Source organism: Pinus tabuliformis, chromosome Q (assembly GCF_031772625.1).
Source record: "Pinus tabuliformis cultivar Carrire ecotype Pingquan chromosome Q, CPIR1, whole genome shotgun sequence".
NCBI lineage: Eukaryota > Viridiplantae > Streptophyta > Pinopsida > Pinales > Pinaceae > Pinus > Pinus tabuliformis.
In genome coordinates this window covers 509279808-509351896 of record NC_142296.1, presented here as the reverse complement: position 1 = coordinate 509351896, position 72089 = coordinate 509279808, and the positions used below count along the sequence as shown (strand labels likewise).

The window sequence follows — 72089 nt, the reverse complement described above, 5'->3', positions numbered from 1 at the left end:
GCAGCATGGGGCAAGATTGGTAAGAATTTTTTATTATTTTATGATTTTTTTTGAATTTTTTCAAATATCATGATGAATTTTGAAAAATATTTTTTGATGAGATTCAAATGACTAATATGATGACCATGTTCCAGACATTGGCCCTGTACGACCAGATGGATTCCCGCGGCATGGACGGCGTGGCCGAGGAGCCGAAGAGGTAGCTGCGGATACGGAACGGACCCTGAACAACGTCCAACGACACTTGGCGAGACTGAGCTGCCGAGTACCGATGGCCGAGATAGAGGACCTTCCTCCGGATATGCAGCGTCATGTGGTTGGCATGCCACGTGACTGGGTTCGCATCTTTCGACGTGTGGCCAATGCTATAGTGACATACTTAGATGCTCATCCTGAGCCGAGGCGTTAGATATGCTTGACATGATTATGGGCATTTGAGTCCCAATTTTGTATATTTTTGGACACACATATGTACACTCGAGGCGTTTTATGATATCTATATATATATATATATATATATATATATATATATATATATATATATATATATATATATATATATATATAGATATATATACAGTTTGACTTTTTGATGTATGATTTTATGATGATGAATGATTGATATACCAGTCTAATGCTTGATTAGTGATAGAATCAGCTAACCAATTTTGAGATCTTGGAATGTGAAAATAATTAATGTAAACGAATGATCTTTGCAACAACCTGACCCTTAAATATTGGCGATATAATAATGGATCCCTAACCCAACAAATATTATTTAATTGAGACACTATCAATTGAGAATCAAGATATACTACCAACGAGTCAATCCCATAAGAGATTGCCTCGGATAATAAATTGATAACAGCTGTATACTCGGCCATATTGTTTGAAGCAGGACTGATACACATGCCTCTCGATACCATCAATTGACCAGTTGGATAATAAAGTACCCAAGCTGCAGAAGCAAGATTCCAGGTGTGTGGACTAGCACCATCGGCGAACCCAAAATAGACCAAAGCATCCATCAGCACCTGCCACAGCAGACCCAAAAGCACTGATATTAGAAAACGCTCGACGATATATGTATAAATATATACATAAAGTACAAAGAAGCCACTGCCTGGCCAAAACTAAGCAAAGTACTTCTTTGGGTAGAGCCCATCAGGAGGCTCCGCCCACTGACTCCTAGGGATGTTTATAGGTACGACGATCAAACCAGTCAATATACTCTCTTCGGCAAATGAATGTGTTGGAGCCAAAGGGATCGTACAAACATGACTAGTCGAACTGGAGGACTGAGATTCGACTTCACACACAGGGGCATAAAAGTGTAACCGACGATGTAAATCTTCCAAAGGTCGATCTACGGACGTCATTGCTTCGAATACCGCTTCATCCGATGGAAAAACAATATCCGAGCAATCCGATGCAGAGGTGGAATCAAGGGTCCGAAAATGAGCCACATCACCATCTATCTCCTTCCCTGAGGAAGAAGTAGAATAGTTATCTGTAGAGTTATCTATAGATTCATATCTAAGATCTACTACAGATATAAGAGATTCTATTCCACCCACCTCGTCGTCACCTGATGTGGTCACAGATGAAGCTAAGGTTCCAGGATTCGAAGAATAAGGAGTTTGGACAAACTCCCTCTGTAAAGGATCCCTGTAGGATGAAATTGTATCTATACCGACTGTAGGAGGGGGAAGATTAAACGTACCCATCAATGAGGAATACATCCCTACTCCTAAATTCTCAGTCGGCGGGTGAGGGTTATCCACCAAAGGAACAGTAGAGTCGGAGCTTGCTTGAGGATCGATTGGGGAATAGTCCAATTGATCAACCTTAATGATTTTCCCCTCATGAGGAAAGCAAATGACACGAAACAGAGTCGATACGACGGCTTCCATTTCGTATACCCAGTTCCTTCCTAATAGGAGATTATAGTCTAGGTTAGCATCTACGACTTCAACTTCGATATTAACGACCTTCCCTCCAACACATATAGGAAAGGCCATGATAATCCCATGCGGCTTGTGAGAATGACAATCAAATGCAGTTAAGACGGTTGGTGAAGGAACAACAGAAGGTGAGCCAATAGCCTTCCAACATGACATCAACATGACACATGTGGAAGCTCCTTCATCTATAACGGTGCGGAAAATATTGATTTTCCGGTATGTAGACTTTATCTGAAAAGCCATATGATGAGGGAGTCGCTTTTTGACATTTAACATGTCAAAAGTGAGCACTAAAGAGTTAGCCGGATCAACTGCTCCAATTGCGGAGAGTAAATCACTTCTCTGAGCCGGACACGACTGGAGAACCTCTAAAGCGGACATAGCACACGGGCTTTGAGCCAGATCCTCCACAATGGAGTAATTCTGGGCGGCCCTAGCATTAGGGTTAATCGTCACACGTTTGGCGGAACCTTTCGGTATCTGAGGTATAGTCTCAACAGGGGGTCGCTCAATATGAAGGTCAGTATCTCCGGGAACGGTTTTATCCTTGGACGTTTCGGCTTCACCATAATCACGTGACCGAGTAGTCACATGGACATTTGAACCCATCATAAAAACATTTGATGCTTTTTCCCCTTCCTGGTTGCCCCCTGAGGAGGTCCCAGGATTCGAACTCGCGCCAACAAGAAGTTGTTGCCCTTGGGGAAATGGGTTAGTTAACATAGCTTGCGAACTAGAAGTCCCTTGCAGTCCTAACAAGCGCTAAGCGTCTTCAATCCTAGGGCAAAGATGAGTTAGATGGTCTCCTTTGCATAACTTGCAAGGAAACTTAACTTTCTTTCTTGACTCACCTTTACCACCACCAGCGTTGTTACCGGATTTATTTGCATCGGGCTTCCCATCCGAGTTCTTCTTCTTACCACGTCCTTTCTTTTTCCCATTGGAATTTTGATTTCCTTTGGGGTTATCGGATTGGACGGCATTAATTGAAGAGGTTTGGGAAGCGGGAGGATTAGACAATGTGACTTGGTTTTTAGAAGCAGTTTGCAAAGACAACTGCTGCAATTGATTCAACAAGTTCACTGTAGTTGTGTCTACTGACCCAACGATACCATCCGCGTGCGGACCTGGCTTCGGCTTAGCTAAATCAACCTTAGATCCAGGAGCATCTGGCAAGTACTTTTGTAGGATCCCAGACTGAGAGTAGATCAATTCTAATTGCTGGGCCCTAAAAACGGCTTGCTCCTCAGAATAGACCCCAGACATGGAGACATCCTTGGAGATCTCGGGTTGTAAAGACTTCAAAAACCACTCGAGACGGTATTCCAGAGGAATTTCGGCTTTAATGAGCCTCTTTCTCCGTCTCCATTCCTGAATGTGATCGGAAATGTGAGTAGCCTTATCCTGACGAAAGGTGGCGAGAAGTTCAGTTCTGGCATCATAGCGGACAGGCAACTGAAAGTGATTTAAGAAAATATTGGCTAAGTTGGCGAACGATGTAAAGCTACCCCCTGGCAACTCTATATACCACTTGGCCACATTACCAGAAAAGGTGCGCTGAAAGAGTCTCAACCTAATCGAATCCTCGATGAGGGAGTTGGATGAGCACCACAGATGGAACGTGGTTATGTGGTCGCCCGGGTCCTCACCACTCTTCCCTTCGAATTTTGGAATGTCCGAAGGGAGTTTGGTTGGGACCGGAGGCCAGGCCGGATTATACCTGATTGGGTCATTTGTTAACTTTGTGAGATCTGGCAAGTTTAACGTTGCCAGAAACGGAAGCCTAGGAGGACCTAGGGGATTCCACCCAGACTGGGCAGAACTCCCAAAGCTCTGAAAAGATTGTCCTGGAATTTGGGAGGCACCAGGCTGCCCGAAGTGACTAGTAGAACCGGCTGAACCAAAAGGCAAGCCTTGTGGTCCAGCAAAATTCGGAGTTTGACCAACTCCTGCCGTATAACCTCCATAACCCGCAAAGTTTCCTCCTAGAGAATGGTAAGGAGTTGATAACCCCTGATATGGATTCCAAGCCGAAGCAAGGGGAGGAATACTTTGAAATGAACTAACCGTGGTGTACGGCCTATTCCCTTGTTGGCCGATAAACGGATTCCCAGTTCCCGCGCTACTAACCCTAGGGTTATTCGAACCTTGGAAAGGATTGTTGCTTTGTCCTATAGAAGAAAAAGGCATGGATCCTACCATCGGGTTGGAATGTGGTATATGACCACTTCCGAAAGGAAAACCCTGGAATGAAGCCGATCCGCCCATCATGGACGTAGCGGCACTAAACGGAACCGATGGAATACCCTATGGTTGGGTGCCAAAAGAGAAGAGTCCAGTACCAAAAGCATTGGTTTGGGCATTTCCACTCGTGGACGGAATGGAGGTAGACCCAAGTAGAGATGTGCTCGCAAAAGATCCAAACAAGGAAGTGGAGGGGATGGAAATGGTTCCCCCCCCTTGCACCGATCTAGGGGTTTGCATAGTCGAAGCACTCGTAGAAGCCATGCTTCCAGTAGTGGTCATGAATGGTAAGCGCGTAGCGTAACCTGGACTTGATGGTCTGTGTGACGGAGTCCCAATGTATTGCAATACGTCTGGATGACTAAATGGTAGGGGAGAATTCGGAGCCCCTAACGACTCTGAGAATTCTTCTACCTCTACGTTATTCTCCGCTTGAAAAAGAACTCGAGAAAGGACTGGATTATCCCTCTCTTGTTCAGAAGTACCAGGCCTTGCTTGGGCAATAATGCCTTCGCTAGGAGGATCAATCTCCGATGCGTCAACCGGCGTAGGACGAACCCCACCGGTGGTACTCCCTCTGCGCCTTCTCGGAGAAGGCTCTAAACTTGGCGGCGAAAGACCACGAAATCTTCGAGACCGTCTAGGAGATCGGTCAGCCACTTTGAATTTTTTGTTATGATCTAACTAAAGACTCAAAAAATTGAAAGCTAGGCCAACTAGGAGCATAGAGCACACACTATAAAGTCCCTAAAGATAGAGCCAGTCAAACAACTCCCACGTATTTCCGCTCCGGGTGATTAGGACCGGACACCAAAATACGAGAAAGTGAATCAAGGGGCCTTCCGAAGATAGTCTGGGATGATGAGGGCCCAGTCCTATTAGCGAAGGTATCAGAGGAAGTTACGCTGACCTCCTAACAACAGCCTGTGCCGGTGCAATCCCCCAAGCTTCGCAAGGGTGCCCTCCAGTAGTACTGTCGAGAGTGATACAATGTCAACCTCAGGTGCCACGAGATTCCCCTCCGCAGCCACCTGTGTAGATCCCTAGGAGAGGCAACTATGGGTACCAACTCGTTGCAGAAGCTAGGCGGAACAGTCGTGAGGTAAGTGCGGACAAGTAGGAGAGGGGGTATCTCTCTTCCCTATCTTCACAGACCCTCGTGCTTAACTCCCAGATCCGGAGCTTTCCTGGTCTTCCTAACGCTATTGGATTTTCTCTCGTTATTCAGACTCTTATGTTTGACGTTTTATGTGGCCTTGGAGAGTTAACTCTCCACTCGCCTAATCCAAGGCCCTAAAATCCTAAACTTGTTGGTGTAACTGACTAAAACAAAAAGTTCTAGTGGATTTTAATTAGCACTTGATTTTATTAGGCTGTTCTTTAAGTCACAAGGTAATGGAGATGAAAATTGTGGTGTTTTTATGGACGCAAAAGAAATTAATAAAACTTAGCTACATGCACATGCACTTTTTGTTTTCGATGAAGAGCAATTTCTATGAGGTTCAGAGGTACTTCTAATATAAACAAATTTTCCTTTTCTTTTTAGACTCCAAACTCACAAAAACTAACAAAACTATATATGCCTAAAAAGAGATGCAAATCTATCCTAATGCAAGAACTCTATGTGGATGCAAGATTTAAAGACTACTCTAAAAACAAAGAAGGAAAGTTGCTGCCTTATCAAATTTGTCTTGCCACTAAAATGCTTAGATAGAAGATGATGTGTTACCAATCATTTCGTCCAAACAATAAAAATAAGTTCTAAGATAAACACAAAGCACTTTCACTTCGCAAAAAAGGAAATCAAATGAAAAGAAAGTTTAACAAAGCGAAACTCAAAACTTTCAAAAGATTTTCTTTCAATGAAGCCAAGAAGTCTTTTTTCAAAGAATGCTCTCAAAAATACTGACACCAATGATTGATGAATAGGCAACCAAACACTTTTGTGAATTGACACCTTTCAAATGATGAAAACCCAACAAAAATAAATGCGTTTGAAATCGCTCATGACAATCAAAAGCAGCAATGAAAGTCCAAAAGATCAAAAGACAAGTTTCAAGAAAATGGTAACAAACAACTTTCCCGAAACAAAGGAGCAAATGGTCACAAAAATGGTTTCGTTAAGCAAACAAAAGGTCACCAAAACAAAATGAACACAAAGATTGAATCCAATCTTCCTACTCTGCCAAAACAGAGCAGTCAAGATTCTTAATCAGAAATCTTGTGTGTCAAAAAACAATGACGCTTGCAATCAACGAAAACAAGACTGATACTCCTTATAACTAGAAAGAGTTCAGAACAAGATGCCCCCTGTTAAACAGAGGACTATTACTGGAAAATGACTGCTTCAAACTGACCCAAACTACCAGACAAACATTTAGCAAAAAGAAAATTTATAAATCTTGAAAATTAGATAATATACGCGCCTGCAGTGATGTGCAGAGTGCATGTACACGCGACTGTAACTGAGGAAACCTGCATATACGCGGGTTCACTTAGTACAACTTGCGTATATACGCTACAGTAATCCAGCAAAACAGCGTATCTGAAGATTTTCAAGAAAAATAAAAAACACAGACTGAAAAAACTGGAAAAGCTTAGAGTTCAAGAACAGATCAGACAGTCAGAGCCAGCAAACAGAGGGGCTGAGCCTTGATTGGCTTGAAAACTACCCAAACTAGGAACAACAAGAGTGTTTTTCCCCAGTGGAGTCGCCAATTCTAGTTGACGGGAAAGTATGCCTAGGGTCCTTTGGGTTAAGACTCTACCAGACTGAAAATTACTTATTCAAAGAAACACACACACAGCCATTATCTTTACTGTAAGCAAATTCTAATGTTTAGGGTACGTACCTAAGGTCCTACGTTCGAGAAGGCCTTTAGGGTCCAAACCCTTCTTGGAGTTCCCTTCTTCTCCTTTGACCTGTAAAACAAATAAATCAAATAACACAACAGCACATGGACAAATACTTATATGAAAACCATCTTCATGCTATAAAGTTAGTTATAAAAATCTTTAGGTAACTACTTGCATAAGAATTCAAGACAAGAATCTCATAAGCACAAAGAAAGATTGTTTCGGGAACCAAGACGTGTTTCTTTATATAAAGGCAAGTAAAGTACATATAACGGAAAGATTTCACCTGAAACACCTTCAGCAGGCTCCAAGCAAAGCTTCCTCCCGGATTCGTTCCAGCCTCAAGCCTCCAACAAGAGCTCCTTCCAAGTCTTACTCAATGGTGATATAAAGGATGAATGATCACCAATACACATGGAAACAAGGGTTTCCTATGCAAAATGGGGGAAGTGCAGAAGGCACCAAGGACTTCAGACCTGGTCTAAGGGGAAAATCTCACCATAATAATCTTGCTCTTCTTTTCTCTCTCCCTTAGGCCTTCCCTTTGATGTCTTTTTATACCATCTCCAAAGTAGTTTTTTAATTAGGAGGTGGTTGGGAACAGTTGGGCCACGGGAACTAACAGGTGATCAGTAGGTAAAACCCGTGATCTCCGCCCGAAAATAAGGAATTATTTATTTTTTTTAAGTGTTTTAATACATACACGTGGGTTGGGTATACACAGACCCGCGTGTACACGCGTTTAACTCAGGGCAATGTCGCGTATAGGGGATAAAACACTGTTTTTTAAATTTTAGGACCAGGTCTGGAAGGAGGGGTTGCCCTAGGCCATGAGTGCAGCATCACAAACCATAAGAGTGAGATTTGGAGCTATAACAGTAGCCAAGAGCGACATGTACTTTGCAACCTCTGGTAATTCTTGTTCAATATTAGGGAACTGATTGTCCTCAGGCAGTTCCCCTATTACCAGCAAAATCGACAAGAGAAACCATGCATAGTGGATGGTCCTGCCCTACTGCCGGGCTTCTTTGCAGTTAGTTAAGAACTCCTCATAGACGAAATCAGCCTGGTTGAATTGGCCCCCCTCAATGAATTGTTCTGCCAGTGCAACTACCAGTGCTGGTACCTCGTCTCTGCAACATTTTTGCATTACCTTCTTGAATAGGAGTTGGGTGGCTACGCACACCCCTTTATCCTTAATGTTGTTGATTGCACACCCCCTCTTCCTCTTTTCCAATTTGTATTTCATCTTCATGGCCACGGCGAGCGCCAAATCTCTACTTTTTTTGGTTATCTCCATAGGTTCCTTTCCCTTACAGGGGAGCCAGGAAATCTTGTGGATAAGAACCGCCGTGATGGGAATAGTATCCTCCATCCATAGGTACCCATCATGCACTAGGCATAGCAACTACCTGATGACAAAAATTGTGATAGGCACGCAGTGGAAGTGTGGAATCCATAGTAGCTGAAGTAGTCCAGCCTTCTCCACACCATGCAGCCATTTCTACGGCTTTAGCATTGTAACTAACCCCTCAATGCTCTGCTTCATGAGGTTCTCAATCTCTAAATATGGGAACTTATCGCTATCTATGAGGTCCCAATATTCAAACTTCATTATGGGCATGCAGCCCAAGACTAAGCCCTCAAACACAATCCCATCGGGGAGGAGCGGGATTTGGAGTGCACTCTTAGTGGCATCCAAATCCTTGGGTACACTAGCTTTCCCTTTCCATGAGTAACGTACTTGGGCAACTTCGTTGCAGCGTGCACTGGATGGATGTCCTCTTCCATGTCTTATGTTGCTTTGATCTCATATACGAGAGCCTGTAGGTCCTCCTCTTTGTCGTCTATCTCAATGGTGACAACCCTGCCCTTTTCTTCCATGGAGAGTTTACCAAACCACAGATTCTGCGGGGACATGCAGACTGGTCTCACTGCCTGCTTATCTTTCTTGGGCCTCGGTGTCCGAGGCAATTTCAGGATTTCCAACGTGACCCTAGTGTCTCTGGGAGCCTCATGCACCGTGGGGTTCTACACGACCTCGTCGGTGGTTTCTTCTACATAGCCCAAACCTCTCCTGGTAGCCACCATCTTGTTTGAGCTATCTGTGGTGATTCGCAAACTTCAGGGTGCAATTATCACTTGGTGCTTAACACTCTGTGCTCTTCGTAATTTCTCAAATCTCAAATGAACAAGTGTTGTCTCATAGTTAGCCCTTTGAGTTTTATAGCACCTCTTGAATTCAAACCCGACTGTTCCTACCAATTTTGAGCCATCAATGTTTTCTTGGCGAGAAATTTCCCTAAATCTAGCTCTTAATTCATGTCTTAAATGCCCATTGCCTGCTCCCTTTTACCTTAAATTTTACATCTTGTCATGAACAGTGACACCAACAGTTAATTCCCAACCTACCTGCGCAGCAGCACATCTCCCCATGTGCACGCGCGAACCTTGTGCCATGTTGTTTCTGCGCGCACCTCCCTCATCGTGCAGCTCCCAAACAGACTCTTTTAGGGTCCCACACTCTCTTTCAACTATTTGGAGCACTGAGACTGTGCTCCCTATGGCTAGTGAAGTGGTTGCACCACCTGTGCAAGGCTTCAACTTGACTTCCAGCATAGTCCGTGGAAACTCCTCAACTGCCTGCGTGATCACTGACACCGTGCGTTCTACTGCATGTAATGCACTCCCCTGGTTAATACGTTTGGTAAGGTTCAGTTGTAGCCATGGCAGTAGAGTCATAAATTCTCGGTGACACTCTTCTAATGCAGTGGTACGATCATTTGTATTTTTCCTTGTCATCCTTGGTTTATTGATGATACATGCATCTGTGATCTCATTTTCCAGCCTCTTGATCTCAACGCCCATCAAAATGCTTTTCTTCCTCAATCATACCTCGTCCTTTTTGAGTTTTCAAAGTCTATGGTTCCCTCGCTGAATGGCTTCCTGAATCCTTATATGTTTGGTCTCGCGTAGATGTGTGATTTCTTCCTCCTGGTCATCGCGCATTGTCACCATTACAAGGTCCAGTACGTGTGGATTCCTGTTTGTATTTTCTTCAGTGATTATAGTTTCCACTTTGTTCCACACCTTTGGAGTCATCTCCACATTTAGGGTTTTGCACATAGTCTAGTAGGTCCATCGAACCGTTGACATGCTCAAGTCTCAATCATTTTGTCTCGCCTGGTGAACCTTGTTCAGTATTCCACACACCCTATCAGAGGCTTCGTCGTGGAGAATTGGTAGCATGCGTCACCTTTCCTACTGATATGGTTTGTCTTGACTCTCTATTCTGGGGATGGTGTGTGCTTGTGCGAGCTTTATAGCATATGTTTATATCCATCAGGAAAAGTGGTAGCACAAGTTGTTCCACCCCTGCTGATTGGCTTTCATTCGAAGCTGGGGTTTTCCAAAACATAGGTGCATCATCCTTCTGCATTTGCACTCGTCCTCGAAATTTCCTTGATGGGTACCCCACCATCGTGTGGGTGTTACACGTAGTGCCCACTTCAGCGGATGGAACCGCTGCTGTTCTGGTACTTCGCTTCAAAATTTTCTCAAGAATTCATCCGCCACTGAAAATCCATCATACGTTGGCAGCACCCTTGCCTTTGTTGTCATGCAACACAATGATCTGATCATCATGTTGCAGTTCAGTTTTGTTACTTTGTGTAGCCAATTCTGCCATCTCTTTATCTCTTCGTTTGAATCTGAAGTGCAAGATATTTTGCGCTCCCACGAAATCCTTCCATATGCAGTCGGATTCACCCAATCTTATTCTCGCGCAGTTATTTTGTAAATACAATCAAGATCATCATCACTATCATCCTCGCACACTGGTTCATTGTATCGCGCTCCTTCGGCTGGATCTAGTGGTACTACCATGCATAGTGACTTTTTTTCAAAGATCATTTTGTGCTTCTTCAAATTTATGACTCTGTTCATACCGGTGGCCCAGTCTATTCCTAGTAGCACGGGATAGGGATTGTTGTCATCGACAATCTCTATCATTTCAAAATACACCTACGCAATTGCACCTTCAATATTGACTGTTACCCCTTGCAATTGTCCCATGGGAAAAATCTTCCATTGGTTCACTAGTCGTAGCTGAATAGGGGACCATTGTAACGCAGGTTTTCCCATGCATTCCCATGTTTGCTTTAGTATTACATTCGCATTCGAGCCCAAATCCAGGATTACCTGATCCATTTCGTACTCACCTATTTGCGAAATCAACCCATTTCCCTCCCTGTGCACAATGCATGCTTCCCAAGTTTCCGGACCATGCGTGGTTCTCCTGACTCTGTGCACCTAGTGATAAGTTCATGTAGTCCTTTGACTACCTTGTTGTCATGTAGCAGTTTCATGCATGTCTCCAGAAAGGTAGTGAGCATTGAAGGATCCATCCCTGGTTCTAGTTGATCCTTACTACCTGAAGTGGAGGCCTTTGTGAAGCTCTTCTTAGCTTCCATGAATGTCTCCTTCATGCGTTCTAAATCAAACTTGGGTTCCTTTGTAGGAGCCTTGCAAACCCATGTGCTTTCTTCTAGCTACTTTCCTTTATCATCTCCCATGGTCATACCACTCCTGAGCATCATGTTTACAATTGGTTCTTCTTCACTCGACTCAGACCTCATCATTTGTAAATTTTGGGTCGGAGGGGGTTGGAGTACCCCCTTTTCACACATTCTCACTATCAGCAAAGGGCACTCTTCTGCATCATGATCAAACTGATTACAGTACCAACATGATATTCTTGTCGAGTTTGTACAACCACAGGTATAATGCCTTGGCCCTCCACAACTGTAACAAATTATTTGTTCGCGACCCCTTCCTGGTCCCATTCCACCTCAACCTCGACCACACCCCTGAAACCAAGCTCGCACCATCCCTGCATTTGGGTTGAGGGCTCATGTTTTGATCTACACCCTATAGGCAGGAGTTCGATCCATCATTAGTTCATAGCTTCGGCAAGTGCATTCTTCATGGCCTACCAACCTACAGAAATTACAAAACAATTGTTGGGACATATCTATATACTTCTATAATAGATGACAATTATTCGTGGTGTGTTTTCCTCCTATTTGGAAGATCGTGCACCATAATGCAGATGTTGCGCTTGGCCCTACCTGTGCCTCTAGTCTTAACGAAATTGGCCCTCCTCTTGCCAAGTAGTTCGCAAATACTGGGCAGTGCTCCTTGTCATGCCCTTGGCCTTTGCATTTTATGCACCATACTTCCTCGTGCACCTCTGGCCGAGGTGTCCTGTCCTGTTTCAAAATTTGCATTTCCAGACACATATTCTGTAGTTGCATGTGGATTTGTTCGACTCCTAGCCCAGGGTCTTATATAGGGGTCTCATGCAATCTCATTTCCATCTCCAACGCTTCAGCCTGGGTGGAAAGTTTTTGCTGTGACAGAGCTATCCTTATGTGTGATGTCAGAGATGCTACAAACCATGTGTGATTTTGTGCATCCGTTAACATCATATTGGCTTCGCAGATCATACTCTTCAGCCTTTGGTCTAGATCCTAGGGGGTCTCACCCGGGAGCATCATGATCTCCTTAAACCCGATGATTAATTGTGTTTCTGATTTTGGCCTGCTAAATTACTTGTTCAACGTAGCCTGGATCTTTGTGATTTCTACATTCGGGTGGTCATTAGAATGCTTGATATACCACATTAATGCGTGATCCTACAGTGAGCTTACCAGTGTAGCCTTTTTAATATTATCATCCACGATGCCTTGTGCTTCCCATACTGCTCTTACCATAATTGGTCCGAATCTTTGTTCCCTACTCCCCTGAACACCGATAGTTTGATCGCACTCGCCATACCAAACTGTTGCAGTGGCAGAAGTGGGGTGGGTGGAGATGGAGGTGAGGAGGGTGAAACAGGTGGCGGTGTCGGTGGAGGTGGTAAGCACAGAATTCGTTGCCTTATCAAACTGACCATGCTTCTCCGAGAAACCTTCATGAGCTCTTCCACACTCTCCCGTGAGGGTCAAATTAAGGGACTGGTTTCTAGCTCTTCGCTACTTCCACTTCTATAGATCTTCCCACTTCATGTAGTCCCAAACATTAATTTATTTGCAGAACCCAATTTTCACACAATAGCATCTTAATCCAAGTGTTCAAAGATTTAATATACTTACCTCGCGGTCCTTTGAGAAAACGTCGCTCCACCTCACTGTAGCTAATAGTCATGTTAACCACAAACTCAGTGATAAAGCCTCCTATTATTCAGTTGAGCCAATGGTCCACAATCCATGTGATCTTATATTCTGATGCTTCTAGTCTGCATACTAATTTTGAAGTTCACACCATTGGTTTGTTGCGTCTACACCTTCCCTGCCTGTCTGCTAACTTTGCGATCCACCCATACAGCTCAGAAGGAAAGGATGCAAAGAAAATTTCGTGGATTTCCATATACAAGTAGCGCTCCAACCACTGTTCCTTAGATAGTCACAAAATTTTGTCCTCCTACACCACGAACTCGTGAATCTTCTTTTCTAACCACTCTTATATTTATTTCTTTGTTGCATTCCAGTGGCACAACATCAGACATCCTTTATGCAGATCCTGGTCCCGACAACGGAACCATTTGTTGGCGTGTATGGCATTGGCCTAGGTTCCGTGTTGATTTGGCCAAGAAAATCCTGATACTACTGGCCCTTTCGGCAACAGTCAGCAGAGAACGAACTGAGGTCTCACCCAAAGTAGTATGGGAGGGTGATAGAACCAGGTTTCCATACCCTTGGGATGTCTGATGGGATTTTGGAGGTCCGCGGTCTGACCCATCACTACGCGCACTTGCAATCCATTCGCAACCTGCGGTGGTGCTTCCATGCAGCCCTAGTCAGGGCACAACGCGTATAATACCCAAGTTCCTTGCTATTTAATCTGTGATTATCTGATTACTTAACTTGTTCATGTAAGACTAATGATTATTATAGCATACTCATCAATCATATCAGTGTGTGCGACAAGTAAACCAATATAAATGGAAACAAGGCAAGGTACAACAAATACAGAAAAATAAGTATCAACTTCTCTTTATTAATCTTCAATCCTGATTATAGACTCGATACCACCCTGTGCACTCAGCTGCAAGGGTTCATGCACTTAGCTGCAGACTCTTCTAGGCCTCTGCGTACCCAACTGCAAAGCCTCTTCCTACTACTACGACCCAATACACTTAGAATCCTACTCTAAGCTCAAACCATTCCTTCGCTATTCACTCTCCTGTCAACTATCTTTACAACTTAGAGCCTTGCTCTATTTATATAATCCCATGGTCCATGGACCATGGGTAGGCCGACATGACTTTACATTACATTACATTACTTTAGGGTGGACAACCCTATGACTTGACCTCTACTTCGTGCTCCGCACCTACAATTCACAGACTCTTACAAAACCTTTGACCAAACTTGGGCTTTGAGCCTCAAAACATGTTGTGGGGGGATTCCATACCCAACAGAAAAAGCATGGAAAATTAGCCCACCTGCAAATATTATCCCCTAAAATTTCCCCTATGCATCGGGTATCAGATCAATGGAAAATTCTACATCCCTCTGAGGGGGTAAACCTAGAATTTCCTCTGTAAAGACATCGCGAAACTCCGTAATAACCAGAACGGTATCAAATTTTGATTTTTCTCCTTCATAATTACTTACTTATACATGAACCATAAATAATTGGCACCCCTTCCTTGCACTATTTTTAATTTGTAAGGATGAAATTTGTCTAACTGATATGGGTTTTGGCATGCCTTGAATTGTTTGAGTTTATCCTTGCTCATTAACGCATCTCACTATTTTTTGTAAACATTTTATAAGGGCCCCTTACTTTTGCAACCACTCTATGCCTATTAGTACATCATATGGTCCCAGGGGAAGCACATTTAAATTTTTTGATGTAGAATAGCCTTTTAAGTCAAAATGGCATTGTTTTATTTGGCGGTTTACCCTTCTCTTGGTGCCAGTTGCTAACTATACCAGCTAGGAAGTCTCATTTTTTTTAGTTTTTAGTTTATATTTTTCTACTGCTTGTGATCCAATGTAACGTAAACTAGCCCCTAGATCAATTAAAACAAAAACAGGTATGTGAGAAATAATACCTTCCATTTCAATCATTGTTGATTGATGTTTTTCTTGTCTATCTTCCAAGGCTACACTTATCCTAGGAATATTTGTAGCAATATCATTAATGGTGATGGCTTCATGGACAGCTTGGATATTTTGAATGGATCTGAGATTAGCATAAAATCGCTCAATAAATGAAATTACCCACATTACCTACACTTCAGTGGTTCTTTTTCTTTAACCCCACAGTTGTTTTTCTGTTAAGATCCATAGGTTTTGATCCCGCTTGAGAGTGTTTCAATTGATTAACATTCCCTTTTATAAACAATTTCAATTGATGTTCCTTTCCAAAATTTTCCAGATAGCCAAGTTTCTGACATTTTTCTTTGACCGTGAATTTTTCTCTGTCCTTATTCTGCCAAAACTTAGAGCCTTCTCCCTTATTATTAAACTGTCAGTAACATAGCCTCACCTTCCTCACCTGCTCATCCATTGTCTTTAGATTGTTGAATTCAATACACCCTTATAGAAGGTAGGAAAATAGTTCACAAATTGTCATACCTTGGCTTTTTCTGCCTTAATGTAGGGAACATATCGCAGTAGATTAATAAAATTTTCCACAAATTCGTCCATGGTTAACTATCCCAACCTTAACTTATGGAACCCTTTTGCATGATCATTATAATAATGTTCACTTAAATAGTCATTTTTAAACTTCTTCAAAAATTCCCCCCAAGGATACTATCTTCTCCTCTATCAAGTGCACACTTTTTGCTTCTTCCCACTAGAGGGCAGTCTTACCTTGCAGCTAGAAAATGGTCAATCTGGCTTTTAAGTTGCTCTTGTATTTATAAACTTGAAAATATTTTGTCATATTAAATAACCATGCCTCTGCATCCTCCTCTTTCTCCCCATCAATAGTAGGGGGATTAATTTTCATAAATTCTCCTTGTAACTCAATTTTTTTACTTTTCTTCTATGTTCTTGGATATGTTTTATCAGATTCCCCCCCCCACTTTCAAATTGTTTTGATTTTGTGTCCCTTTTATTTCCTCTCAATATATCAAGTTCCATTGTTTTATGGCTAGACTTTTCACTTAGCCCTGTAATCATGCTTTCCTACTCTTCACTAGCCCTTAACAGGCGTTCATTAATGTTTCTCAGATATGCCAACTCTTGCTAAAGATTGGTAATAGCGTCCATAAATTGAGTAGTAGTTTGGGTAGCCTCATTCCCTAATTCAACATATAAGTCTTCTCCTTCAATGATGGTTGGAGCCTCCTCCAACATTTTTTTGTAGGTGTATCTCTTGCTTATTAACATTATGTTGCAAACAAAATCAATTGTCAGTTCATCTCTATGTGAACTTGTCAAGACATACAATCATGTTTATTATCTATGTGGTGGTTACTTAAAGCCCTAGTTGTGAACTTTGGCTCTAATACCATCTGTCACAAATCTACCATCAATATATTTTATAACCTTTTTACTTTATGTATATACCTATATTTTTACACACTAATTCATGTGTAACATTAATGCAATTATAAATCGACATACTCTTGTTTTTTTTTTCGGTTACTAGCCAATGGGAAAAATACCAACCTATCTCTTTATTTAATTCCCTCTAGGTACCTAGTTATAACCTCTTTCTTTCGTTTTTCATCCTTACTCTCTAATATAAGTGTATTCAAAGGTTTGAGGGCTTGATTCTTTATATGCCACTTGATATACTTATTCAGTTTATTATATATAGTTGTTTGTCGCATTACCACCAACACAATCATAATGACATACATACGATGGTTTCCTTTTTGGTTTAACAACTATAATAAATGTAACCTCTTAATTTTGTTTATTTTCTCCCTTTTATATGATATGACTATCCTTATTAACATAGGCCTAAAGTGATTTTCCATGGTGCGCATTTAACCTTTGTATACCCATACAACCTCTTTATTTAATTTTTGTTTTAATGTTCCCTGTTCGGTCTCACCTTGGGAATATGTTTAACCAATCCATTTGTGCCATGATCACCTCCTTCACATGGGGTGCGGATGGCTCATTGCGAAACGATCAATGGTTGATATGATTGTTGAGTCGATCAATGGTGAAGATAAATTTACCCCAATCCTAATTCTCTTTCAATGTGGACAGTTGGGCATTATGACACATTTGTCGGCACCCTCCGTGATTGGTGGCTTCACTATTTTGTTTAAACCAATTTATCTAGAGTTTGACCTCCTCATGGCCTACATAAAATTCATGGTGGTGATTTGGGCTTGGTTTCCTCAAATTCAACATTTGTTCATGCATCCAGGTAACACGTCTTTGTTTGTTGTGGCTATATTGTTAATGTTCCATGTATTTATCATTTTCTTGGAGGGTTTATACCATCTTGCTAACCCTTCATGTGTTCTTCTTGTTTACTATCCACAATTCCGATGTCTAACATCTCTAGTGAAATTATTGTTTTTTTGAGCTCTATTCATATTATGCCATCTCTAAGTAACAATTACATCCTTATTTATTGTTTCACCTTATTTATTTGGTCTCTTCTTCCCTTATCTGGTAAGAGTATTGGGCTTCTAGTAACGGAATGGATACAATAATTTCTCTCCTGTTTTTCGTAGTTGTTTTGAAGAAAGAACATGGGTTTTTCCTCATGTTCTTGTTGGTTCAAAGCTTGCAGCGTAATATCACTATGGTTCACCACATAGGTATCATATCTATGTCCAAAGTTACACATATCTTTCAAGGTTGAAATGATTTTCCATCTCACCATGGTTTACCACCCATTTTAAATTTCTTTTTTTTATGATAGAGTTCAAGGGCATGGAAACCTTGGTTTCTTCATGCCTAAGCAAGTAAGGCTTGGTTCCCATATGGGGTTTAATGGTTTTTATTCATTTTTTTATACTCGATTTGGAATGGTAGTCTTGTCTAACTCATACTTGTCTTTTGTGATTCGCAACTAATTATTTCTCCTTTCGATTGTACCTATGCCAATGACAACTTCCTATCACCTTTGATATCCGTCTTCATGGTTTTTGTGGTTTCAGGTTGGTTAATTTGCTACCCATATCAAAAAAGTCCATAGCGAGTTTCTTGTATCACAACCATTATAGCCATGTTATGGGTTGAGTTTCCTAGGGTCGAGGATATTATGTTCTATGGAATTCCTTTTTCTTATCTATTCACACTATTTTAGTTTGTATGCCCTCAACTGATGAGGGTATAGATTCAACTTCATGTGTGACTCTGCGTCAGATTTTATATAGTGAAAATATCCTTAGGTCATGCAATGTTGGCACTGTCTATTTCCATTACTCTTTATAATTAATTAATCACTTGTGCACATTCTATTTCCGATTCTTCTAGTTTACTTGCATCTTGGGACTATACTATAATTTGTGAACTCAGAAATTGCTTATTTTCACTCATGCATCCCTTTTGTTCCTTGCTAGATAAGTATTTCATGTTTGAATTTCTTTACAGTTAGCGAATAATACATGGGCTATTAATACATGCATAATGTTGGAAACATTTTTCGGGTTGTTCCATTTCTTTTTTCGTGATTCCACTGGGTAATTCATGTATCTGCAGGCGGTTCCATTTCCAGTATATACTCCTATATTCTGTTAAATATGATTCTATGTCTCTAGAAATTACAGATGTTGTTATTCTCTTTTCTTTTTTGGTTTATTCTTCTCTGAATAAATAATTCTTCTATGGTTAGTTTTAGGTCTCAATTATATTCACATTCTATGGGATATTTATTAGTTAAAAGTTACTTGACCGATTGCGACACTGTTTGTGCCACTAACTTTGTACTTCCACCTTAGCGTAAATTAGGCAATTCACTCACACGAGTATATAATTCCTACTTCTACATTAGGATTATTTTCCGAGAGGTCTATATTTTAGATTTTGGTAATAAACTTGATGTGGGATTCATCAAACTCAACAATTCTACCTGTCTGGTAAAGACCTCAGTTGCACTATCCCCCTACCAATTCAAACTCTGATTCGACTACTTACAAAAGGCACACATCTAATAGGAGCTATATTTTACTATTATTACGCCCTTATGCCAAGTTAAAATTGGCTATTTAGTATATTGTTCCTCCTCGATGAATAACGAATTCTTAGACCTCACAAAATTTGAGTACTACATGCTCCTCTTATTGCTCAATAAATCTATTTTAATAATTTATAAGTATCTATACCTTACTCACTATACCACTATTCCATATGATTGTCCTTTTTGTTTTCAAACTAATAACTGAGCGTGAGTAGAATCAGTTTTTAATACTCATGGAATTTCATAGATGGCAAACACACTTAACATATGCCACTAGATTTCTTAATCCCAAAACTCATGCCTTCAAGTAGGAAAATAATAGCTATATTATTATCATAACATCCACACATAATAATTGTCTAAACACAATCTATATATAACTAATTCTATAGAATTAAATTTATATGTAACAGAATTGATCCACACAATTTATGTGCATGGAAGAATTAAAATTTAGTTATGAATTAAATTGATGGGTAACTAATTTATCTTCAAAAATCACATGCATATCAGAACTAGAATTCAGTTATGCTTATCTAAGGTCATAATCATAGTAATACCTTTATCTTAACCATAATACCAAATCTCAAATGAATAAATATATATATGAACATCCTTCAAAACCAATACAACATCTACACATAATTTCATGCATTAAAGAAGTAGATTAGAACAACAAATAGTCTAACCAAAATCGTTGTGAGAGAACACACTTGAGAATTTGACACCCCTGCCACCCAACCTAGAACTGAGTTCCTCCAGTTCACCCCCGAGTTGAGATTCAATTACCAGGGTATCAAAAACCTCTATTGATCCCTTCAATAGGTATTTCATACCTTTCTTCCATGATGGATTTTTCCTTTAGCGGTGTCCCGATTTTGTGGTCCTCAAAATAAAGTTTCCTGGGATTTTCCTTAAAATCCTGATTTTATCTCCCATCACATTTTATGCTTATCCCAGCTTAGCATCTTTCCACAGATAAGAAATTTAATTTTTTTTCTCTCCTATCCATTAAATATTATCTAGAACCTTATCTATAATCTTTATCATGGAAGAGTTATCTCAAGCAAGAATCTCATCTTCAAGTGTCTCATTCCCAAGTGCTTTCAATCCCATTTATTTATTTAATAAAAATATTTATTTACATAAATATTTCAATGTACTTCATGGATTTTCCACCATTATTACTAACATAATTCAATCTAAATAAAAACAACATTAAAACAATGGAGGGGTATTGCAATTCTTCCCAATAAATTTTTAGGAGAGTTCTGCCTTAAGGTCTGCCTGCCTTTTTCCTGGACCTTTTTATTTTATTTTTTGAAAAGATTATTTTATTTTTCTTTAAATGGAATCTTTCTCCCCCATTGTGCTTTATTCTACTTTTTACCCCACTTAGCATTTATCTCCAGCTAAATGATTAACATAATCTTTCTCTCTGATTATGTGGACTTTAACCACTTAACTCCTTTTGATGAGTTGGGAAGATGTCTTTAATACTTTAGTGCTCTTTCCAAAATATTCCCAAGTAGTATCATCTATTAATTTAATATAATAAAAATTAATTACATCATCACATAGTTTCCATCCTGGCTTCCATAGCTATTATGTAAGGTCACTCTTGAGATGACTCAAAAACTTATGACTTAAAGTTCAATACTTGGATAATCTAAGAGTAGGAACTATCAACTTTGGTTGATTAATTAGTTATGAGAATAAACTATGGACTTTCGTTGGTTAATTGATTATTAGAATTAAATAAGCACCTTGGTGGATTATTTAGTTATAATGATAAACTATGCTTTCTAGTTGGCTAGTAGTAATGGACAATCAGTCACCTATATATATATATATATATATATATTATATTCCCAATGATTGTGACAAGAAAATCAGTGGAATTAAAACCCTTTGTTCAAGATCAATATAGTTGAAGGAGTTAGTTACACTCCAAGAAATTGGAAAACAGAAAAAACAACTAGTTCCAAAAGAAAAGAAGTTGGCTAGGAAAAGAAAGGAAGCAAAGAGTGTAATGTAAACTGGAAATAATGATGGCTAGATATAAACACCAATAACCCAAAACTCTCTTTTTGGAGCCACTGTGTGAGAAAATGACAGTGACTGCCAAGCCACCAGTGGGACATAAATGTTGGTGCAAGACTCTGTAAAGGTAGATTACTACTTGGGGCTATTGAATATATAGTTCTTTGACCTGTGAATGGATTTGTTCTCGACTGGAAAAGGGTTATATCTCAAGGGAAGTCAGCGAAGAACCGACTTAAGGTTAGGAGTCTGAAGTGGTCTTGTCATGGGTCAAGCATATTTAGATAAGGATGGTAATCCCAAGATAGAAATGGTATGAAAATTGTGTTATTTAATCCTTAGTCAATGCTAAATTGAAGTAATTTTAAATGCATGCATATGTTGTGTTGCTTTGTTTCTTTTGTATATACCCTTATTAGTTAAATTTCAGGGTAATTAGAGAAGTTTATGTCTAGATAAGTACAACAGTTAGAGAATGACAGTTGAAGTTTCTCATAGACAAGTTCTTCTGACAGTGGAATTTATTTGTCAAAATAAAAATACAATTAAAGGTTTATATGTACAACTAGGGTTAGCACTTTGTTACTTTCTTGAAGCCAATGACTCCATGCAGTCCCTAAATCAGAGTGAATGGTGTTAGAGTACTAAACTGGATCATTTTACTAAAAAAAAAATTACTTTGAAAATTGTTATATTGTTAGCATATGAGAAAAACTGATATAAAATTTAGAGAACAAGAATAGCGGGAAAAAAATGAGAAGAACCATAAAAGGTTTGAATTATTCATAATATAAGCATGCAAGCTTAGTTGTTGTGTCACATACCTAGGTTCCCCAAAAAAATAAAAAAATCAAAATCGCATTACTTAATGTTTATTTAGTATATAATAGAATGTGTATCCACTCAAAATGTGATCCAAAGTTATATTATAACTATCCTTATGCTAAAGATTTTGATCCTAACCTATGGAAATTCCTTCTTTCACCTATGGATGTTCATGTGTTTGATTCATATGCTTCCATTTGTTTTTCAATGCATTAGAGCGTGTTATACTCCTATAGTAATAGGTGTCATATTTCATGATTGACTGCTTGAGCTTTGTAATATGCCCATCCTTTCCTTGTTGTAAAGGTTCCATATTATCAAAAAATAAAAAAAATAAAAAATGTGAAGAGGGTATACCCTAAAAGAAGAATGAAAGGGTGAAAAAAATAAATGGTCAAAAGAAAAAAAATGAAAAGAAATGAACCCCAAAAAGATAGACTAGGAAAGTGTGCAAGTCCAAATGCCACTGCTATTTCCTTTTCTGTAAATAAAGCATCATGTAAAACTTGTTAACTTCATGCCACAATTGATGAATGGCCAAACAGCTTAATATTGGCTAGTTCATGTTTAAATTTCATGTTTTAGAGATAGAGGATAAAAATCTGTCCAAACTGTTTAAACTTGGCAGATAAGTAGATAGGTAGAGAAGCATAGGAGCTCAATTATTTAATTTGAGCCCTTGGAAGAAATACGTGCAGACTTAGGTAGGTTTACCAAGTAAAGAGAAGAAAATTTGAAAAGGGTTTGCTAGTCTAAGTGCACCCAAAGCAAGGAAGAAAAAATGTTAGGAAAAGTAGGCTGGGTAGGTAGATGGTGTTGCAGAATGAGACTTGTGATAAATTCTATCTCTCAAAGTGTTAATCTCACCTCTATCACAGGTACCATGGCAGTTTTATGTTTTCGAGCAGCTCAAGCGAGGCATGTCTAACTCCCCTTCATCCCTTTCCCAAATCACTTACTAATTTCCCCCAGGGATATTAAGATCTACTTAATATCACTAAGCCACTCATTCCATTTTCATCATTGCCTAAGTAAAACCCCATGTTTACTTAGGAAAATGTACAAATATCACATATCTCTCAAAACCTCCTTTCCCCTTTAAGCCTAAGTTTCCTAAACCTTACACTTAGCGCTTTCATATTCAAATTTCATATTAACAACTTAACACTTATTATATTAACTCCCATGTAAAAGAGACCCAATCCCCATATTATGTATTAATCATAGAAATCCCCATGTATTAATATTCCAGCTCCCCAGTTAAACTATAACCATTGCACTGTAGAGAAAAGGGATTAATGGTTAATTTGGAACCGATTAATAGCCCACCGTGCAAAAAACTATGGGATAATTAACCACCCAGGTAAATTATAACCAAGCCCCAAACCATTAAAAACATTTGATATATATGTCTGTCCTGCGTGTTAACCATTCGCCATCTCCACAAAGCGCCAACCATACGATCGGTGCCCTCGCATCCGTCGGTGGGTATCCATTTCGCACCCCCCTCATCTGTCACTGTTTATGTTGCGGGAGACCGGTGGTATTGCCCCCTATACTAGGAGAGGCGTTGTGCTCCCGCGTTGCTCGCTCCTCCTCCGCCCAAAACTGCCCAAGCCCAAAAGCGGTGCAGGCAAAACCGTTTACCGTCCTTCCCCGTTGACGTCATCTACTGACGTCGGCTGTCCTTTGTTGACGTCACCTGCCATGTCACCATCTGTACTGCCACATTCCCTGCCATGTCATCTGTCCCGTACCCCCCGTACATCATGCTGATGTCATCCGTCCTTCGGACCAAAATTTCCCACAAAAATCATTTTTGTTCAATAAAGGGTAAAAGCACCATTTTTTCTATAGTTTTCGGCAAAACAGTGCTCTAGGCATGTAATCAACTGACTCTGTTCCCGATTCTCAACCACCTTTTCATTAGAAAAGCTCCATCGATGAGCTCGACCTCAACAAACCCGCCATTTTACAATTTTCTTACTCTTTGATATAGTTGAAAGAAAACAAAGGAATTTCTAAACCCGCAGAAGAGAAAAATGAAGATAAACGAGGATATTTTTGCTAGTGAAACTTCATAAACATGAATGGCCAAAGGAAAAGCAGTGTACAGACATGTTGTAGTTCCACTTTTGCTAGAAATATGGTGAGTAGGAGTCAGATCAGCTATAAAGGGTATTAGAGGAGCATAAAAAAGGATCCAAACAAGTCAAAGAGTATCAGAGGAGCCATAAAGAGTATCAGTGTAGAATTAAAGGCAAGTCAAGTCAGAATTAAGAGTATCAGGAGCCGACAAAGAGAAGCAAATCAGAAGTTAAAGAACAGTTAATGCAAACAGTCGGCACAAAGCTACAAAGGACAGTTGCAAGCCAAACCATAAAGAGCCAGCCTCCATCACAGCATCAGATATCTTTTCTGAGCCGTTTTTATCTACTTTTCTTGTAAATTACTTTAGGTTAAACTTAGATATTATCTCAGAACTTTTATGAGATACCTGTTGTACATATTTTGTTGTATAAATACCCCCTTCCTCAGAGTTTTGAAGAGGTTAGGTGTGTGTAGATTTCCCAGACTTGGCTGTAATACTGAACTTTGGAATAAAAAGCTATTGGAACCATTTGTTGTCTGGCCTACTGGATGAGGAATTGAAGCAAAGGACCTGTCACAGAATTCTTGATCTAACTCTAGATCAATAAGTCCCTTATAATTTGTGTTTTGCAGTTTTCTTGTTTATTATGTCATCTATGTTTCATAATCTGAATGATAAAGAAAAAGATTAATTCAGAATTTTCTTGACTGCACTCTGTCTTCAGTCTTTATTATTCTCTATGTTTTCTTCAGAATTAGTATAAACAATGAATTCTTAATTGCTCCTATTTACCCTGATTCTTTCATGTTGATTATTTGATAAAGAATTCTTAACTACTCTTTGTCAGTAACCATCCACTTTCCCTCTTTCAATATGATGAAGGATTCTTAACTGCCCTTCATCCATTTCAATCCATTCCATCTGATTCCAGCCTTTTAATTTTTCCGTGTTTGACTACCTTGCTCTGTGATGCCATCCTCTGTTAGAAGCCAAATCCAGGAAGCCTGTTTCTTTTGACTCCATCATGCCCAATGGACTGAACTCTTTAGTTTTACCTCACTGTTCTATTGAATCCCACCACCCAAACTCAAAACAAAACCCTTGAACCTCATAACTAGCCTAATATTTTCTAGAAACAAAGCTAAATTATAAAGAGAGAGCCCTCTCTCGATGCATATTGGCTAGAAACTGTATCTAAAAGATTAGTTTGTGGTTACCTCGACCGTATTCCCTTTCTTACAACTTTTGGGAACAACCTGAGTGAGAACATCATTGGCGAATCCACTGGGGACCTGAATAATTGTTTGTTACTTTTGTTTATTTTATAGGCTACAGATGGAGCCTGAAGTTTGTCAGGAAGCCTTTGAAACTGTTTTTGCTTGCTAATTGCAAAAGTAAATAAATGCTGCTTCAGTCAATCTCTAGTCTAGTTTATGTCTTGAACATCTAGTTCCAAATACTTGATCAGTTCCTCTTTGCTAATAAATCTTTAGGAAATTTTCAAAAATCCCACACCTAAAACTTCGTACAGGAGACTGTTAAAGTTGTATTGTCAAAAACTATTTCAAGAAAAAACCAAAAAAAACATACCTAGAAACTGGCTTCGGAAAAAATTCATTACACTAGATCAAATCCTGATCCTGATCCCCCACTTGTGTTTGAAAATCCTAATCTGATTCATAGGATCCTCAGAAGACAAGAGAGCCAAGAAAATGTTGCTAGTTCACACATTGAAAAGCATTTGCAGAACCCCTTGTTGGCATTATGATTTCTGGTTTGGCTCTATGGTTCATGTGTTGTACTTCATGGCAACTCATACAGGTGGCAAAACTCTGATCAGGCTCTCAAAATGATAAAAATTAAGAAGTCCGCATGTACTCAGTGAAAAGCATGTGTACCCACAGGTACGCCATGTAGGAAATGCAGTCATACCCGCAGGTTACCCGTTCAGAAGGTGCGGTCCCCCAGTTCACTCACATCAAGGCAGAGAAGCTTGCTCATATGGGGTTTCTTATGTATGGCCCGTGGTATTTAGCCCGTCGTTCATGATCCTATGGTTTTGGCCCGTGGTATAGGATCTAATTTAGCCCCGGTTTGGATCCCTTGTTTTGGTTATTTGATGGTATTGTCCCATGGTGTGAATGAGGGCTTGACTATAAATAGGGAAGGAGATCACTTGGCCAAGGTATCTTTTTCAAATTGAATATCTTAAGATCTGAAATATTGGGTTATCAGTTTAAAAGCTTGATCTATATAAAAGTGAAGTTGAAAGTGAATCTATGAAGTGTGATCTCCTGGGTGCATGATCAGATCTGGGCATCTTACTATCTGTGGCACACTGGTGGACTGCCAATTTGGCCCTAATCAGAGGTTCGCAGGTGATTAACTGTGCAAGTGCGGGGGTACGCATAGCAGAAGAAGGCGCAGTGTGTGGGTACGCAGCGCGACAAAAGTCCAGGTGCGATGGTTCGCAGTGAAGAGAAAGCTGAAGCGCTGAGGTACACTGTGCGACAGAAGCTGCAGGTGCGGGGACACAGTGAAAGCACACGGCGCAATAGAAGCAGTGATTGTGGAGGCACAGTGAAAGTATGCGGCACGATAGAAGCAGTGAGTGCGGGGGCACAGTATAGGTACGCGGCGCATTTAAAGGCACAGTGCGTGGATACGCAGAGGTGCATGAGGTGAAGTGCGTAGCAACGCATGCTAGATAAGGAAAAACTGCGGATCTGTATTAAGGCATTTATTTGACTGACCTTTCTCTGTTGATAAGGTGTTCTGGATTTTGTTTACTGTTACTATTGATCTTGTTACTGCAGTTGACTGGGTGATTTACTTGTACTTGATGATCACTTGATGTTTATGGATCCAGTTTGAAAATTTATCAAAAGTGATCCTTGAAAGAAAAGAAGTAGGAGGTTGTAGCTCCCTTCCAGGAGAGACTGGAAAATGAGAGAGAGAGTTGTAGCTCTCTGCAGGTTGCAGCCTGTGTAATGGTAAAGGACCGCACCAGTACAAAATCATTGTAAAAGGAGTTTCTAATTTGAAAGAAGATAGAGACATATTGCAGCAGGTGGTTTTCACCCACATTGGGTTTCCACCTTATATCTGGTGTTCTTTGGTGTGACTATCTGTTTTTCTTGTTCATGCTCATTATTTTATGGTACTGACATACAAAAATAATTCAAAATATAAATAAGGAAGATTTATTAAAAGAACTTGATAATACTGATTCACCCCCCCTCTCAGTATTATTTCCAACAATTGGTATCAGAGCAGGTCCTTTAGAGAAGCTTGATCGCTTGAAGGAAGATCATTCATCATGAGCAACTACGAGAGGGAAGCATCAATCAAGCCACCAATTTTTGATGGGACAAACTTCAATTATTGGAAGGTAAGAGTTACTGCCTATCTTCAATCTCTTGGTACAGAAGTTTGGGATATCATAGATACAGGCTACACTTTTCCTTCAGCTACTCCTACAGATCCAGCCGAAAAGAAGAAATATGAAACAAATGCTAAAGCAGTCAATACTCTGCTAGGATACTTATCTCAAATAGAATTCGTGAAGGTTATGCAATATAAAACTGCAAAAGAAATATGGGACAAGATTGTCTTGAGCTACAAAGGAGATGAACAGGTAAAGCGTGCTAAACTTCAAACCCTCAGGATTCAGTATGAGAATCTCAGAATGTATAATGATGAAAGTGTGGCTAACTATTTCCTTTGGGTAGACGAGATTGTCAATTGCATGAAAAACTTGGGTGAAGAAATAAAAGAGGCTATTGTGGTTGAAAAAGTTCTAAGATCATTGTCCCCCAAGTTTGAATCTAAAGTGTCTGCAATAGAAGAAAAGGAAAATCTACGAACCCTTACTATGTCTCAGCTACACGGAATTCTAACTGCTTATGAAATGAGAAAGGGAGGTCCATCAGACAACAGATAAGCCGCTTTCAAGGCTTCAGGCAAAGGAGACTACTATGAAGCAAGTCACGTGCCAGAAGAAGAAGAAGAATCAAATTTTGTTAGAAATCTTCAACGGGGTACTGGAAGGTTCAGAGGTAAGTTACCTTTTAAATGTTTTGCTTGTGGAAGAGTAGGTCATTATGCTGCGGAATGTCCTCATAAGGATAAGATTGACAAAGGAAAGGAACCTGCTAGATGGAACAAGAAACATAATGCAAATAAGAAAAGCTACTACACTCATGAAGATAGTGATGGTCTATCAAATAGTGATGAAGATGAACGAGGTAATGACTATAAACTGTTAATGGCATTTGAAGATGATGATTACATGGATGCTATAGATGTGGATAGCTTTTATGAAGAAATTTCTAGACTCAAGACATGTATAGAAGAAAAGAATATGATTATTGATACTCTACAATTTCAAATTGATGAAAAAGAAAAAGATCTTGAAAAGTTAGAAGGTGAAATTGTTGGTCTTAGAAAAGAGATTGAGAAAACAAAGGCTGTTAATCTTAAGTTTGTCAAAGGATCTGAAATTCTGGATGAGATCATCAATGTACAGCGTTCTCCACTAAACAAGACAGGTCTGGGGTATAATGGAGAAACTTCTCAACCATCCACCTCAAAGAGTTATCTTGATGCAGCAAGAAGGAATGAGCAAAAGCACAATGGAGATCACCAGGTAAAACATGGATGAATTACATAAAAAAAAAACAAAGACTATCAGGTAAACCAGGGGCAATCCGTCTTACGGATGAACAAAAGCTACAACCAGCCACAGGTAAAATTCTCTCAATTTGCTTCAAGAATGGATGACAATAGAAATTACAATCATTTGGCCGGAAGATTTGATAACCGCAGAAGTTTCTTCAATGGACAATGCTTCTCTTGCCATAACTTTGGTCACAAAGCAGCTCAATGTGTTGCATATAAAACAATCATGACTAGAGAAGCTCGAAAACAAAGAAGTATGACCGGGATTACAAAAAGGACCTATAACAACTTCTCGGCTCTTGAAAATGAAGTTGAATGTTCTATTTGCAATAACTTTGGTCATGAAGATTCTGAATGCAGGAGCACGTATCAGTAGACAAAGGAACAAGCCTCAAGCACCAAAACATGGAGAATAAAGGAACCACAAACATAAAGATGTGGGATAGCATTTTATGCAGAGGGACAGGAAAATCTATGGTACATTGATAGTGGATGTTCGAAGCATATGACAGGTGATAAAGAAAAACTTGAATCATATTCTGCTTTAGAAAAGGGAAATAAAGTTTCTTTTGGAAATGATACTCCTGCAGCTATAAAAGGAAAAGGCACTGCTCAGTTAAAAGAAAATGTCAAAGCTAGAAATGTTTTGTATGTTGATGGATTGAAGCATAATCTTCCGAGTGTCAACCAGATGTGTGATCAAGGAACCGAGGTGATATTTAGATCAAATGGATGTCTTGTTCGTGATCTTGATACAGGTGAAACAATGATCAAAGGTAAAATAACTCCAAATAATCTATACATATTTGAAGAAGGACAACAACAATGCTATTTGAGCAAGGATGATGAACATTGGTTATGGCACCAGAGGTTGGGGCATCTAATCTTTTCACAAATAAGGAAAGCATGCAAATATCAGGCAGTTCGTGGTCTTCCAGATATCAAAATTCCAAACAACACCATATGCAAATCATGTCAGTTTGGAAAGCAAACCAGAACTAACTTTTCGGAGAAGGAAGGATCAGCTAGCATGCCTCTTGAGCTAGTACATACAGATGTATGTGGTCCATTTAGGAAAAGGACACCTCGAGGAGAAGAATACTTGATATTATTCATTGACGATTTCTCCAGGTTTGTCTGGTTAGGACTTATGAAGCACAAAGATGAAGCACTCGAAAAATTCAAATCCTTTAAAGCCTTGGTTGAAAATGAATCAGGATACAAAATTAAGTGCCTCAGGTCCGATAGAGGTGGGGAGTTTACCTCAATTGAATTTTTCAATTTCTGTGAAGAACATGGGATAAAAAGAGAATTCTCTACAGCTAGAACTCCTCAGCAAAATGGAGTGGTAGAAAGCATTAACAGAACAATCCAATAAATGGCTCGACTCCCGCAACTTTCTAGGGTGAAGCTGCATATGCAACAGTTGTTATTCTCAACAAAACAAATTTCTGGGTGAACAGCACTCAAACCCCTCATGAGCTCTAGTATGGTGAGACTCCTTCGGTAAAGCACTTCAAAATATTTGGGAGCAAATTCTATATTAAGAATATTGATGAGCAACTTGGCAAACTTGAACCTAGAGCAGATGAAGGCATTCTTCTTGGTTATTCTCCACACAGCAAAGCATATAAGTGCTACAATAAAAGACTTGGAAGAATTGTTGACAGCATTGATGTAGTGGTTGATGGGAAGGGATACATTCCTAGGCAAGTAAATCATGAAAATATCGAAGAAGATGAAGACTACCCTCAAAGACAGAACGATGAAGAAGAAGAACCTCAAGAAGCACCAGAGGAGCAGATAAGGATAGAAGAGAAGACTCCATCCAGGTATGTTCAGAAGAATCATCCAGAATCTCAGATTTTGGGGCAAAAAGAAGCAGGTGTACAAACAAGAAGAACAATTGCAGAAGCTTCAAGCTATTTGGCATTACTCTCTTCTACTGAACGACAAAATGTGAAAGAGGCATGCAAAGATGAATGTTGGGTCAAAGCAATGGATGAAGAACTTGAGCAGATAAAAAAGAACGACACTTGGGAGTTGGTTCCTAGACCAAAGGATAAGAATGTTATAGGGACAAAATGGGTCTTCAAAAATAAGTTGAATGAAAATGGAGAAGTAATTAGAAACAAGGCCACACTTGTTTCTAAAGGGTATGTGCAGCAAGAAGGATTAGATTTTGAAGAAACTTTTGCTCCTGTTGCAAGACTTGAGGCCATCTGAATGTTCCTTGCTCTCTCAAGCTTTCAAAACTTCAAAGTATTTCAAATGGACGTGAAATCAGCCTTTCTGAATGGAGACTTAGAAGAAGAAGTATACATTGAGCAGCCAGATGGTTTCATTCTTGGAAATGATCCAAATCTTGTATGCAGATTGAAAAAGGCTCTCTATGGTTTCAAACAAGCTCCAAGGGCTTGGTACTATTGTTTGGACAAATATCTTCATCAACAAGGCTTTTCAAAAGGATCAGCGGATAGCAATCTTTATATAAAAGTTGAAAATGACAAATTGCTAATACTTGTTGTGTATGTAGATGACATTATCTTTGGCAGCAATGAAGAAGCTATGAGTCAAAACTTTTCCTTGGTGATGCAGAAAGAATTTGAAATGTCCTTGCTGGGAGAACTGACATATTTTATTGGTTTGCAAATCCAACAAAAAGAAGGAGGGATTTTTTTGTCTCAAATCAAGTATCTCAAGCAAATTTTGAAGAAATATGGCATGGAAGATGCAAAACCAGTATGTACACCCATGGTCACAGGATGTAGCCTCAGTGCAAATGATGAATCAACAGTAGTGCATCAACCAACCTATAGATCTATGATTGGAAGTCTACTTTATTTGACAGGTACCCGACCAGACATCATGCATGCAGTGGGAATAGTTGGAAGATTTTAGGCTAATCCAAAGGAAACTCATGTTCAGGCAGTGAAGAGAATCTTCAAATATCTTCAAGGAACTCAAAACTATGGCTTATGGTATCCTAGAGATACAGATCTCACACTTCATGCTTATACAGATGCAGATTGGGCCGGAAGCGTGGATGACAGGAAAAGCACAAGTGGTGGTGCATTCTTTATGGGTTCCAGATTAGTATCTTGGTTCAGCAAGAAACAAAGTTTGATTGCCTTGTCTACAGCTGAAGCGGAATATGTTGCTGCTGCATCTTGCTGCACTCAACTCCTTTGGATGATGCAGACCTTGCAAGATTTTCAAATCACTTGTACACCACCTATCTCCATCTTATGTGATAATACAAGTGCAATCAGTATTTCAAAGAACCCATTCACACATTCAAAGACCAAGCACATACCAATCAAGTATCACTTTCTCCGAGAACAAGTGCTTGAACAAAAGGTCAAGTTGGAGTATGTTCCTTCTAAGGAACAGGTCGCTGATATACTCACCAAACCATTGCCTAGGGAGGCATTTGAATACCTCAGGAAAAAGTTGGGGGTTTTTGATGCATCATCTTGTTGTTGAATCTCATCTGTTGTTGTATGTGAGGATCATATGGGGTACACATTTGATGGCACAGGTTCAGGGGGAGCATATAATGCATTGTTGGCATTATGGTAGAAGTACAAAAGGAGATCATGAATGTTGATCCAAATATCGCTGCAATATGTCTCTATCTCTTTCATGTTCATTTATGGTGTTTGGTGATCATTCTTTTGCAGATCTGGTCTATAATCAGGGGGAGCATGTTCTCAGGGGGATTATAACCCTTTGCCCTTGATGTCAAAGGGGGAGAATGACGTGGAGAATCTTGAGGTTGCCATCAAGTCCAAAGGGGGAAATTGTTGGCATTATGATTTCTGGTTTGGCTCTATGGTTCATGTGGTGTACTTGATGGCAACTCATACAGGTGGAAAAACTCTGATCAGGCTCTCAAAATGATAAAAATTAAGAGGTCCGCACGTGCTCAGTGAAAAGCGTGCGTACCCGCAGGTACGCCGTGCAGGAAATGCGGTCATACCCGCAAGTTACCCGTTCAGAAGGTGCGGTCCCCCAGTTCACTCACTTCAAGGTAGAGAAGCGTGCTCATATGGGGTTTCTTATATATGGCCCGTGGTATTTAGCCCATCGTTCATGATCCTATGGTTTTGGCCCGTGGTATAGGATCTAATTTAGCCCCAGTTTGGATCCCTTGTTTTGGTTATTTGATGGTTTTGTCCCATGGTGTGAATGAGGGCTTGACTATAAATAGGGAAGGAGATCACTTGGCCAAGGTATCTTTTGCAAATTGAATATCTTAAGATCTGAAATATTGGGTTATCGGTTTAAAAGCTTGATCTATATAAAATTGAAGTTGAAAGTGAATCTATGAAGTGTGATCTCTTGGGCGCATGATCAGATCTGGGCATCTGACTATCTATGGCACACTGGTGGACTGCCAATTTGGCCCTAATCAGAGGTTCGCAGGTGATTAACTGTGCAAGTGCGGGGGTACACATAGCAGAAGAAGGCGCAGTGCGTGGGTACGCAGCGCAACAGAAGTCCAGGTGCAGTGGTTCGCAGTGAAGGGAAAGCTGAAGCGCGGAGGTACGCTGTGCGACAGAAGCCGCAGGTGCGGGGACACAGTGAAAGCACGCGGTGCGATAGAAGCAGTGACTGCGGAGGCACAGTGAAAGTACGCGGTGCGATAGAAGCAGTGAGTGCGGGGGCACAATATAGGTACGCGGTGCATTTAAAGGCACGGTGCGTGGATACGCAGTGCAGTTCAAAGCTCTATGCGGGGATACGCAGAGGTGCATGAGGTGAAGTGCGTAGCAACGCATGCCAGATAAAGAAAAACTGCGGATCTATATTAAGGCATTTATTTGACTGACCTTTCTCTGTTGACAAGGTGTTCTGGATTTTGTTTACTGTTACTATTGATCTTGTTACTGCAGTTGACTGGGTGATTTACTTGTACTTGATGATCACTTGATGTTTATGGATCCAGTTTGAAAATTTATGAAAAGTGATCCTTGAAAGAAAAGAAGTAGGGGGTTGTAGCTCCCTTCTAGGAGAGACCGGAAAAAGAGAGAGAGAGTTGTAGCTCTCTGCAGGTTGCAGCCTGCGTACTGGTAAAGAACTGCACCAGTTCAAAATCATTGTAAAAGGAGTTTCTAATTTGAAAGAAGATAGAGACATATTGCAGCAGGTGGTTTTCACCCACATTGGGTTTCCACCTTATATCTGGTGTTCTTTGGTGTGACTATCTGTTTTTCTTGTTCATGCTCATTATTTTATGGTACTGACATACAAAAATAATTCAAAGTATAAATAAGGAATATTTATTAAAGGAACTTGATAATACTGATTCACCCCCGCTCTCGGTATTATTTCCAACACCCCTTTCAATCTGAGCTTACCTCTGAAAAAACACCAAACCTTTATGTCATTACTGCAGCTTCTCCAAGTTCACCATCAGCACCTCAAGCTACCTTTTCCACTCCTCCATCTTCAACATACATTCCTACTATTGTCCCTACTCTTCTAGTTGTCACACTTATCTCTGCAACCATGGAAAGCCGGTATACTCCTCTAAACTTACCTGCAAATCCAGGGGCTATGCCTCAAGACTATCAAAGCAAAATCAATTATTTTGACTGTACTGGCACTTACATAGCTCAACAACATACCAAGAAAATGACCGACTATTTTGAAAACTAATAGAGTGATGATGATGATGTTAGAATGAAAGTATTTGTTCAAAGTTTAACTGGAGATGTTAGAACCTGGTTTAGAGTCCTCCCTGCAAACAGTATCAATGACCTAGAAGCTCTTTATCTGACCTTCTTGAATAGATGGGAAAAGAAAAAATATCATCTCCACATTCTATCAGAATATGACAACCTAAGAAGAGGCACAAAAGAAACTTTCCAAGATTACTGTACCAGATTTAATAATATCTACAATGTTATTCCTCAAAATCTTAGACCTCCTCCAGGTTTGGCCTTGATCAAATTCCCTGATGCATTTGACACTGATATGGCATACCAACTTAGGGAAAGAGCTCCTCGAAACTTAGAAGAAATGAAGAGAATAGCTGTCAATGTTGAAGCCAATCTGATATCTAAACGGTCTAGAGCCGGAGCTGAAAGAAGGATACCTTTCAAAGAAGAACCTTCTGTCATTGAACAAAATATAGATGCAATTATCAGTGGAATACACAGACTTGGAGATAGAGTGGAAACAATTGAGGGAAAATCCCCTTGGGATGGTCAACCAAGCAATGTGGGAAGAAATCCAAATTTTAGGAAGAATCAAAATCATAACACTGGAAGCCTGACCAAAATATTAGGCCCTCATTTCAAAAAAATTATGCTGAAGCCTCAACATCGGATGAACCAACAGAAGACACTCAAATTAATCTGATGGGACTCAACAATGAACAACAAGTTTTCTTGACCCAAGAAGATCAAGAAGCTAACATTTTTGAACAATTCCAAACTCAGTCAGGTGAATCATTTGACTTTAGGGAGGGATATGATCCAGCCATTTATGAGGTCCACAAACAATACAATCTGAGGAGCAGAAGGATAGATGTCCCTGAAATCAGCAAACAGAAAGATACCAAACAGCCCAACAAAGGTAAGATCAATAACCCCCTTGTACATATTCTTGCTACAACAGATCCTAACCCTGTTAATCCAATTGTTGAAGATATATCAAATAGTCAACCATCTAACAAACAACCTTCCACTGATATTCCTGCTAAAGAAAAAGAAGAACAGCCTCTAGAACTTGATTCAGAAAAAATTGCAGCCCGTAATCCCAGTCCTGAAGAAGAGAAAAATGCAGAAAATTTAGCTATCCGAAGTACAAAAACTCAGACCGAGAAACCTTTCAATCTTGAGACAGAAATAGGCAAAATAAAGGTAGTTGTTCCATTATCAGAATTAGCTAAACATGATGCCTACATAAGTCAAATCATCAGATCACTCAAAATTTCTATGAATGAAGATTTAATAAATGTTTTTGATGACCAGCCTGAACTGGTATTTGGCCCTGAAGCAAATGAAAAAACAACAGAGGGATGAGTTCCTCCTTTCTATGTGGCTTTAAACATTCATGATAAAATACTCCATAATGCCATGTTTGATTGTGGTGCTTCTCATAACTTAATGCCTAAATCTGTAATGGAGAAACTTGACCTTGACATCACTAGGCCATATAAGGACCTTTTCTCTTTTGATTCAAGTTAGGTCAAATGTTTGGGTTTAATCAAAGATTTGTGTGTGTCACTAGTCCAATATCCTACCAAAACGATCTTAATGGACATAGTAGTTGTTGATATTCCTCCAAAATATGGTATGTTATTGTCTAGGGTGCAAAGCTTCAAGGATTTCTACAGTTAGACATGTCTTATGCTACTATTTCAGTGTTTGGTCAACCAAAGAGACTATACAGAGAAACCTTAATGAAGTATGTAGTAAGTAGTCAAGAGAAACCTCAAAATTTCCTTATCTACTTCGTACATTCTGATATGGATTCTTTTATCCTTTACAACACTAAAATTGATTCCCCACATGAAATGAAAGGTTTAACAGACAAAACAGAAGAAACAACAAATGCAAAGTCTAGTGTCCAAATCCAAGAAATTACTGAAAATCATGAAAAATCAGACAAATCATAACAAATTGAAAAACCAAATCTCACTAATAAACAGATCCCTGAAACTCTAGTTGCTAATTATAAACATGAAATCCTGTGGTAGTTATAATTTGATGGGTCTGTGAACAAATTGGGAGCAGGAACATAAGATCAAATAAAGTAAATTATCTAGAATAGATGTGTAGTTGTTTGAATTGGCTCTAGAATAGTGTATATATTTTACAACATCTTTTTGTATAGTTTCTACATTCAGCAAAGGAAAATTTCAGAGCAGAGCAAAATTATGCAGAAGGCCATCTGACCTGTTGTTCTTGACTTTCCACGAGGGAAATCCATCCCCAAGTGGAGCCAGTGTTATACTCCTATAGTAATAGGTGTCATATTTCATGATTGACTGGTTGAGCTCTGTAATATGTTCATCCTTTCCTTGCTGTAAAGGTTTCCATATTATCAAAAAATCAAAAAATTAAAAAATGTACAGAGGGTATACCGTAAAAGAAAAATCAAAGGGTGAAAAAAATAAATGGTCAAAAGAAAAAAAATGAAAAGAAATGAACCCCAAAAAGATAGACCAGGAAAGTGTGCAAGTCCAAATGCCACTACTATTTCCTTTTCTGTAAATAAAGCATCATGTATAGCTTGTTAACTTCATGCCACAATTGACGAATGGCCAATTAGCTTAATCTTGGCCAGTTCATGTTTTAGAGATAGAGAATAAAAATCTGTCCAAACTGTTTAAACTTGGCAGATAAGTAGATAGGTGGAGAAGCATAGGAGCTCAACTATTTAATCTGAGCCCTCGGAAGAAATAAGTGCAGACTTAGGTAGGTTTACCATGTAAAGAGAAGAAAAGTTGAAAAGGGTTTGCTAGTCTAAGTGCACCCAAAGCAAGGAAGAAAAAATGTTAGGCAAAGTAGGCTGGGTAGGTAGATGGTGTTGCAGAATGAGACTTGTGATAAATTCTGTCTCTCAAAGTGTTAATCTCACCTCTATCACAGGTACCATGGCAGTTTTATGTTTTGGAGTAGCTCAAGTGAGGCATGTCTAACTCCCCTTCATCCTTTTTCCAAATCGCTTACTAATTTCCCCCAGAGATATTAAGATCTGCTTAATATCACTAAGCCACTCATTCCATTTTCATCATTTCCTAAGTAAAATCCCATGTTTACTTAGGAAAATGTACAAATATCACATATCTCTCAAAACCTCCTTTCCCCTTTAAGCCTAAGTTTCCTAAACCTTACACTTAGTGCTTTCATATTCAAATTTCATATTAACAAATTGACACTTATTATATTAACTCCCATATAAAAGAGACCCAATCCCCATATTATGTATTATTCATAGAAATCCCCATGTATTAATATCCCCGCTCCTCGGTTAAACTATAACCATAGCACTGTACAGAAAAGGGATTAATGGTTCATTTGAAACCGATTAATAGCCCACCGTGCGCAAAACTATGGGATAATTAACCACATGAGTTAATTATAACCAAGCCCCAAACCATTAAAAACATTTGATATATATGCCGGTCCCATGCGTTAACCATCTGCCATCTCCACAAAGCGCCAACCGTCCGGTCGGTGCCCTCACATCCAACGATGGGTATCCATTTCGCACCCACCTCATCTGCCACTGTTTATGTCGCAGGAGATCGGTGGTATTGCCGCTTGTACCAGGACAGGCATCGTGCTCCCGCGTTGCTCACTCCTCCTCCTCCCAAAACCACACAAGCCCAAAAAAGGTGCGGGCAAAACCATTTATCGCCCTCCCCGGCTGACGTCATCTACTGAAGTCAATTGTACTTTGCTGATGTCACCTGCCATGTCACCATCTGTACTACCACGTTCCCTGCAATTTCATCTGTCTCGTACCCCCCGTACATCATGCTGACATCATCCGTCCTTTGGACCAAAATTTCCCACAAAAATCATTTTTGTTCAATAAAGGGTAAAAGCACCATTTTTTCTATAGTTTTCGGCAAAACAACGCTCCAAGCATGCAATCAACTGACTCTGTTCCTGGTTCTCGATCGCCTCTTCATCAAAAAAGCTCCATTAATGAGCTTGGCCTCAACAAACCCGCCATTTTACAGTTTTCTTACTCTTTGATACAGTTGAAAGCAAACATAGGAATTTATAAACCCGCAGAAGAGAAAAATGAAGATAAACAGGGATATTTTTGCCAGTGAAACTTCAGAAACATGAATGGCCAAAGAAAAAGAGGTGTAAAGACATGTTGTAGTTCCATTTTTGTCAGAAAGACGGTGAGAAGGAGTCAGATCAGCTATAAAGGGTATCAGAGGAGCATTAAAAAGGATCCAAACAAGTCAAACAATATCAGAGGAGCCATAAAGAGTATTAGTGCAGAATTAAAGGCAAGTCAAGTCAGAATTAAGAGTATAAGGAGATGACAAAGAGAAGCAGATCAGAAGTTAAAGAACAATTAATGCAAACATTTGGCACAAAGCTGTAAAGGACAGCTGCAAGCCGAACCGTAAAGAGCCAGCCTCCAGCACAACATCATATATCTTTTCCGAGTCGTTTCTATCTACTTTGCTTGTAAATTACTTTAGGTTAATCTTAGATATTATCTCAGAGCTTTTATGAGATACCTATTGTACATATTTTGTTGTATAAATACCCCCTTCCTCAGAGTTTTGAAGAGATACGGTGTGTGTAGATTTCCCAGACTTGGTTGTAATGCTGAACTTTGTAATAAAAAGTTATTGGAACCATTTGTTGTCTGGCCTACTGGATGAGGAGTTGAAGCAGAGGACTTGTCACAGAATTCTTGAATCAAACTCCAGGTCAATAAGTCCCTTATAACTTGTGTTTTGCAGTTTTCTTTTTTATTATGTCATCTCTGTTTCATAACCCGAATGATAAAGAAAAAGATTAATTTAGAATTTGCTTGACTGCACTCTGTCTTCAGTCTTTATTATTCTCTATGCTTTCTTTAGAATTATCATAAACAGTGAATTCTTAATTGCTCCTGTTTACCCTGATTCTTTCATGTTGATTATTTGATAAAGAATTCTTAACTGCTCTTTGTTGGTTACCATCCACTTTCCCTCTTTCAATATGATGAAGGATTCTTAACTTCCCTTCATCCATTTGAGTCCATTCCATCTAATTCCAGCCTTTTAATTGTTCCATGTTTGACTACCTTGCTCTGTGATGCCATCCTCTGTTAGAAACCAAATCCAGGAAGCCTGTTTCTTTTGACTCCATCATGCCCAATGGACTGAACTCTTTAGTTTTACCTCACTATTCTATTGAATCCCACCACCCAAACTCAAAAAAAAACCCTTGAACCTCATAACTAGCCTAATATATTCTAAAAACAAAGCTAAATTATAGAGAGAGAGCCCTCTCTGGATGTAGATTGGCTAGAATCTGTATCTAAAAGATTGGTTTGTGGTTACCTCGGCCGTATTCCCTTTCTTACAACTTTTGGGAACAACCTGAGTGATAACAGAGTGCACATGTTCTCATATTACTTTATAGTTTGCAATACTCTAGCATTCAGGTACTCTTCACTAGGTATGTTATATTAGTTTGAATTGGAGAAACAATGTTGGCTAAGATCTAATTATATGTTAAATGCATCCATTGAATATATGGGGAGTTTAGTACATCAAGATACCAAGGTTATTGAAGTTTGAGATTGTACCAATGGTGGCCACCTCTTTCCATCCCATGTGATCTTCACGTGATTTCTAGTACGGGACTCACATGAACGGTGGAGATCTAATCTACCAATCCAAAGGTGGAAAATCATTCTTACAACTCTAACCATACCAACAACCATTGTGTTATGATCCATTTTTATTTTCCATTGACCGAGTTGTTTGGTCTCCAGAGAACTACCATAAGTGGTGTTGGGAAATATTGGTAGATGTGGTTCCTTTCAAGAGTCCATGGAAACAATTTCTATCTCTAAATACAATACATAGCTCCTTTCAAAACATGGGTAGGTGTTAAATTTCTTCTGCACTATTTCCATTTTCTCTAGTTTTCTTTGGAGTTATTGTTTTTAAACCTTTCCATGCTTCTCTAGCCACTTTCATAATGGTTGGGACCGGGAAAAAAATTTCACTGCTTCACGTGCGTTTGTAGCTTCGTTGGGAAAAAAATTCTTAGTTCGTCGATAGGTAAATTCATTTCCTCACTTTTACTATGAATTTCCTCTCAGTTAGGTACTATTTTTTTTTCGTCTCTGGAGTATTTTGTTTCCCCCAATATTTAACTGAGAACCAATATATAGAGGCAATACTCATTATGCAGGGTGGAGTTGGTTCCCTTTTGCTATAGTCCATGCTTAATGAAAACAAGGTAATTTCCCTTTATCCTAATTTAATTATTATTTATTTTTCCTATCTTGAGGGTTCCTTCAGTTTTCCTCATTTAGTTAGTGAAGCTTAGTGAATTCACCATTTTCCTTAGTAAAATGTCAGGAGGGGTTCCACAATGGCTTGGTGTCAAGAGCCTATTGATGTCTCTTTCTAGCTTACTGGGTACATTGTAGCCATCTGTAACTTTGATTTTTCCTTTCGACACTAATGGAAACTCTGACGAAAAATGTGCAGATGGTAGAGGTTTAAAATTTGCATGAATAAATATATAATATTTCTATTTAAAGACAATGTTTCCTTTTTGTTCTTTTGTTTTCCTAACTTTCTTTTTCCTAAGACAAGTAAACATTACGATTGTTGGGCTAGTAGTTTTTTCATTATTATTATCACTTCTTAACATCCATTTCATTCATTTCTACTATTCTTTTATCACATTAATTATCATAATTTTTATATAATTTCATTTCATAATTATTTATTCTCTTGTGGATAATTAATATTTGTTCTCCTTTATTTTTAATAAATTGATGATTATTATGCATGATTTTTCCAATGATAGTTTATTGATGAATTTTTTATAACATCACTCACAATTTTAGCCTCCAAGATCTCTTTTAGATTGTAAATTTGATCTTTAGGTCATAATCAAATATTTGAACTTAGAAATTCGTTGGAATAAAAAATAATAGTTTTTCATTGGATGTTTCAGGAAAACGAAGAAGAATATTGAAAATTAGAGACACGGGTTTTGGGCAGAATAGGCCAAATTAGTTTCCTAATGAGAATCTTTCCACAATTAGGTATGGATTGGGAGAAAATAAAGATTCTTTGAAGGACGTATTCACATATTTTTTGTTGTGGCCATTTTCCAAATAGACCAATTGCAATAACCAAATTCGACTTGTTCTAGCTAAATTATGATGGAAAGATCTCTCAGATCTCATCTTGCTTATTGAGATTTTGTAATCAATATAAATTGTATGGGAAATAATTTTTTAATCAGTTTGTTGTAAATTTCCCTTTGTTGTTTGTATATTTTGAAGACACAAACCAAAGAGAAAAGGAATATAACGCATATAGGGAGAAAATCAGATATTGAATGTTTTCCTTTGAGAATGTAACAACAAAATTCTGTATTTTCCTTTTGATTAATGCAATCTTGATCTTCTGAGTGTTATCTAGCCTTCAGTATTTTTTCCACAACCCTGATTGGAGAGTTGGGCCCACTCTCCTAATCAAGTGATATTGGATTAGTGGTGTGTGTAGATTTATTTATGTTGTGATTATTTCTTTATCATTGTAATGGTTCATTAAGTTTTTTTTCTTGTGAATCCTAATTTTTTGTTACTCTGGTTGTTGTTACTATTATTGCTTGTTGTTTCACATTGTTATATTGTTGATTGAATGCTCAATGTTGGGTAGGGAAATTGTGGCTTTCATAGACTTTGCATGATAGCCTTGAAATAACAAGATGAGCTTCGGATTGATAATTAATGTGGGGAAGGGTGAATTCTATAATTCATATCTGAACACCAACATTTTTGTGTCATTTTCAGGGAGGCTATCAAAGGCACGAAAGTATGACTAGTATTGACCATAAGACCACTCTCTCATCCTGGGAAGGGAAGTTTTCACCTTGTTCCAGGTCCTGAGCATTAGATTGCTTTGGTTGTTTCAATTTCTTTCCTTTTTTTATTGATTATAGGAACCGCTCTCTCATCCTAGGAAGGGAAGTTTCCACCCTATCTCAGGTCCTGAGCTTAGATTTTATGGTTGGTTTGTTTCTCTTTCTCTTATCTTCTTGATTTTAGGGGCCACTCTCTCATCCTGAGAAGGGAATGTTTCACATTGTTCTAGGTCCTGAGATTTAGATTCATTTGAATGAATCTCTACTCTACATTGTATGAACAGAAAAACAAACTAAGGGGGCAGAGGAGGACCCCCAAAAATCACAGGTCGAGGTCAAGGAAGAAAGCATCAACAAGATCTCGAACTCAGTCAAAGAACTTCACAATATGACAACTATGGGAAATCAAGACTATATTGAAGACTAGTTTCACTCTATCATTTTCTTGCAATATCACTCCCTACTTCAACAATTCTTGGCACCATCCTTAATGGGGAAGTTGGTCTCGCATACGTTACTATTTATTGGCATGCATTTCTCAAATTCAAGTATATACACACTTGAGGCCTTATTTTGAAAATGGTTCCATTGGAAGTACTCTTATACATAAGTATATTTTATTTTTTAAGGTATAGTAGGTTAGTGTAGAAAATAGAATAAATAAGTACATAAATAAATAAATTTCTTTATATGTAAAAAGAGTTATGTTTGCTACAATATGCCGAGTAAATCAATGAATGGGTAGATATTTGAATTTATTTGTATATTTATAGATATTATATTGAAAGTAATATTTCTATAAACACTCATCATCATTTCGAAAAAAAAATAAAAATTGCTTGTTTATCATATCTTATGGCTTATGGGCTTGATAAAATCACTGAAAACACAGTCAGGACAATAATTTTTTGAGGGACCAAATGGGAATATTTTCAAAACATGTTGATATCCTAAGTATCCTTTTATGTCTACTTTCTAATCCAATTCCAATCAGTCAAATTGGATTTGAAATGAAAAACTTATGACAAAAAAATTGACAGGATGTCTAATAGGCAGCTCAGGAATAGAGTTAGGACAGTCCGTTTTTGGAGGCATAAATTACTATATTTGGGAAACTTGTTTCTATGGTATATTACCCTATTAATATATTTTACAACATAATTTGAACCACTCGATTTCGATATCATATGAGAAAGTTATGATCAAAATACTCACTGTCTATCGTAAATCAGCACCCATAAAACATTGTTTTTCCTGCCGTACCTTAGCACATTTGACCCATAAATTGTTCATGTATTAAAAACATATTTATATTGGATCTATTTACATGAATATAATTTAATCTCCAATTTTAATCAGTTCAATCTGACATGAAACGAAAAAGTTATGCTTAAAATATCAATTGTTGGTCTATGTTGGGAAATCGAAAATGGCTCTATTATGCAGGTTGTTCTAAGTAAATTTGGCATATCATATCACGTAATTTTTAAAACCTATTTCTATTGGTGATATATCTTTGAATTATGTTTTCGTTTGGCTTTGGAATCATTCAAATCGGACGACAAACAAATAAATCTTGTTGTGTTCATCTTTCCTTGGATTTGTTCTAGCGAGTAATTATTTGTTATTTTTTTTTCATATTTCTTTGATCAAGAGAGCCCACACACCTCTTTTCTTCCATGATTTTATGTTTTATTGCAGGTAGATGCTCATTTTTATTTTGCGGGTCCAAGGAGAATAAAGGATACCCAGTTATGAAAAAGTGATTCTTGAAGATAATGTTAATGAAATAGGGGCATTTCATCCAAGAATTTATTAACAAATCCGATATCATATGATTTTGAGTATTTATAGGTGCCATGATCTAAAAACTTAGATCATAATAGCTTGTTGCAAAAATTTTCCCGCTATTGTTCACCAACATAGAGAAAACTACATGAAGGTGTTTCATCATGTAACAAATTTATAATAGGAGAAATGGGGAATTCATTTACATTTGAAGATCCAAGTCATTTCTACCAAAGCATTTATTTTTTTCCAAATATCATTTTTCATTCACCATTGAAACAGATTGATGATTCCCTTAGGAAAAAAAAACATTGCTGCAACCAAAATCACAACCGTTGTAACTTAAGTTATTTATTTATTGTTTTTCAATAAAGTGTTGTTTCTTTTATGATTTCTCTTATGTTTTTATGTTTTAGGTATTGTTTACTTCAAAGTCACATTTTTTTTCTCAAAATAAAAAAAAAAGGAAGTTCTTAAGTTTCATGATGCTGCTCCACATATATCCATTTGTTCCCCTATCTTATCAGTATATGGTTTCCTCAGATCTAATATTCAAAACTACTATGGTATTTTTACTTCATTGGTGTTGATAATTTGTCAATGTTGATACTTCAGTGGTGTTGTTGCTTCACCAAATGTTGTTACTTCACTGGTGTTGTTACTCTGTCGGTGCTATTACTCTACTGATATTGTGACCCCGCCAATATTGTTACTCCGGCGGTGTTGTTACTCCGTGAGTGTTGTTACTCCACCGGTGTTGTTACTATGTCAGTGTTATTACTCCACCATTTTTGTTACTCCATCGGTGTTGTTACTCTGCTGTTGTTACTACTCTGTCATGTTGTTACTCCATCGGTACTGTTACTCTGTCGATGTTACTCCATCGATGTTGTTACTCCGGTGTTGATACTTCATTAGTGTTGTTACTTCGCTAATGTTGTTACTTCACGTGTGTTGTTACTATGCTGGCATTGTTACTCTGTCTTTGATATTAGTCTATCGGTGTTGTTACTCCACCCATGTTGTTACCCTATCGTTGTTGTTACTTCATCGATGTTGTTACTCCACTGGTGTTGTTACTCCGTGTATGTTGTTACTCCGTCGGTGTTATTACTTCGTCAGTGATGTTACTCTGCCGATGTTGTTACTTCATTGGTGTTGTTACTCCACCGATGTTCTTACTCCACCCATGTCGTTACTCCACCCATGTTGATACTCTGCCAAGGTAAGTCGCCAAGTATGTCTTTGACCGACTTAGTGGATTTGATTGGTATTTCACTTATGACATGACCAACCATGACCGAGGACATGCATACCTTAATTGGGGGAAGGGGTTGCATTTAATAGAAAAGGTTTCGTATTTAATAGAAATGATGTCATTCAATCATTATTATTAAACCTTGTGTCAACTCATACATCTCATTATTATTTCCACCATAATCTGTAACAATCCATAACCCCCACTATCCCTTGCACACTTATCCATGCACATTGGAACTTGAATCATGTACAATGACATTAACTTGGTGATTGGGAAATACTTTTAATTGTCTAGGTCCTCTTTGACATAATGACTCAGTAGTCAATTTATCCTTGTTTTTTTTTTGCTAAGTAAGATTAATCTATTAAAAAAGGAGAAAAACTATTTACAGAGAGGTTGCTGACTGTTCCAAGAAGCAGTCTATCTCAGCTGGCCGATAAACAAGTTCTGGGACTGCCCCAACAGAGGGGAAACCAGTCCGACAGGTTAAGTATTACAAAAAGATACATTTTTAACATTATATCAGTGATCTGAGCAGAACCAAATAGAAACAGTTCCAAAAATACGTAACTACCTCCAGAGAGAGTCAATGAATTTAAAAGAAATGCCACTTGGCGTTGGTGAACTGATGAAGCAGCTCCTCCGTGACCGGTTCCTCCATAATCGGGCAGCCCCATTCATCACTCGTGTCTGGCTGGGGGCATGCATGATCGCCTTTGCCCATCTCCATCTGCGAGTCCTCCTTGCCCATCTGGTTCTGATTAGCTCCCGGAATTTCCAGATTTTGCTGAGCGCCCTTAAGCGAAGTGTCCGCTACTTCCTTGCCTTTCCGGCTGGGCTGAGCTCTCGGTGCCTCTGCAATGTCTCTGCTGAAGGAATTCCAATCCCCACGCTGGCTGGTATCCCCTTTGAGGAAGTCATTTCTAAGGGAGGGCAATTGGGTAGCAGGAGCGGCTTCCTCAGAGAAGGTGATAGCAAGGGTGGCTGTGATGATGGGCTGGGGGAGCGTGCTGCGGAATTGGAAGAAGGTGGTGTGAGGGGATGGGTGCTGAGGCAGAGGGAAAGGAGCAGAGGGATAGCGAGCATGACCCTGAGCACGACTACGACCATGACCACGTCCACGGCCACTTCTGGTATTGGGATAGCTGGAAATGTCTGCAGTGGAGGAAAGGGAGCTTGAGGAGCTTCCCCGCCTTGCCTGTGGACGAGAACTTCCCCCTCTCGAGCCACCTCTACGACTGATAAGTCGCTGCCGCACCATATTGCCGGAAATAACAGGGAGGGAGAAGCCAGGATATGAGACAAAGCCCAAATGCAAGCAGGTAGCAGGCTGAAGATGAGGCGGTATGACAGAGTAGGGCTCCGCAGACGCCCAAGTACCAACCTCCCCAGGAATAAAATGCGCCGAGAAATGCCAAGCCAGCCAAATATAATGCATGTCGACCGTGATTAACTCCTCTCCTCGGAAATCCCCCACCATAACAGTAGTGATTAAGGGAGCCGAACCCCTGACAGGCCTGAAGCATGCGGAATTACTGCTCAGAGCCATCTGAACCCTCCGTCCGAGTGAACTGCCGGCGATCTGAATCCTCCATCCGAGTGAATCGCCCAGCTGCTGACTTAACCAGTTTCTTTCGTCCTCCATGTGGTACCAGGCACACAGGTGGCAGCCTGTTCCTTCCCACGCCCATCCCATCTCATTAATTCGCATTCCTAACACCCGCATCCGGGGGTGTTGCATCCTTTTGAAGCAGGGTGGTGCATTCCTTTTTCTGTTCATCATTCTGTAATATGCCAAGTGTACCAGTTTGAAGCGAATGTCTGCTATCAACTCCCACGTTGGCAAGGAGGTCCGCGACTTTGTTGCTCTCCCTTTTGACGTGGTTGAAGATGATCGCTCTATTTTTGTTGAGGTAGTTTTCTATGTCCTCCAATCTGGCCTCAAGTCTCCAACTGGTGGAAACTTTATTCGCGTGCGCTCCATTAAGTAGCTGTTTGGCTGAGTTGATGAGGATTTGGGAATCTCCTTCGATTTCCAATGGTTTAAAGCCGTGATCTTGGGCTAATCGGAGGCCCTGCCAGAGACCTTCCAATTCAGCAGAATTGTTGGTATCCCATCCTATATTTCCAAAATAAATTAGGATGGGAAGGCCCTTATAATCTCTGAATATACCTCCAAATCCAGCATTTCTGGGATTACCCTTGGAAGCTCCATCAAAGTTGAGCTTGAGACTGTGTTTAGGAGGTGGATGCCATCGAGGATGGTTGTTGCTTGGATTTCTTAAGGAATTGAAGTCAAGGTTTCCTTGCTGGAGACAGAAATTCCAATTTTCCCATATAGTTTTTTCATTGTTTTGTTTAGGAAAATCCTCCTGATGCCAGTCTTTGAGTGCCAAGGATTCCTCCAGATTTTTTGCAAAACCATTCCCATAGAATTTCTGAGGTGGTTCTTTGATCTTTAAAGATGCGTTTGTTTCTCTCTTTCCATATAGTCCACAATAGGAGACCTGGAATGATTCTCCAAAGATGATTTAGGATAGCACTGTGGAAGGGGTTTTTGTGCCAGGAGCGAAGGGATTCGATGATGTCCTCCGATATTCTGCACTTTCTTTGGCAACGGAAACTGGTTTTCTCCCATAAAAGATTGGCTAAAGAACAAGAGTTCAAGAGATGCTGTAGCGTTTCCTCTTGGGAGTGGCAGTTTGGGCATATGGAAGGCCCATGAATTTTCCTTTTTCTTAAATTGTCCCAAGTAAGGATTTTGCGATGCCCAGTGAGCCACAGGAATGTAGAAACTTTGGGCCAGATGCCTGGGGTCCATACCTTTTCCCAGATGGGATCATTTGGTATGTTGTCTTGGCTTCGGATTTTGTAGGCTTCTTGCGTGGTGAATGTTCCTCTCGGGCTGTATCCCCATCTCAGTAGATCATTTCCTTCCGTATGTCTTATCCTTCGATGCAGAAGCTCTCTTTCCAAAGATTCCTTAGTCTGATGATTTGTGGTGCGCATCCTGGTGTCAGGGGGCTTCCATTGTCTGTAGCCTTGATGTATTTCCTGTGTCCAGTGTTGATTGACCACTTCCTTATTTTGTGCCTCCCAATCCTGGCTAGGTTGAATATTTAGGATGCTGTCTAAGTTGGGAAGCTGATTCCAGGCGTCTGTCCAGAAACAAGCTTTATTTCCACCTCTGATCTCCCAAAAACCGTGTTGTTGGATCAGCTTGTAATGCTCACTGGCAGCATTCCACATTAGCGAGCCTTTTTCCATCGGAGTGAATCTGATAAGTTCCTCTGATGGCCTATGGTTTGCGTATTTGGCTGTCCATATAACACCCCAGGGCTTGTTTGGTGTTGTAAGCCATTGCCACCAGATTCTCGCTCCCATGATTTCATTGCTGTGGCTGGGGTCTCTTAACCCTAGGCCTCCTTTCGCCTTGGGTTTGCAGGCTGTCGACCATTTCACAAGGGCCCATTTGCGATTGGTTCCATTCGTTCCCCAGAGGAAGTTGCGCTGAAGATCTCTTATTCTTTTGAGAACCCATTTGGGCACTGCAAGTATTGAGAATAGGTACAGGGGCATTGCCTGTAGCACTGCTTTGATAAGAGTTAATCTGCTGGCCATGTTCAAAGCTCTGTAGGTCCACAGGGAAAGACGAGTTTCGAGCTTTTCTAAAAGTTTACGCCAAGAGGCATGCTTGATAGCAGAGTCAATGAGGGGGGCGCCTAGATATTTGGAGGGTAGAGAGGCGATGGAGAAGCCTAGAATACGGGTAACAGCTCGTTGGATTATGGGAGAAGTGTGAAAGAAGAAGATTTGAGATTTTGCTTTGTTTATACTGGTACCAGAGGCATCCGAGAAGACTTTTAGGATAGATTTGAAGGATGCGGCTTCTTGAACAGAAGGATAGCCGAAAAGCATATTATCATCCACGAATTGTTGATGGGTAATGGCAGGGGTATTGTGAATGGATAAACCTTTTAGATGCTGGGAGAGGAGGGCATGTTTGATGAGTCTTCCTAACCCTTCGGCCATCAAAACAAAAAGAAAAGGAGATAGAGGGTCCCCTTGTCTGATTCCTCTGGTGGGACTGAAGGGTTTAGAGGGGATACCATTGATGAGAATAGAAAAGAATGTGGAGGAGATTAAACTATGAATCCATCGCACCCACATTGGTGCAAAGCCAAAAGTGTTAAGCATGTTTTGTATATAAGTCCAGCTTAGTTTATCAAAAGCTTTAGATAAATCTATCTTGAGAATCATACCTACCTGCTTGGAGTTCTTGAGGGAGTGTATGATTTCGTGCGTTAGAAGGATGCCGTCCAGAATTTGTCGACCTTCAACATACCCTGATTGTTCCGGCGATATGAGCAGGGGTAACAGCGGCTTCAACCTATTCGCAATGACTTTGGTGATGACTTTGTAGATGACATTACATAGAGCAATAGGTCGAAATTTATCCGGAGTTATGGTGCTGTCTTCTTTGGGGACCAGCGCAATAAAAGTGGAGTTTAGGGAGGGTAGGATCCAGTGCAGGGAGCGAGATTCTTCAACCACTTGCCAAACTTCCTCTTTTATGAGCTCCCAGAATGCATGAAAAAAATTGGTAGAAAAACCATCCGGACCTGGTGCTTTACCCTCCTTGAGTTGCTTCATAGCTGCGTCCACCTCTTCAGGCATTACCGGTCGGAGGAGTAATTGGTTGTGTTCTTCAGTTATAACTTTTGGCACTAATTGAGTAATCTTTTCTATTTCCAGCCTTCTGTCAATTTGGGGTTCTTGTAGAACTTCCTTAAAGTGGTTTATGAATTCCTGTTCTATCTCTGTGTGTTTCTCCACCCTTCCCCCGTCTTGCTTTTGGATAAAGGTAATAGTATTATGCATTCTTCTTTGGATAGTAGTACTGTGGAAGAATTTGGTATTCCTTTCACCCTCTTTCAGCCATCTAATTCTGGATTTTTTCTTCCAGAGTATTTCTTCCTACTTGTTCCTTTCTTCTATTTGACTGCGCAGATGTTTCTCCTGTTCCATGAATTCTTCCTTGTACCCATCTGTAATTATTTGTTGTTGAAGGTCCTTCATTTTCTGATTGAGGTGTTGTTGAGCTTTGAATATGTTGCCAAATATCTCCTTGTTCCAATTTTTGAGTTGGAATTTTAGAAATTTGAGTTTTTGTTGAAATTGAAACATTTTTTATCCTTCTGTAGTCGGAGAGTTGTTCCAATTTTGTCTGATGAAGTCTTTGAAAGCGGGATGCGTTAACCAGCATGCCTCAAATCTGAAGGGACGTCTGGTCGTGCTACCCGGTCGCTGCCATTGAAGCTCTATAGGCCAATGATCTGAGCCTGAGTAAGGGAGAATGCATGCTGATATATCACCCCCAAGGTGAATTGCATTGTTCGATATGAGAAATCTATCGAGTTTTGAAGCTATGTGGTGTTTTCCAGTTCGTCTATTGCTCCAAGTATGTGTACCATTTGGAGTTTGCATGTCGATTAACATGCTGCTGTGGATGAATTCGTTGAAGTGATCTACCTCCTGATCCAGCTTTTCTCGTCCTCCGTATTTTTCCTCGGATTTTGATATCATGTTGAAGTCTCCACCGATGAGCCATAGAGGAAATTCTCTGTCCGAGTTGAGAATTTTTATGGTGTCCAGTAGAGAAATTTTATTGGAAGAGTCCTGCGGGAAGTAAACATTGGTCAGATGACCATGAATATTAGTGCCTATTATATGAAACGTAGCCTGAATGAAGTTGCGAGAGGCGTGGAAGTTTGAAAGCATGATAGCCTGCGAGTTCCATGCTATTGCCAAGCCTCCCGAGGCTCCTACTGCATCCACAGCCACTGTTTGACAACCTGGCCAAGCTTTAGAGAGAATGCTACCCAGAGCATTACTATTGCATTTAGTTTCCTGTATGAAGAAGATCTGGGGATGTTCCTGCCGGATCAAGTTTTTAATCATTCTGAGTTTCCCAGGGCTATTGAGCCCTCTTACATTCCATGAGGTGAGCTTCATTGATCACCTTGAGTCGAGGGCCGGTAGTACTTAGTCAATTTCGCATATCTTCCTGAATCAACCAGGATTTTTCCTACTGCTATTGTTCTCTGGAGGTCTGTCTTTCTTCCCCTTTTTTTTGAGTCCTTGGGGATGAGGGTACCATCCCAATGACAGCCTGGTTGTATTCCTAATTGCTTTTGCTGATATGCTCTGGATAGAATGGTTTCGAGAGTGCTGAGCTGATGTTCTTGGATTTTATCATATTCCTTCTTTCTGCAAACTTGCTCTAGTTCAAAAATGTCTAACCCGGTTAGGTCCACACTTTCCGGTTCTTCCTCCATTTGCTGCACCTGATTTCCTTCCTCAGAGATTAGCGCAAGCGGCCAGGGTTGACTTGGTGGTTCCTCCGTCTCCATAGCTTTAGCTGGTTCTTCCTGGTTGCCCGGATCTGCTTCGAGAAGTTCAGTGGAGGTGGTTGAAATACCTCCAACTATCTGTACCTTTTCTTTTCCTTCAGATCCTTTTTGATTATCAAGGAAGGCAAGGGGTTTGAGAGGTTGTTTCTCTGAGGTGTTGGCTAGAACTTCAAAACTGTTACTTGTGGAGGGGATGGAGGCCGGATCTGGAAAGGGATTTTCCCGGTAGAGGGTTTTTTGTGCGCTCTCTTGCGGCTGGGAACCTTAGTGAAGCCATCTTGAGCTTGTTGGTTAGAGACCTCAGGGGCTGTGGATTTGGCATTTTGCGGACAATCCCTAAAGAGATGTCCATGAGCATGACATTTGCGGCAACGAAAAGGTACATGTTCATAATCCAAGGGTTGTATCCATTCAAAGTCATCATGAAAGAGACTTACCGAATCCGGCAGAGCATTGTCCAGGCGCATGAAGACGCAGATTCGAGCGTAGGAGGTATATCTTCGTAGCTTGGTTTCTTCCGCCGCTTTCACAAATTCTCCTAGTCCATTGCCAATTTCTTTGAGCAGTCCCTCATCCCAGTATTCCTCTGGGAGAGAGTACAATCTGATCCAGACTGGAGCCCATGTGAGGTCTTCCTTATCTGGGTTGAATCTTGCAGTCCAATTTCTCAGATACAGTCCTGCTGAATTGAAGAAGTATGGTCCCTCACTTAGGATTCAGAATTTATCTTCTAGACATAGAAATATTACAGTGAAGAACCCCTTTGGTCCTAGTTGCAGTGAGATATGGCCCTTGGGTTTCCATTTTGCAGCTATCCAGCCATATAGTGCTTTTTCTGTTGGCCAGAATCCAATGAATTTCCCTATGAGTGCATGGTCCGTCATGTATTGGATTCTTTCATTGATCTTCTGGCTGGGTAGTTCTATTTTTGGTCTATCAACTGCTATCGGCTTACATGTCTTGGAAGTTACCTTGATTGGATCTTCTGGCTTGTCTGTTCCTTCTGGCCTCTCACTGCGCTTGTCAGATTGGTTGGCTGGTGCTTCAGGTTGTTCTTGCTCCGGCTTGCCGCGATTGTCCACCGTATTGTGCAGAGTACCAAATATCAGCGCCTCCGTTTGCCCTGGCAGCAAGGGATTGGCTTGGGGGGAGGGCATAGAGGCCCTCCCCTGCTGAGCTTCCATATTTTTGTCTATATGTGCTCAGTGTTTGTCGTTTCAAGGTTCGATTCTCTGATTGGAGTAGATTGAGCAGGTCTGCGCCGTCTCAGAGAGTTGCAGAAACTGTAGATGCAGAGTCGCCTGCGCTCGTCCTTCCCCTTCATCGAATGTGTCCTATTAATCATATATATTAAACTATCGTCAATTTATCCTTGTTTCTCTAAACATAATTTTATTTTTAAGGAATAATTATGCAAAGATGATTTTATCATGCCAACTTTTAAATTTCCTAATTTCTCAAGTCCCTGATCTTATAAAATTTATGATGATGACCACAAAATTGTATTTAAATATTTTCATCATTATCTAATGAACTGCTCCTTAACCCCAATCTTTGCAAAGAAAAATATCTTTATCAGCAATCATTTGAAGGTTATTAGTTTTTGAGAAGCAAAACTACCCAAGTTGAAAATAGTTACTACAATTTTTTTTATGCCATCCGTAGCTCTTAAGGAGCTTCCTTGCCAGCCCATCTATTAAGTAATCTTTTGTTGATTAACAATAACCATAGCTTAATTTTAAACATCAATAGTCAACTGGAGGATAGGAGGTCTCATCACAAGCCAACCTACCATGATCATAGGTCCTAATAGAGTGACATTACCATTACTAGTCACCAAGCCACAATAACAACCTTTGGTCATAAAATTGAAGGACAAGAGGTCTCATCATGAGCCGAATTGTTCATTTTTGTTCGCTCCCAAGAATGTCATTGTTATTAACTGGTTACCAATTGAAAACAATGATCTTCAGTAGACATCTAAGTAGATTGAAATGATTTTGTAACTATGTACTTATTTCTAATAGATAGGACACTGGCATCTCAATGGGCTAAAAAGGCATCCCTGTCTAGGCTATGGATGCCTTCTGGTAGCAGTGCCCATGCCTATGGTATAGAAATTAATTCAATACTATGATCTACTTGGTTACCTTGTTTTCTAAAAACTAACTATCGATAAAGCCCATTGTTGCGTATATAAGGTTTGCTAGAACTAATGGTTCATGGGATAATATTTAATATGTTCTTAGATGATGGTGGTTATGGTTTATATCTATTATTGAGTTATAAATATTTACTCTACATGTTAGGGATGAAATTTTAGGATATTTGATATTTGACATTTTGTGTCATCTAATCTATTATTCCTTTATTCTACAAGTATCATATCTTTAACTAAAGATAGTTGTTTTGCCCAATCAGTTACCATTTATTCATAGCTTAACAACACTACTATTTTGGGGTAGAATAAAGAGGCGTAATTTTGATTTTGAATCCCACGTAATTGGTCATACCTTTAGAAGCAAAGATTGAGATAACTAATTTGCATAACTTTTGTGCTCCTAACAACCAAATATTATGGGTATAGGGAATGCATCCTTTCCCTTCTTATCCATCGTTATCCCATTCCATTCACAACATGATTATGTCACTTTTATATATAATGAGGTAATTGAGGTGATGAAATACTGATTGAGGATACTCATGAGATGTGTTATAGAAATCTTGATGATTGGGAAACTAATCAGTTTGGGGGAAGGAAATCCTGCTACACTTTATGATTACTTTCTTTCAGCTTGCATGGCTGCCACCTTCTGCGTCACTTTCAGCATCAACTTAGCCTACATCAACTTCAACAAATGGGAATCCATACATGCCATTCCACATTTCTACAGAGGTAAAAGTTGAGGTAAAATAGAATAATTTTTTATTTATTAAAATTTTATGAGAATGTCATGTAAAATCACTGAGCATTATTCACGTATTTTTCAACCATTATTTCCCCTTCTTAACCACTTCCCATTTTTCAGAAACAGAAAAGCTTTCAGTTTGGGGGAGTGTTAATTTCATTAATTTATTCATCATGACCATGCCATTAATATACTTTAGCATCCATCGATCTCCTTATTCATTCTCAAAACCTCCCTTATTTCATGTTGTTATACACCAAGCAAAGATTTCAACAATGATTGTAGCAACCATTTCAATTTGTCTTCGAGTGTAGCCTGAGGTCATGCTAATTCTCCAGTTTGGGAAGAAGAGTTTCTATTCAAGATGGATTTTTTCTCATTTCTTCATCATTTAAGGTATACAATTTCATTTTTTTTATAGTGTATAAATTTATTTATGTATATCTTTAAAACTATCAATTAGATTCTTGTGATTTTTGTACAAAAAAGAGGTACCATTAACCCATAAATTTTTAAGCTAAATTCCAAAAATCATGCAATGTTACCTAAAACCATTTTGCTGATATATTGAAAATCGTTCATTGGATTTATTTGATTTTTTGCGTGGATAATTATTAAGGTAATAGGAACGAACCCGTGAAATAAAAAAAAAAAAACTGATTTACAATTTTTGAAAAATTAAACATGATTACCTACAGCCATTTTGTTTATATCTCAAGATATGTGCATCCAATATATTTAATTTTCGGATTGGAGAAGCATTTATATAGTAGAAAGTTTCTTGCAAAATTTCAATAAAATCTAGTTTGTAATTTTTGAGAAAATGGTTAATGAAGTTTGTTTTTACTTGTATCATACTTTGTTGCAACTTCATATGATTGAAATTAAATATGAAAATTGTTATAGCTTCACCAACATTGCTAGAATTGAACAACTATTGTTTTAAAGAAGCATTTGGAGAAGAATCCTTTTATTCCATCACTATCATGAGTTGGGGTGAGAATTTTGATTATTGTATTACAACTTGGTTAATACAGAGGCATTGGGTTGCATGAGGACATGCCACATGTTCATTTTGGGGGAGATGTTGGGCTACTAATTTGTCATTTTTATTATCACTTCTTAACATCCATTTCATCCATTTCTATTATTATTTTATCACATTATTTATCATAATTTATTATATAATTCTATTTCATAATTATTTATGCTCTTGTGAATAAATAATATTTGTTCTCCTTTAATTTTAATAAATTGATGATTATTATGCATGATTTTTCCAATGATGTTTTATTGATGAATTTTTTATAACGTCACTCTCGATTTTAGCCTCCAAGATCTCTTTCAGATTGCAAATTTGATCTTCAACTCATAATCAAATATTTCAACTTAGAAATTCACTAAAAAGTGATAGTTTTGCATTGGACGTTTCTAGAAAACAAATAAGAATATTGAAAATATGACACACAGGTTATGTGCATAATGGACCAAATTACATTCCATAATAGAAGATTTCCACAATTTGGTTTGGATTGGGAGAAGAGAAAGGTTCTTAGAAGGACATATTCACAGATTTTCTATTGTGGTTGTTTTCCAAATTGCCCAATTGCGATAACCAAATTTGACTTGTTCCAACTGAATCATGATGGAAAGATCTCTCAGATCTCATCTTTCTTATTGAGATTTTGGAATCAATCTAAATTGTATGGGAAATTATTTTGCAATCAATTTGTTGTAAATTCCCCTTTATTTCTTGTATGATTAAAAGACACAAATCAGAGAGTAAAGTGATAGAGCGCATATAGGGGGAAGATTAGATATTGAAGGTTTTCCTTTGAGAATATAACAACATAATTATGTATTTCCCTTTGGATTAATGCAATCTTGATCTTCTAAGTATTATCTAGCCTTCGGCCTTTTTTCCATAACCCTCAATGGAGAGTTGGGCCCACTCTCGTGACCAGGTGTCATTGGATTAGTGGTGTGTGTAGATTTATTTTTTTGTGATTATTTCTTTATCGTTTTAATGGTTCATTAAGTTAGTGTTGCTATGACCTAATTTGTTGTTACTATGATTGTTGTTACTGTTATTGCTTGTTCTTACACATGGTTATATTGTTGATTGAATGCTCAATGTTGGCTAGGGAAACTGTGGTATGCATAGACTTTGCACAGTAGTCTTGAAATAACAAGACGAGCCTCAGATTGACAATTAATGTGGGGAAGGGTGATTTCTATAATTCATATCTGAAAATCAACAACGACCTACTGTAAATTTTGGTTAGAGGTATGCTAGTAGCTACAAAGTAGCCTCAGATCTTTCTGAAATCAGAAATTATGTCTCTCATTTCTAAGTCCCAACTACTTTGGTTTAGGTCGGTCTTCAACATTTGTCTTCTCGACCAGTTCTGAAATACTCAAAGCATAGTGAAATGTGTTCAGCGTGCCCTATAGAGAGATTAAATGTTTTTTTCTTTCTCCCTCAAGCATAGAATTAGGAAGATGTTTGCCCTCCTTTTTTTTCCTAGACTGATGAAGTAGAAGTCATCATTAAGGCTTTTGGAATTTTATGTATATGACCTTCACTAATATAATTTCCTATTTTTTTGGTCGATTGATGAAGTTTCATGGCTTATCACCTACAATGTTTCTACCGGTAGTGGGCATTTAATATACTCTACTATAATTCGATAAAGGGTTTTTTTCTTATTCCACTGGAAATTATACTAAATTTTGTAATGATTGGAATTTGTACTTGAGAAGTATCTTTTTTTTTTCTTTAAGCTTCTTTAGTATATCTTATTGAGTACTCTCGTCGTCTTTTGTTTAGCTAGAAAATATAACTAAAAATTTCTTTCTGTGACTAATTTCGCTTCTATTAATTTATGACCCCGTTTGCAAAATGCATATTGTTTTCATGTTTTATTTTTCTTCTTGGGTTCTTCCATTATGGAATTATTGCTCCAAAATGGGAAGAATGAGATTAAATTAACGAGAAGAAAGGTGACTAAATTAATGTTATACATTTCTTGCCCCAATATTCGATTTAATTGGGATTATGTAGGCTTCTAAGTTAGAATCATAATTATTCTTTACATTTCTTGCCCCAATATTCGATTTAATTGGGATTATGTAGGTTTTTAAGTTAGAATCATAATTATTCTTATCTCCTCTCCTCTGGAATCATGTATCCTTTTTTCCAAACTTTTTTTCAGCATAAGTTAAAATCTATCATGAATTATTTTAACTTAGTTATTCATACAGTGATAACTCAATTTCAACTGGTTTATTTTTCTAAAATAAGGTAGAATCTTGCATGCATTATCTTAACTTGTTTATTAATATAGTAATAACTCCACTTTTCAAGGCTCCCTAAGTATCCCAAGTCAACTTGTACTCCCAGTATGTATGGAATAATAATCACGCTATAATTTAGTAAAAAAGAATTTACCACCTCATCCATGTTCCATGACAAAATCAATAGATTATTATTATTATTCTTTTTAATCTAAATTTTGTGTTCCTACATCCTTTTTTGATGACATCTAAATTAACCTATTACGTTTATTTTCACGTAAATATTGAAAATATAATTCCTTCCTTAGAATTATTTTCAACAGCTACAACATAAATTCTCACATGTATAAAGAACATATGTACATGGTATTTAGATTTTTTCCATAATTCGATATCGCATTCAGTTCAGTTTTCAAAATGCATACACATGCATCGATAATGATATATAAATATATAATTAAGTTGTGATTATATCTACTAACACATCTTAATAGATAGACAAGGAACCATTAAGTATAGAAATTTATATATTTTCCTTTCTAATTCTTATCGAGCACGACGCGCACATATACATCTAGTAGAAACTAATTTATCAGCCCCAATGATCTTTCTTGGAATAATTCTGATGATAATCATCTACCAATACAATAATATATCCCCAAACATAGTTTAAGGATCTTCCATAGTGTACAGAGCAGATTCTCAATCAATAAATTGTATAACAATTATACCTTACTTGTATGTCATTGATAATATTAATCCTTAGTTTATTTTTATATTCAAGCTACAACATAAAATAATTAATAGAAAGAATCACTCATTGGCAGAAAGCGTCACTCATTGACAATGCTAAGGTATATTTCTTTCACTTCTCAGTCTCGAAATATAAATAATACATGCAGAGAATACATAATTTATTTATGTAGGTTTATCTCATCTACTATACAGTAGATTATCTCTATATAGACTTAGACATATAGTTTATTCTTTAATGTTTATTGTCACTCGTTATTATCCATATATCCAAAATTTGTGTACAAATAACTACAACATATAGGAAAATAGCTTAATTGTGCTTAAAAAGTTAGAAAGGGTATAATTGAATAATTATCTACGTCATTTCATCTATACATACACACATAAATGTAATAGTATACAATAGTAAAATAGCCAAAATAGTAAACTTTGCATGCATAATTCTATGTGTTATCAACCAATAACGATGAACAAATAAAAATCACTATGGTAAGGACGGGATTTCATCTAACTTGAAATACTACTTGGAAATACTCAAGAATATAGCACATTCCTCCCGACCGTGAACTACCTCTGTCAATTCCCATCGAGATAAGACTTTCATTCTCTCTGGAATCCCCCCTTTGATTCCTAGGTGATTCTTTTATAAATTTCTTCCCAGCATATTTTAGCAGTGTCTCGCTTTAAGGTCTACCAACCTTTTTGTCTAGGCCATTTTTTTAGTTCTTCTTTGAAAAATATACTTTTCTTTTTCTTTAAAGCATGTTTTTCTCTCCTGCGGTGCTTTATTCCACTCCACTTAGTATTTTTCTCCAACTAATTGATTTACATAATATTTCTCTCCCATTATGTTAATTTAATTTCTTTTATTTTCATCCTAGGGGTTTTTAGGAGACTTTTAGGGAAGGTCCATCATATGGACTTGACCACCGCATATTTTTCTGAGCTGACAAGAACTCTCCTACACTCCTGTGTTCTTTCCTAAATATTTATAATCCATTTATTTATTAACTCAATAATTATAATATAATTACATCATGACACAAGTCCCATCATGGCTTCCCTTGCCATTAAATCCAATATTGTCTAATGTCTAAAAATAGTAATTGTTTAAAAATAAGAGTCATAGGGGTGTTACATCTTCCCCCCTTTAAATAAAACATCATCCTCGGTGTTCCCTCATTTCCATATTTTCTTAATATGGAAAGGAAATGTCCCTTGCATTTCTTCTTTCATTCTTACATCATCTCTTTAGTACTAAACTCTTCCACTTCACTTTATTTTGAGAAATGGCTCAATTCTGTCGTACACATACTCTTATATTAACTACATGCTCCTCCCTTAGCATGCTTTCATACATGCTAAACATTTACTTCCTATTTTAATTCATGTGTTCCACCTATACCTAGAAAACTATCCACATACACCCAACAAGGTCAACATTATTGACATATCATCACAATAAATGCCATCAATGTGTTTTTTTGTATATTTAGTCATCGTTATGCCAAGTGACATGATCGTCATGTAATGTGAGATTCAAAATATGGAATTGCCACTTTTCTTTCCATTTCACTTACACAAAGGCAACAATAATTAATGGACTATTAGAATCATTCTATTTTATAATTGTTATTTTGATACCATTGTATCAAATATGCATTAGTCATGTATATTTAGGTCACGTTGGACATCCTGCTATATTCACCCCATTCATGGTTGTTATATTTTGTCAATTTCATTCCATGGTGGACTTATTCATGTCCATACTTACGGTTCTTCCACTTGTTTTCATTCCTTTCCACAAAGCCACAACAATATGAGGAATTTCACAATACTACAAAGGTAATTAGGGGGTATTTTGACAAGTTCATGTTTCATGGTTTAATAACAAATATAACCTTACAAATCTACAACACACATTTCCTTTTTTCACCTTATCCACTATATACTTTACTCATTCCCTTGAGTTACTTCATTTTGGCCCACTTTGTAGGTTACTTTTGAAGATTTTGTATGCCTTACTCTTGTTTATAACCATGGACTCTTTTCTTTTTTTCATTTCTATGTACCTCATTTTTTTTAACATGCAATATGTCAATATACTTGTTTCCATCAGTCCCAAACAATTTAACACCTATATATATATATAGACCATGCCTCACTTAGAAAAGGTTTAGGGATTGACCAACAATTTTTGTCTTATGGTTTCGCCACTCTATTAGGCTACTATAGAAATTCCTACCAATATCCCTATTTTATTTGGTGACATCATTACCACCCAGCAATTTTATAGTTATTTTTGGTTCAATAATCATCTAATTTTTGAAATTTCCAATGAAACTACAATATTGATCTATAATCCCATACTGTCTTGAGTCCATTTTATTCTTAAGAACGACACCAATCAATGATTTTATTTTCTCATGTTAGGGTCTATTGCAATTTTTCCTGAGGAATTACGTGTTTCATGCTTAGTCATAGCTTTGGTCCATTTTATTGTTATACACTTATGTGTAAGTTTGATGGGTTTTGTATCTTTTCAACACTATTTTTGAGTGCCTTCGTGTTTTTCTAGTTTCTTGGGTAGTTAGAATGCCACTATTAATATTATTTTCATCTTGTTACTCTCTAATCATCCCACCTTCGTTATTATTTTGGTGACTAATTTTTCCTTCATCCACAATTTACGATCATGTTCTATTTCATCATGCATATATATATGTCACATATTTAACAGGTCTTTTACATAGGTGATTGTTTACATTTTCCTTAAGGTAACCTTTTATCCACCAATTTCCTTGATTACAATTTCTTTACATTACTTTCTGTATGTATTTGAAAACCATTTTGCCATTCAAGTTTCCAATTAGGAGTGTGTTTTCCCTTTTCAGGGTCATCATAATTTCCTCTTATGAATTCTGTACATTTATTTTTTTCTAGATGATAAATTATTTTCATTGGTCACACTTTATTTGCTAATTATCAAAGGTATTCCCATATCTGAACTTTGTAGTCTTTTTTTCCACAAGGGAATCAATTTCCAGGTTTCCTCAAGAAATAAGGTCATGAAATTATTTATCTATTTCATTCGTAACGTATTATTGGTTCCTCCATAAATATTATCGTCCTTACTGAATAGTCATGTCCAGGACATCCATAGTGGTTTGATTCTTATCCATAAGGGTACAACCTTTAGAATACTTGTGCTTGAATTATGCTATTAGCACCTATTTTCTTGATAGAAATGTTTCTAGTTGTTCCAATATTTATATTAAAAATCCTTTTTCCATACCTATTATATTGTGGTAACTCATTTTTGAAGGATACAGTTTCTTAATCCCCTGTTTAACTCATTTTCTATTGGCACCTATATACCTTTCAACGCTTTTTATTTTATGAATGGGCTACATGTTCCTCCTTATCAAAGTCAAAAACCATATTTACATCATTTTAGAACATTGTTAATGTACAATTTGAGCTCTCACTTTCATATCTTATGCCATATACACATATACTTACTCACAAATATATATATATATATATATATATATATATATATATATATATATATATATATATATATATATATATATATATATATATATATATATATATATATATATCTTTCCACAACACCCCAAATTTCTCCTAGGAGTTTTCTTCTGTTATACCACTTCCTCCTAGATACACTTGAATATTAGTTACTTCTCTTAGGTTATAGTGGTCAATTATTCACTGTTTATTTTATTCTTAGCCTTGTAATACTACTTTTTCTCCTTCTGTACTTGATATTTTATGGTCACTCACCAAGTAAAGAATGACCAATGTCAATATTTAATCATGTCCTATTATATTTGATAGTTGCTCTAAATAGGTTCTATATCTCATCCCATTTTTTTGTTACCAAACTTATATCACAATTTACTTTACTACACAATATTATGCAAGAATTTTTACTGGTGTACCATCGATGGACGACATTTTTAACACCTGTATGTAAAATTCTTAATAAAATTTGATGATATACAAAAATACACATCTAGGTTTTATTCAAGGCCATTTATACCTCACTTCATTTCATGTGTAATATTTACTACCGACTACTCTTGTGGTTTTTTATTTTTTACCACATCTCTCCCTATCCCAACCCATCCGTTGTTAACATCATTATTTACATAGGGCTTGGATTAACATATAAAAAATAATCTTTATCAGTTGAGTTCCTCAACTGAAGGCATACCAAAATTATATATAATAATAACAACTTATTATATACCATAGCCTAATTTGTATAACAAAGTAATTGGAATACAATTTATCATTGTATACATATTTTCCTTTTACATCAGAAACAGTAATCTATTATGGTAGAAATTTGTATACCTGAGTAGGCATTAAATCCTTTCTAACTTATATACTAATAGCTACTTCAGTTCATAACAAATTGATTTTATACCCTTTCTTTTCCTTTAATCTTTGTTAGTTATTGTTTTGACTTCAATTCCAAGCTCAATATGGCCTAAAGAGGTTCTCCCTACCTATAGTAATCTTATGTATAGAGTAACATTACTGTTGCATTATTAATTTTGTAGTTCTTTTGCATAATCTTTAGAAAAGCTTAGTATACTCATTACATCTCACATCTACAACATATTGGTGGTTGCATTCTCTTTAGCTCAGAACAAGTATATACACCAATAATTTTGTTTTTCTGTTTCCTTGACAAAATTGCGATATTAAAACTAGAAACATTACTCCTTTTGGCAGATATATCACTAGCTCATGCTTTATCTCCTTGTTTCATTCCATTTCTTTAAGTCTGTTTAATTGAACAATGTATCTTTTACTGCCTCTCTTACCATTTTCTTTTCTTATCGCATCTAACCCTACTAAGGGTCTTTTATACCTAATGTTTCTTAAAAATACAACTCCCATGTCCTAGTTATAGCGATAAAAATGATCAAACTATTGATAATCTCACTTATTCAACCTATTCCAGGATTACTTTGTTTTTAGTTACATCTAGTTTTCAAGTTCTTTCCTCTTTCCTATAATTATATTGTAGGGGTGACACTCTGTCTTCTATTTTCACCTAGGTCTGATCTTAACAAATGTTGATTTCTTTCTTATAGTTTTGTGTTGTCCCATATGCCTTAGCATTGACCCTACAACTCTGATACCATATGTCACATACCTAGGTTCCCCATTTTTTTTTCTTTGTTTTTTCTTTTTTCGTATAAATTCATTAATCTTTATTTAGTATATAACAGAATGTGCATCCACTCAAAATGTGATCCACAATTTCATTATAACCTTCCTTGTGCTAAAGGTGTTAACCCTAACCTATAGAAATTCCTTCTTGCACCTATGGATGTTCATGTGTTTGATGCGTATGCTTCCATTTATTTTTCAATGCATTAAAGAGCACATGTTCACATATTAATTTAGAGTTTGCAATACTTTAGCATTTAGGTACTCTTCATTCAGTATGTTAGTATTAATTTGAATTGGATAAATGATGTTGGCTAAGATATGATTATATGTTAAATGTGTCCATTGAATATATGGGGAGTTTAGTACATCAAGATACCAAGGTTATTGAGGTTTGATATTGTACCAATGGTGGCCACCTCTTTCCATCCTATGTGATCTTCACATGGTTACCGGTATGGGACTCACACGGACAGTGGAGATCTACTCTACCAATCCAAATGTGCAAATTCATTCCTACAACCCTAACCCTACCAAAATGCATTTCATTATGATCCATTTTTCCTTTCCCCTTATTGAGTTGTTCGGTCTCCATAGCACTGCAATAAGCGACGTTGGGGAATATTGGTATATGTGGTTCCTTTCAAGAGTTTGTGGCAACAATTTTTGTTTCTAAATATGATACATAGCTCCTTTCAAAATACTAGTAAGTGTTAAATTTCTTCTGCAATATTCCCATTTCCTCTAGTTTTCTTTGGAGTTATTATTGTTAAGCCTTTCTATTCTGCTCTAGGTTCTTTCACATTGATTAGGATCGCAAAAAACATGTCAATGCTTCATGGTGCCTTTGCAGCTTCATTGAGAAATTTATTTTTCTGGTTCTTCGATAGGTAACTTCATTTCCTCACTTTTACTATGCATTTCCTCTCAGTTAGGTACTATTTTTTTCGTCTCTAGAGTATTTGGCTACCCCCGTTGTTTAAATGAGAACTAATATATAGAGGCAATACTCATAATGCAGCGTAGAGTTGGTTTCCTTTTTCTATAGTCCATGCTTAACAAAAACAAGGTAATTCCCCTTCGTCCTAATTGAATTATTAATTATTTAGATTCTATATTGAGGGTTCCTTCAGTATTCCTCATTTTTTTAGTGAAGCTTGGTGAATTCAACATTTTCCTTTGTAAAATCCGAGGAGGGGTTCCACAATGGCTTCGTGTCATGAGCATATTGAGTTTTCTTTCTTGGTTATTGGGTAGTTTTAGCTTGTCATTGTAGTTGTAGCTTATATTTTTCCTTACGGTGCTAATGGAAACTCCTACAAAAAATTTCTAGACAGTAGAGGTTTAAAATCTGCGTGAATATAGATACAATATTTCTATTTGAAGATAATGTTTCCTTTTTTTCTTTTGTAGTCCTAAATATTTTTTTCCCTGAGACTACTAAACCTTACATCTTGATATAAATTTTGGTTACAGGTATGCAAGCAACTACAAAGTAATCTCAAATATTTATGAATTCTTAAATTATGTCTCTCATTTCATACTTTCGGCTACTCTGATATAGGTTCTTCTTCAACACTTGTCTTCTCGTCCACTTCTAAAATACTCAAAGCATAGTGAAATGTGTTTAGCATGCCCTATATAGAGATTAAATGTTTCAATATTTCTTTGCTAAGAACGGAATTAGAAAGATGTTTTCCCTCGTTTTCTTTTCCTACACTGATGGAGTAGAAGTCATCATTATGGCTTATGGCCTTTTATGTATATGACCTTTAGTAATATAATTTGTTTTTTTCTTTCAAGTGATGAAGTTTCATGGCTTGACACCTACAATTTCTCTACAGGTACTGGACATTTAATATACTCTATTGTAATTCGATAAAGGGTTTTTTTTTCTTCTTCCACTATAATTCTACACAATTCTGGAATGATTGGATTCAATACTTTAGAAGTATCATGCCTTTTTCTTTCAGTTTCTTTAGTATATTTTACAGAGTACTCTCATTTTATTTTGTTTAGCTAGAATGAATTTCGTTGTGTGACTAATTTCGCTTCTATTAGTTTATGATCTCATTTGAAAAATGCATATTGTTTTCATGTTTTATTTTTCTTGTTGGGTTCTTCCATTATGGAATTATTGCTAAAGAATAAAGAATGGGAAGGCTGAGATTAAATTAATGAAAAGGGAGATGACTAAGTTATTGTTATACATTTCTTTTCCCAATCTTCGATTCAGTTGGGATTATGTAGGTTTTTGAGTTGGAATCATAATCATTATTATCTCCTCTCCTCTAGAATCATGTATCCTTTTTCCAATCTGTTTTTTTCTTTTCACCATTAGATAAAATCTAGAGTGAATTATTTTAACTAAGTTATGGGTAGAGTGATAAATCAATTCTAACTTGTTTAGCTTTCTACCGTAATATAGAATCCTGCATGAATTTTTTTAACTTGGTTATTAATATGGTAATAAATCCACTCTTCAAGTCTCCCTAAGTGTCCCAAGTCAACCCGTATTCCGAGTATGTATGGAATAATACTCACATAATAATCTAGTAAAAATACTAATTACCTCCTCATCCCTCTTCCATGAAAAAGTCAATAGATTATTATTATTATTCTTTTTTAATATATATTTCCTATTCCTACATATTTTTTGATGATGTATACATAAAAATATTACGTTGATTTTCATGTAACTATTGAAAATATAATTCCTTCCTCACAATTATTTTCGACAACTATAATCTAAAATCTCATATGTATAAAGCACATATCTCTATGGTATTTATAATTTTTCCATAAGTCGATATCAAATTCACTTTGGTTTTCAAAATGCATACACATGCATTAATAATGATATATAAATATCTAATTAATTAGTGCTTATATATACTAACACATCCTAATAGATAGGAAAGCCACCATTAAGGATAACAGTGTATATATTTTCCTTTCTGGTTTTTAACCATCACCATGTAGACATATACATCTAGCAGAAACTAATTTATCAGCCCCAATGATCTTGCTTGGAATATTTCTGATGATAATCATCTACCAATACCATATTCTATCCCCAAACATAGTTTAAGGATATTCCATAGTCTACCGACCATATTCCCTATCAATAGATTTTATAAGAATTATACCTTACTTGCATGTAGCTGTTGATAATAATCTTTAGTTTATTATTTATTTTTCAATCTACAACATAAAATAATTAATCTAAAGCAACACTCATTGGCAAAAAGAATCATTCATTGATGATGTTGAGGTAGATTTATTTCACTTCTAAGTCTCAAAATATAAAGAATACATGTAGATAATACATCATTAATTTATGCAAGTTTATCTCCTCTACTATACAATAGCTTATCTCTATATAGGAATGCACATTTAGATTATTATTTAATGTTTACTCTATCTCCTTACCATCCATATACCAAAAATTTGTGTACAAATAACTAGAGCGTATAGGAAAATAGTTTAATTTTGCATAAAAATCTATAAAGGGTCTAATTGAATAATGATTTGTGGCATTTCATCTATACATACACACATAAATGTAATAGTATACAATAGTAAAATAGCTAAAATAGTAAACTTTTTATGCATAATCCTTTGTGCTATCAAATAATTACGATGAACAAATTAAAATCAATATTGTAAGAATGGGATTTCATCTAACCAAAAATACTACTTGGAAATACTCATGAATATAGCACATTCCTCCCAATTGTGAACTGCCTTCACCAGTTCCCCCTAAGATAAGACTTATTGGTCTCTAGAATCTTGCCTTTTATTCCTAGGTGGTTCTTTTATAACTTTTTTCCTAGGAGATTTTAGCAGTGCCCTGCACTAAGTTCTGCCAACCCTTTTTCCTAGGCATTTTTGCTTTAGTTCTTCTTTGAAAAATATACTTTTATTTTTCTTTAAAGCACACTTTTCTCTCCTGCAGTGCTTTATTCCACCCCACTTAGTATTTCTCTCCAAATAAGTGATTAACATAATATTTCTCTCCCATTATGTTAATTTAATTTCTTTTATTTTTCTCCCAGGGATTTTTAGGAGACTTTTAGGGAAGGTCCATCATGTGGACTTGACCACCACAACTTTTTCTAAGCTAGAAAGAATTCTTATACACTCTAGTGCTCTTTCCTAAATATTTCCAAGCAATTTATTTATTAACTCAATAATAATAATATAATTACATCATGACATAAGTCCCATCATGGCTTCCCTCGCCATTAAATCCAATAATAGTTTAATGTCTAAAAATAGTAATTGTCTAAAAAGCAGAGTCATAGTGGTGTTACACATTTAGAATATAGCTCAAGTAAGTTTGAGCCAATCATTACTGTCTTAAAAAAACATACATATTTATTGATTTCTAACCGTTTTATGACACCTACTCATGCATATTTATGTAACCAAAGTAAAATTGTAATAACTTTACTAATATTCTTAAATTAAAAGATATATGAGTGTCACAATATGACACTCATATATCTTTTAATTTAAGAATATATATATAAAGTCAATTCTAGTTTGGTCATAGAGAGGACTGCCACGATTATAGTAGATGGATTTCTTGTTAAGATAAAATATAACAATGTAATTTGGAACCAATTTCAAAACCCTAAGGGTCACCCAGAAATGGGAAGAACCCTATAAAAATAAGAAAAAAATTGTACAAGATCCCTCTCTTAGGGTTTTAGAAATGATCAGAGAACCTGGAGGACATCAAGTAAAACCACCATTAGGAGAAACAAAAATTATCCACTTGGAAAGTGGCTCTAAACGAGCATTGCTGCAAGGTTGAAACATGTACCCACACTCTGTCTTTTCTATTGTGGATGAACTCCTTTCGAGAGGGTGAGGGTTCGAGTCAGGAGAAAATAATAATTAAAAAAAAATACAGACTCTTCCAAACAATAAACCTTGTAAGGGTAAGTTCAAAAACCTTTGGGAGAAGACAAATCATATTATAGAGAGGGGAAATTATATATGTGAAGAACCCTTGGTAGTGGTGCACACTACTTCCAAATCCTCCATGAGAAAAAAAAAAGATATTGGAAAGCTTAGATTAAGTAAATAAGGGAAAACCCATTTCATAATTGTGAAATAATTAAAAAAAGAGATCAAATGCAGAATCACACGCAAAAAGAAAAGAAAAAAAGTGTTACCTTGTATTGCTTGTGTGTCACCGGGGTTTGTGCTTACGACCAGAAATAAGTGTTCCCTATCCAAAATCTATACTCGTTCAACAATGGGAAAAGCACCATTATCTTGGGTGGAGTATAACATCCTCAATTAATCCAACTGACAAAGGAGGAAATCTCGGAGTGGAGAATGAAAATACTTGGGCATTTGATTGATGAACTAAGGAGTCAAGTCAAGCCCTAGTAATCCTGCCGCCATGTCTGCTAGAGTTTTCTCATCTGTATCTACCAAACCCTACTTGTAGTAGCGAGAAAATCATGCCTCACATGCAAAATGAAGAAAAACCTCATCAACCCTTGGAGTGGTTACATAATGCCTAGATGAACAGTTGTAGATCATTGATCCTTTGCAGGTAATACATGGAGGGTCAAATTAAGAACCATCACATCGAGAAGAAAACTATTCCCTCGAAATTCCAGATGTTCACACCCCAAGGTTCCAGAGGCTTCACCAAGGTTTTATGGGTAAATACATTAACATAAGTTTTTGCATAAAGTCCTTATAACCCTTAATTCATTAACCAAGACCAAATGGTGTAGAACTGCATATGGAATGCTTCTCCCACATGTATGGGAACCATATGTATAACTCCAATTTAAAACAAACAAAATAACAATTCTTAGTGATAGGCGATAGAAGCACTTCAAGAGATATATGAGGTATGTAATACAATAACATTTGATGAGGAAATAAATCAAGATGTCATTATTCAAAAATGAGTAAACGGTGCACACTTCAACTAGAGGATAATAGTTTTTTTTTACACTTTGTTATGCTCTAATCTTGAGAAAAATATGTTTCACTTTGTTTAAAGGTAATTGTTACAATAGTATAGTACATCACATGTGAACATAATGCTAGAATAAGCATGCTTCTTTTTTAGAGCTTATAAGTCACAATAGATCTCGACATGGTGAAATTTAGAACATACTTAAAGTGTTATTTATTTTTTTATTTGTTTTAAGGAAAAGTATGAGGAAACAAACATGAAGTGTGGAATGTGAGACTAATATTGATATCTGCTAGTAGACTCAAGTTGCCAAAAAAAAAATGAAGAATATGATTAGAATGAGTTAGAATTTGGGTATGTGACACATTAAGTCCAATGATAATTTAAAAGTCTAAAGGTAGCCATGACTAAAAAGCGAAACCTAGTGGTGTTACATCTTATGCCCCTTTAAGTAAACATTACCTTTGGTGTTTCCTCAATTCCATCATTCTAAATACGATAAGCAAATGCCTCCTACAATTTTGTTTCCAAATAGTTCCTTCAGTGCTAAATGCTTCTAGTACTCTTTATTTTAAACAATGTCTTGATTCTATAGTAAAACATAATCGTATCTTCAATTCACACTCATTTTCTATCATGTTTCCACTAATGTTGAACATGTTCTTTCCATTCGTGCACCCTTTAAAGGTTCATTAATCTACTCTCAACAATGTTATCAACATGCACCTAACAAGGTCAGCAACATCAATATAGCATAGAAATAGTAACAATAGGTCCTTTCACACATTTATACATTGGCTGTGCCAAGTGACATGGATTCCATCGAACGTTTTTACCTCGAAATTCAAGTCATGGAATAGCCAATTTCCTTTTATATCATTTACATAGCGGAAATAATAACTAAAGGACTACATACCTTGCTTTTTCTTATCATTCACTCTAATTACCAACCATACTAGGTAGAAATCTATTTTATCTTATTATTTTGCTACTATAGTAACAAATATGCATCATTCATGTATAACATAAGTGTATGACAACCTCTTTCCTTTTCCACTTTCATGGATGTTATTTTATTGTCAATTTCACCCTAAAGTGGACATAACCAAGTTTATTCTAGCTACTCTGCCACTTGTTTCATATTTTTCCATAAGCACAAAGAGTAAACCAAAAACGTGTGATGAAATAAAAATAAAGAATTGACAATACCAACACAGATACACACTCAATTTTTTTGGTCAAAACAATGAAATGTAGCTCAAAAGATTTACAATGTATCATTTTGTACTTCATCCCCTATTTTCCTTTAACTAACTCTCTTGAGTTTTCAATTTATCTTGCATTGCATGTTATTGATGAAAGTTATATGGATTTTACTATTGTGGGGTCTCTTCCTGTTACATCCTTATGCACATTAGCTACTTCAACACAAATTGTTAATATATTTATCTTCATCAATTTAAAGCATATTCTCACTCACACACAGATATATGTGTGTGTTTGTGTGTGTGTGTGTGTGTGTGTGTTTATATTAACAATACATTAGTTATAAAAACCTATGTTAAAATAGTTTCCTTTTATAGTTATGGTTTCACCCTTTCTGTCGTAAATTGTTGCATTTTTGCTATGTTTTCTGATGTTAATTTTGTTTTTCACAGCTTCAGTGGCCTACTCTAGGACATCCATTCACCGCGCACCTATTTAACAACTTACTACATCATTCAACCAATCTTTAGTTAACTACCAATTCAATCAACCAATTAACTCTTTTTTTATGGACCATATTATAAAATAATCCAATTAGTGAAATATCCAATCAAACATATTGATCTATAATCCATGCACATTTGATGTCTATTTTATCCTTAAGGCATAATTCAAAATGATTTATTTTCCCATTAGGTCTATTATGGTTTCCTTTTAAGGAATTTCAAGTTTTAACTCTTGACTTTTGACTTAATCCACTTCAAACTTATCCATTTCTACATAGATTTGACATTTTTTGCATCCTTTCAAAACTATGCCTAG

The 72089-nt window shown here is 37.5% G+C and overlaps 1 protein-coding gene across 1 annotated transcript; it reads right to left on the bottom strand.

Moving 5' to 3' along the window:
- Positions 1 to 50709: 50709 nt before the first annotated feature.
- On the bottom strand, positions 50710 to 51534 carry LOC149220400 (uncharacterized). Its single transcript, XM_089387085.1, has one exon. The coding sequence runs from the start codon at positions 51532 to 51534 to the stop codon at positions 50710 to 50712; it is 825 nt and encodes a 274-aa protein (XP_089243211.1).
- Positions 51535 to 72089: the final 20555 nt, after the last annotated feature.

What these genes read in the sequence shown, in the direction of transcription:
- LOC149220400 (XM_089387085.1), bottom strand. Translation starts at nt 51,534, where the DNA reads ATGAAGCTCACCTCATGGAATGTAAGAGGGCTCAATAGCCCTGGGAAA.